At 35.0% G+C, this 70,874-nt stretch overlaps 6 protein-coding genes, 2 long non-coding RNA genes and 2 pseudogenes across 16 annotated transcripts; 6 read left to right on the top strand and 4 right to left on the bottom strand.

Moving 5' to 3' along the window:
• Window positions 1-9,281: 9,281 nt before the first annotated feature.
• Window positions 9,282-10,847, top strand: LOC130499551 (uncharacterized). Its single transcript, XR_008938424.1, has 4 exons — window positions 9,282-9,680; window positions 9,753-10,019; window positions 10,098-10,419; window positions 10,513-10,847. It is a non-coding gene; the product is annotated as an uncharacterized LOC130499551 (long non-coding RNA).
• Window positions 10,848-12,896: 2,049 nt separating this feature from the next.
• On the bottom strand, window positions 12,897-13,782 carry LOC108853028 (cytoplasmic 60S subunit biogenesis factor REI1 homolog 2-like; annotated as a pseudogene).
• Window positions 13,783-22,115: 8,333 nt separating this feature from the next.
• On the top strand, window positions 22,116-23,568 carry LOC108830828 (uncharacterized; annotated as a pseudogene).
• A 4,006-nt stretch (window positions 23,569-27,574) lies between these two features.
• Window positions 27,575-29,456, top strand: LOC108853772 (ETHYLENE INSENSITIVE 3-like 3 protein). 8 transcript variants are annotated; one of them, XR_008938310.1, is made up of 3 exons: window positions 27,603-27,837; window positions 27,997-28,043; window positions 28,432-29,456. XR_008938310.1 is itself a non-coding variant. In XM_018627208.2 (2 exons), the coding sequence occupies exons 1-2, from the start codon at window positions 27,880-27,882 to the stop codon at window positions 28,817-28,819; spliced, it is 546 nt and encodes a 181-aa protein (XP_018482710.2). In that variant the 5' UTR covers window positions 27,630-27,879; the 3' UTR covers window positions 28,820-29,456. The 8 variants fall into 8 exon arrangements, 2 of the variants coding, with proteins under 2 accessions (XP_018482710.2, XP_056849477.1); XR_008938309.1 differs by having other exon boundaries at window positions 27,606-27,837; window positions 27,997-28,315; XR_008938306.1 differs by having other exon boundaries at window positions 27,632-28,043; window positions 28,432-29,292; window positions 29,382-29,456.
• Window positions 29,457-33,926: 4,470 nt separating this feature from the next.
• Window positions 33,927-39,170, top strand: LOC108828493 (kinesin-like protein KIN-14N). 2 transcript variants are annotated; one of them, XM_018602207.2, is made up of 16 exons: window positions 33,927-34,082; window positions 34,366-34,610; window positions 35,194-35,338; window positions 35,421-35,530; window positions 35,597-35,716; window positions 35,789-35,992; window positions 36,067-36,243; window positions 36,783-36,857; window positions 36,946-37,092; window positions 37,177-37,315; window positions 37,397-37,668; window positions 37,760-37,968; window positions 38,056-38,137; window positions 38,231-38,335; window positions 38,419-38,523; window positions 38,737-39,170. In XM_018602207.2, the coding sequence occupies exons 2-16, from the start codon at window positions 34,416-34,418 to the stop codon at window positions 38,911-38,913; spliced, it is 2,262 nt and encodes a 753-aa protein (XP_018457709.2). In that variant the 5' UTR covers window positions 33,927-34,082; window positions 34,366-34,415; the 3' UTR covers window positions 38,914-39,170. The 2 variants fall into 2 exon arrangements, with proteins under 2 accessions (XP_018457709.2, XP_018457711.2); XM_018602209.2 differs by having other exon boundaries at window positions 33,962-34,177.
• Window positions 39,171-41,859: 2,689 nt separating this feature from the next.
• On the top strand, window positions 41,860-43,849 carry LOC108823971 (transcription factor ILR3). The gene is made up of 5 exons (XM_018597289.2): window positions 41,860-42,197; window positions 42,649-42,711; window positions 42,908-42,988; window positions 43,075-43,237; window positions 43,326-43,849. The coding sequence occupies exons 1-5, from the start codon at window positions 42,076-42,078 to the stop codon at window positions 43,596-43,598; spliced, it is 702 nt and encodes a 233-aa protein (XP_018452791.1). The 5' UTR covers window positions 41,860-42,075; the 3' UTR covers window positions 43,599-43,849.
• On the bottom strand, window positions 43,842-46,523 carry LOC108833018 (probable galacturonosyltransferase 12). Its single transcript, XM_018606471.2, has 5 exons — window positions 46,172-46,523; window positions 45,684-45,739; window positions 44,814-45,563; window positions 44,419-44,721; window positions 43,842-44,353 (listed from the first exon to the last, which is right to left on the bottom strand). The coding sequence occupies exons 1-5, from the start codon at window positions 46,383-46,385 to the stop codon at window positions 44,069-44,071; spliced, it is 1,608 nt and encodes a 535-aa protein (XP_018461973.1). The 5' UTR covers window positions 46,386-46,523; the 3' UTR covers window positions 43,842-44,068.
• A 2,604-nt stretch (window positions 46,524-49,127) lies between these two features.
• LOC108824028 (autophagy-related protein 18f) lies at window positions 49,128-52,473 on the bottom strand. The gene is made up of 7 exons (XM_018597359.2): window positions 52,145-52,473; window positions 51,240-51,674; window positions 50,851-51,168; window positions 50,543-50,773; window positions 49,793-50,470; window positions 49,534-49,703; window positions 49,128-49,430 (listed from the first exon to the last, which is right to left on the bottom strand). The coding sequence occupies exons 1-7, from the start codon at window positions 52,313-52,315 to the stop codon at window positions 49,178-49,180; spliced, it is 2,256 nt and encodes a 751-aa protein (XP_018452861.1). The 5' UTR covers window positions 52,316-52,473; the 3' UTR covers window positions 49,128-49,177.
• A 6,462-nt stretch (window positions 52,474-58,935) lies between these two features.
• On the top strand, window positions 58,936-60,716 carry LOC108836615 (thiamine thiazole synthase, chloroplastic). The gene is made up of 3 exons (XM_018609750.2): window positions 58,936-59,391; window positions 59,842-60,330; window positions 60,401-60,716. The coding sequence occupies exons 1-3, from the start codon at window positions 58,984-58,986 to the stop codon at window positions 60,560-60,562; spliced, it is 1,059 nt and encodes a 352-aa protein (XP_018465252.2). The 5' UTR covers window positions 58,936-58,983; the 3' UTR covers window positions 60,563-60,716.
• On the bottom strand, window positions 60,567-61,402 carry LOC130500270 (uncharacterized). Its single transcript, XR_008938885.1, has 3 exons — window positions 61,233-61,402; window positions 61,032-61,161; window positions 60,567-60,964 (listed from the first exon to the last, which is right to left on the bottom strand). It is a non-coding gene; the product is annotated as an uncharacterized LOC130500270 (long non-coding RNA).
• Window positions 61,403-70,874: the final 9,472 nt, after the last annotated feature.

Raw genomic sequence — 70,874 nt, 5'->3', positions numbered from 1 at the left:
GTCTGACCTTCCAAAGGTCGGCCTCAGAGGCTTGCTTCAGGATATGGGTCGAGTACTGCTTCATGAAGGCACTAGTTAACTGATCGAAACTATCTATCGAGGCTGGTTCGAGACCAGAGAACCACTCAAGGGCTGTTCCGACCAAGTTTTCGGTGAATGTCCTGCAGTAACCTGCTTCGCATTCTTCCTGTGTAAAATGGGTTTTCACGATAGCCAATCGGAAAGCTCTCAAATAGGCATTTGGGTCAGAGGTCCCATCATACTCGGGAATTCTGATTTTTCGGGTATCTCTTATGTAGGAGCTGGCTATTCTGTCAGTGAATGGAGTTCCACGGGTTTCTTCGATCAAGCTATCGATTTCGGGAGCTGAGCTCATAGCTTTATGGACTTGAGCTCCCAATTTTTGGAGAGCTGCTAGAGTTCGTTCCATATATCTACGGATAGCTTCAGGTCCTTCTAAGGGAAGGACATTTGGGTCGTTATTAGGTACCCGACGGGCAGGTTCCTGACGGAATCGTGTGGGCTCATCCTCCCATGCAGTTGGTGGGCTAAGTCGCTCACCAGCTCTTGGGTTATCAGAGTCTATCCGTTGATACCCGTCCCCATTCGGGGTTGAGCCTCTGGTTTGATAAACCGGAGCTGATGTTCTGCCTCCAGATGGGAAGGATACTTCTGCTCCGAACCTAAAATCAGGCGGCGGAAGAGGTAAGCGAGTGCTCCGATCAGCGACCTGACTGGGTGTGGAACTGGTTGTTGCTACGTTGCTTCCCATGGCACTGGTGATAGGCGGGTTAAACACGGGTGCTGTCCCAGTATGAGGTGTCTGGAAAGCAGATCCCCGTCCTTCGGGAGCAGTGCTATCAGGGGAAAAGTCTAAACGTCCTCGGGGGAATGAGGGATCGGTCAATCGATCTTGGAAGGTGACCCCCGGAGCTTGACATTACGGTGGTTGGGTTGTTGTGTAGAGATCTAGTTATGTCCTCGAATCGTTGCTGACGAGCAGCTAGCTGATGCATCGTACGCTCACTTTCCCGAGCTTTGTCTACTAATTGCATCATCATCTGACGAATCTCAGAGAGCTGAGCCTCCGTTTGATTCGGAGTGGCTTGCTGCTGAGGATTCTCGGTGACTGGAAGCCCAGGGGTGGTTCCACTTGATGATCTCGGGATAATAGCTCCGGTTGCAGTCTGGCTCGTTCGAGCGCCAGCCGAAGGCTGTTGCCCAGATCGGTGGTCGCCACGTTGAGGCTCCGTGATTACGAGACTAGAGCCTCCATCGTTCGGTGAGCCATTGCTCTGAATCGGGAGGTTAAGGTCAGACGGATTTGTTGTCTGATCAGTAGGATTCATCCTCAAGTTAGGGTAAGGGATTCGATTGTTTCTTCCCCACAGACGGCGCCAATTGTGAGGGATTAAACTCACCACCTGATTTTAGGTCAGATTTATAGTTTAGGAAAGGATTAAGGAAAAATAATCGTGGGCTGAATCCCGTAAGAACTTGTAGAATGAATGATGATTTGTATTGATAATGTGATAAAAGAATGGTTACAAAAGATGTTTCTCTTGATGATTACAAAGATAACAAAATGCTTTAGAGTTGATACGAATAATTGCGAAAATGAATAACGATTGAATAGATCTCCTTTCTTGATTTGCTTTCTCTTTAAATAGCCTCAGGTCCCGCTTGATCGTAGCCAACTGGTTCCCGAGATCTTCTCCGTTTATTGAAGAATCCGCACCAGCTTCCCTTTGACCGGGCCCTGCGCTCCTTCTGTTATGATGTGAGCTTTCTCTTCACCGTGACCTCTTTGGTTAAAGTCCTTAGTTCTCAGCCTCCGGCTCTAACTTAGCTCTTTTCAAATATTGAATTCGTGATGGGCCTATCGTGGCCCGTTATCGTCTTTTGTTATTTTTTATTCAGCTATCGAGCCATATTCGGGTCCAACAATCATGTTGTTTGGAATTAGAAAACATAGAAGGTGAAGTGGTCAATTTAGCCCCATCATCCGAGGTCTCTATCTATAAAGTAACGAGGAAGTTGGTATCATCGACGTGTCTTGCTCGTTACTAAATTCGAGCTTATTAAACCCAATCAAACTTCAAAAATACTAAATTCGAACTTATTTTTAATTAAAGTTTTTTAAATATACAACTAATTCGTATTAATTAGGAAAATATCTAAAAAATATATCAATAAGGAATAAAAAGAGTCTAGCGTTGACAAAAAAATGTATAGCAAATCCTTCTTTCAAAAATAGAAAGAAAATATTATTCATCAGAACAAATATGAAAATAGTTTATTTTATTATTTATTTAGCTATAGTTACATGGTATGATTAATTAGTTTAATTTATATTTAAATTAAATTTATCATGCTATTTTTATTTTTATTTTTACATCAAATTAACAGATTGAAAATCATTTATTCTGCATCTTATGTATAAATTTATATTTTAACTAAGATTTTACATAAATTAAATAAATTGATATTAAAATAATTATAAAACCTAAATTTTTAAAAATCAAAAATCAAAATATAAATTAAAATTTTAACAACTAAGCATAAACTTTAAATGTAATAAAATGATAATTACTCAATTAAATATATAAAGAATATATTAAATTAATAAACTTATACAATATTATATTTGGTGTAGAATTAGGTGTTGTAGTTGGAGATGAAAAATAGAAGTAAATACCAAAAAGTAACATTGGTGTTACTTTATTGTTAAATTTAGTGTTATAGTAAGAATAAACCTTAAAAAAAAAAAAAATTCACCTTCAACAAATTACATCCCAAGCAGCACACATGTTCTATTAATGATTTTATTTCAATTCTGCGTTTTACAATTAATCAAAAACTTTAAAAAGCATTTGATAGGGTATATAATAAAATATACATAAAATCATGGATTATTTCACAAATGACAATTTTAAACACTATTTTTCACACAGCTGAACTATGTAAGTATTGTTTTAGTATTCTGAAATGTTGTTTCATGACGTTCTGTTAGGACATTATTTGAAATGCAAAAAAAATTGATGATGTTATGTAGAATGTCTAAATTATAGGTTGTTATTTTAGAAACAATGTAGTAATATATAAACTTTATTTTAGATTGTGTAAGCAAATGTGAAAGTACATTATGGTGAATCTAGAAAATGATACTAAAGTACAAATTTGTGCAACCATTATATTTTTATTATATCTATTTATAATTAAATATATTAATTTTTTAAATTACATTTTAGTGATTATTTTGATAAAAAAGTAAAATTTAATATATTCATTGAAGTAAGATAAAATTAGTATGAAATAGGGGGAGTATTAACTAACTGTACTCTAGCAAAAAGATAGGTGAATAGTAGAATGATATTTTAGAAATGATCTAATGATACATAAACTATATTTTGAATTGCGAACAAATATAGAAAGTACATTATGGTGATACCCTTTTTTAAAACAACAAAAAAGTATATTGTGGTGAACATAAAAACTTATACTAAAAACACTTACTCTCGAACATAATATTTTAATTATACTTGTTGTACCAATTTGTTTCACTCTAGTTGACCTGGCTCATAATTTATATATCCATCCATCGTTAAAATGGGTTTATATGATCCATAAAAATAATCAATTGCTACTGTCAGTATATTACAAGAACAAAACCATAAGTAATACCTAGTAAAATATAAAATATAGCCACTTTTTCAAAAAAAAAACCCACTTTTATACGCAGAATTGTCTAATATATAACTAATCACATCTCTTCACAACTCACAACCTACCACATTGAAACCCCTTTCATCTCCTTCAACATCATTACAGTTTTTTTTGTGGTTCCTCATTTTTCTTCTCCAACCCATTGTAAGCTCCAATCTTCCACACTCTTATCTTATCTTCCATCTTGGTGCACACGTGACACGACACATATTTATATATGTTTCTGTTTATTATTCAACATTTTTCTTGTGCAGAAAAAGGCAGAGATATGGAGATTTTTGGAAAAGTGATAACATCTTTGATGAGTCTCATGGTCATGGTGATGTGCAAGAGTGTGGATGGTTATAGTAGCGGTTGGGTCAATGCTCGAGCCGCATTCTTGGAGGTTCTGATGCTTCTAGCACCATGGGTAGTCTTTTGCTTACTCTTCTCTCCAACTTACTTCAAAGTTCTAACTTTAACTTAAACCTTTTAAGAATCTTTTCTTTTCTAAGTAGCCTCAATATAATAGAATGTAAATAATAATTAAGTGACTTTTAAAATATATTGGATAAATTTCTCAAGTTTAAAAATAACCATTTAATATTTGAAGTGATCACATTGACTATTAGTCACATTCTCATCAGTCATTTAAAAGTTGGTTTTAAAAAATGGTGACCTTTTTATAATTTCACATAAATTTCAGCTTCTTAGTGTTTTTGTTGGTAATCACAAATTTGTTAATGTCTCAACTCCGGAGCTAATTCTGTATCCTTGGGGCGAGTTCAGGCGGTGCGTGTGGGTACGGTAACTTATACAGTCAAGGATAGAACACGAAACACGGCGGCGTTAAGCACGGCTCTATCAAATGGCGGCAAAAGCTACGGCGCTTATTTCCAGATCAAATGTGTCAATGACCCAAAATGGTGTCTCCGGGGAACATTCACCGTCACAGGAACAAACTTTTGTCCTCCGAACTTTACTCAAGCCAGCGACGCCGCATGTTGGTGCAATCCTCCCCAACATCACTTCGATTTGGCTGAGCCCATCTTTCTCCGCATCACTAAATATAAACCAGTGTCGTCCCCGTCCAATACCGAAGGTACGTTTTTACATTTTGGTTCGGTGAAATCAAAGGATATAACTAAACCGGTTATGTTCGGTTTACGGGAGTCCAAGACCATCCGGTTCAATTTTCTCCGGTTTTCTCAATAAACTGTGGATCAAAACCATATATAACATTTTATCTGTTTTAGAGAAAAAATAAATAAATTCGACACAAAAGAAAACAATCAATTCAACACTGGTTTGAAATTTCGGTTTATCTTGGTAAAATCAATACTGTTTGGTTCTTTTTTTCTCATGCATTTTCTTGAGAATATGCATGAATTTACAAGAAATTTTAATCAAATTTTGACAAAAAGGCAGTCCAAGAAAATATTGAGGGAGATTTTATCGGATATGTTGTTTCGGTCTCTGTGGAAGGAACAAGGACATGTTGGCAAAGCATGTAGAGAAACTGGGGACAGAACTGGCAAAGCAACTCAAAACTCAACGGCCAAGCTCTCTCCTTCAAAGTATCAACCAGTAATGGCCTGTACTGTCCTTTCCAACAACGCTACTCCTCCTAACTGGAGCTTCGGACAGTCTTTTAGGTATTTGGTTAAGATAAATTTTACTTTTCTAAGTATCAGTTATCTTTCCTAATTCAAATTGGTTTCTAGCTTCAAATCTTTCATTGTATAAACAGAGCTAAGACTTATAGTATTCAGTTTTTGAAGTTAATAAATAAGATTTTGCTTTTGACAATCTTGTTCGATTTGATTCAGTCCGTCCAACAGGAAATTGGTCTCAAATAATTTCTCTCAAAGAATTTTTTTTTATCCAATTAGGTCTCAAGAGCTTTCAAACTCTTCATTGAGTTACATATACCCTTAGTTCGTATGCTAAGCCACTATGCGTCGACGTTTCTTATAACTACCTATTTGTTTGAATCGCGAGCATCTCATATACTTTGTAGCATCTTCGCTTTACAGTTATATTACGTCTTTAGTCTTATCTTTGGTGCTAATAATTTTTTTTAGCAGAATTTTAGGTATTTGATTATTCCGTGATTTTCTTTTCTGATGCCTGTCCAAAGCCGTGTTCATTATATAATGAAAAAGGCTACCGCCTTAGGCACCGATTATATCTTAGGGTCTATATTTGAAATCTTGGTTTCAGTTGGTTAAACTAGTATAAAAAACTTTTCTTGGTTTCAAATTGGGAAATATAGTTTGCAATGAATTTGTTTGTGCTAGTTAACTAGTCGTTTATTACAGGTTCAGTTATTTAAGACATTGAAATCTTAGTGTTTAAATATTAGTGTACATAATATGATGTAACAATATTTGGAACATTTTGATGCTCAAAGAAGGCACACTAAGTGATGCGTTTGTTTAAGATTTTGTGTGATATGGTTTGTTTATATAGTATGTATCCCTACCATCATCTTACACATGAATTGAAGACAACATATATGTTCGTATATGATGATAATGTATATATAATCCAAATTTATTCAAACTAATGCATAATCTGAATTTATCAAAAGCTATCCACAAAAACAAGTTAATAAGAGGTAAAAAGGTTCATAAATACAAAATGAACAAAAATATTTTGTTGAGATCAACAGAAGAACAAGTAAATACTCATAAAAGTTCATTAGTAGTTTGTTAACTTGTAGCTCATTAATTAAATAAAACATTTTTGAATTCATAACATAATTAAGAAAAAAAGAATTAACAATCCAATTGCATAAGGAAAGAATAATCTAAATAAGGTAAAAAATTAAAATGTTAACTAAGAAAAGAGCTACTTTTTATGAGTGTGTGTGGAACGTAAAAGAAAAAGAAGAGGGCGGTTAAAAAATGTGATAATTATTGAATTACCGAACCAGGGTAAAAACTTGGAGGAGAAGGCAGTGAGAGTGGGTCCCAAAAATATATCTTGGCCGTTGAATATTAAATCGACGGTACCTATACCAGTACTATCTGCGCACCTATGTCTATCTATAAATTGTTGCTGCTATTTCTCTAAAAGGAAAAAAAAAGGAAAAAAAAAGGAAAAAAAAAGGAAAAGCAAAAGATCTCTCTCTCCCTCTAGCTCACTCTCGAACGGAAACAATGGCGTCCAAGAAAAACAAGTAAGGGGTGATGGTTTATTTTGTCTGTTCTGATCTCTTTCTTCGTAAAAGTGAATGCATTGATTTATATATTTTTATTTTATCCCTGTACATGAAACCAGCAAGAAGGCGGCTATGGTGTTTGCGTTCCTGGCCGCGCGAAGGAAGACCGGACGTCAGAGGAAGAGGATGACCGGACGTCAGAGGAAGTGGATGACCGGACGTCAGAGGAAGTGGATGCAGCGCTCGAAGTTGATGAAGCTGTGTAAGAAACAGAAGAATCGTAGGAGTAGAGGAGGGCGGAGGAAAAAACGTAACAAGTTCCTGATGATGAAGAAGTACTGTCGTGGTGGTGGTGGGCACGGAGGCAACCATCCCGGTGCAGGTGGCGACGGAGGTAACAACGATCCGGGTACAGGAGGTGCCGGTATGGGAATCGCCGCGTAAGGTGATTGAGTTTCATCTCGTCCCTTCTCTCTCTTTTTTACCTTAAATAATGATGACAGAAAGTGACATTTGATCTGTTCATCTTTTTCTCCAGACTTATTGTTATGACTTGATCTATCTGTAGGTTTTTTTTTTTTTTTATCAATACTATGCTTTAGCTTCGTCGTTATTGTTGCTTTTGATTCATCAAATCCCGATGACAAACACAAAACACAACCAAAACTTTTATGTTTTTATGACATCGTTTTAAGCTTTTTGTTCTCTCCTTTAATGGCGTCGTCTTTAATTTTTGTGGGTTTTCATTCATCAATCCCGATGACAAACACACCCAAAACCCTTTTTGTTAACCGCAACCGTTAAACAAACTAAATATTAAAAGAAATAAATACATTTTAATTTTTTTATTCCAGAAAAAAAAAATGAACAACAAATACATACAATAAGAGGCAAAAGGTTATAAAAAACAAACAAACCGTTATATAGAGATACAAAATGAATAAGGTTTTACCTCGTGCAAACAAAGGCGGCTGTTATTCTTTTCAAGACAGGTGTTACCAATTCAAGAAATATTCAATTTATTTTGATTCACCACCTATTTGGTTGGTTCATTTCTCTTGTATTGGCCTTACACTGTTTAATCGATTAAGTATTGATCAAAAAGAAAAAATCGATTAAGTATATATCGTTGTTGTTAAAAGATTTTTTTTCTGTTTTTCTTTTTTTTTTAAAGGCTACAATTCATCAGTCATACACAAGATCAATTATAATTGACTTTAGTGCTGACCAGCCTCGTAAGTGTAGTCTTGGTTCTCCTTCCCATTTCTTCATTCATAACTTTAATCTACTTGGTCCCTTGTGGTTCTCCACATCGTATTTCTAAGGAAAAAAGTTTCCTAGCTATACGACGTTTACACTAATATGGTGGAAACCATCTGATGTATTAGAATGTGTCAATAGCTACACGAAGTTTATGTTAATACATGCCACATATACGAAGTTTATGTTAATATGGTACCAACATCACAGTCGGATTAAATTGATCTAAATTTAAGTTAATAGGATCAATCCGTAATTTATCAAACTTAATAAATTTAATGATTTTTTCAAAAAATGATTTATTAAGATTAATAAACCTAATTGATTTTATTAATGAACTTCATAAACTTAATAATTTATTGAATTTAATAAATTAACTAAAATTAATAATTTACTAATTTAATAAATTTACAAAATTTGTTAAACTTATTAAAATTATTACACTTATTAAACTTAAAATTAATAAAACCAATAAATTTATATATTTAAATAAGTTATTAAGTTTATTAAGTTTATTAAGTTAAGTTTTAAAAATTTATTAAGTTCAATAAATCATCATGTTTATTATGTTTCTAAATTTATTAATTTTAATAAATTTATGAAGTTTAATTAATTTATTATGTTTAATAAATTATTAAGTTTATAAATTTTATTAAGTTTAATAAATTTATTAAGTTTAATAAGTTTAATAATTTTATTAAGTTTAATAAATTTATTAAGTTTAATAAGTTTAATAATTTTATTAATTTTAATAAATAATTAAGTTTATTAAGATTATTAATTTGATTAAGTTTTATCAATTATTAATTTTATTATTTAAAAAAAATATTATGTTATTATATTTATTGAATTTAATAAATTATTCATTTATTAATTTATTTAAGTTTAATAATTTTATTTATATGTTTAATAATTAAATTTATATATTTAATTTTCATAAATTATGAAGTTTATTAATTTTATTAATAGGTGTAATAAGTTTAATAATTTTAGTAAGATTTATAAATTTATTAAATTTGTTAAGTTTAGTAAATTATTAATTTTAATTAATTTATTAAATTTAATAAATCATTAAGTTTAGGAATTCCTTAAGTTTATTAAGTTCATTAATAAAATCAATTAGGTTTAGGGAAATTGTCTAAACTACCACATTCCTACTACCACTTTTCATTTTTACCTTAACCAACTTTACCTTTAAAATTTTAGTAGACAAAATACCACTATACCCCTGAATAACTAAATCTAAATTACTCTCTTTCTTCCCCAATTCCAGATCCGAGAGTTCTCCGGGTTGATTTTGAATTCGACGGTGATCGGAGCGGACGAATTGTCCGGCGGATTTAACGGCTCTGGCTGAGTGCTCCGGCGGATTTTACGGTGCTGGCGAGTTCTCCGACGAAGAAGCTCGGGAGGAAAAAGACGATCTCTCACTTTCTCCTCCATTGACGGTGGTGACGAGCCTTGATTCGCTTTTGGAGAAGCTCAAAGTGGAGGGGCCTTACCTTCCACCAAGCATCAGGAGAGATCCAGAGACAGCCTTTTGTAATAGGTCAGTTCAGCTTTTTTACTTGGCTGAATAGTGTTGATCTGATATTCTGTGGCTTGATTTTTGATTGGTTAGGTGTTGCTGGAGGCGCAGCATTGGGAAAGACTACTGTCTGTTGCAGTAATCTTCTTACTGACTTAAGCTTAGTGTCTTTCCTGTGTTGGCTCAGGACTCAGGAGGAATGTGTTAGAGATCACTACTACTAGATTTAAGTTTTCTTTTGAAATAACCTTTTGTTTTATTTAATCTATGTGAAGGGATCACACAAAGGACGGTGGAGAGACGGACAAGAAAGCAAAATGGTTTTTTAGCGTCAAGAAAGCATTCAGCCCAGATTCAAAGGTAATGAAAACTTTGTGCTAATTCATATTTTATATTATTGTGTTTCTTGACATTTCTGTTGTTTGATGTTTTTTTCAGAAGTCGAAGCACAGATCCCGAGAGCCCAAATGGTGTGATCTTTATCCTTCCTCCCCTGTTGGATAACGCCAGACATTCTCCTCCTCCACCTCCACTTGAGGTGAGAGTAGCTGAAGTGGTTGTTGAACGAAACATCAATCTTTCCCCTCCTTCTACAGATGCTGTGAATGCTACGACCACTGGTGTTCCTCTAGTCCCATCTTCATCATCTTCTGCTCCTCCTGAGGTGGTTCGTCCTCGTGCTGCACCTACTCGGTTTGCTGGAAAGTCAAACGAAGAAGCGGCTGCTATCTTGATTCAGACTATATTCAGAGCCTATTTGGTATGTTCTTTGGTTCCTGGATCTTTCAGTTGTTTTACTGTTCTGTTTTTTTTTGTGGTGTGTAACTTTGTCTTGCTTGGTACATGCAAAAAGAGCAATACGGGCGATGAGGGGTTTGGTCAGGCTTAAGTCATTGATGGAAGGATCTGTTGTTAAACGTCAAGCAGCAAACACTTTGAAATGTATGCAGACACTCTCTCGTGTACAGTCTCAAATCCGAGAAAGGAGAATCAGGATGTCCGAAGAGAATCAGGATGTCAGTCTCAAATATTTATAAATAAATGTATAAACTTTTATAAATAGCTTAAAGTTTTGTAAATAGTTTTATGAACCCTTTTAAATAGGTTTACAAACCTTTATAAATAGTTATGTAAATATTTATATGGTTTTATAGACCTTTGTAATTTTTTATAAACTCTATATAAACTCTTCAAAACCCATTAAAACCTTTTATTAACCCTTAAATATCTCATATTATTTTTTATAAATTCATTTAAACCCTTTATAAACTTTATAAACCCTTATAAATAGTTTTATAAATATTTTGAAGTGTTTTTATAAACTTTACAGATGACTTTATAAAATTTATAAATAATGGTTCATAATTTTTTATAAACTATAATAAATGGTTTATATACAAAACTGTTTTTGTATATTCATATGATTGGTTTTATAAATCTGTATAAACACACATAAATAATTTATTAATCATTATAGATACTTCCTTCTTGCAAACACAATTAATCCATCCAAGAATACATAAATAGATTGAAAGACAGATCATACCAAATGATGTATTTTTATGAATGATTTATGGACTTTATAGAGGCATGAAGAAACAAATTGTTTACATACCTTTTATAAAAGGTTTATAGACCCTTTATAAATGATTAATAAGCCGTTGTAAATAGTTTCTAAACTTTCTAAAAACTTTTATGAACTTTATAAATGTTTTATAAACTCTTATAAATTATTTATATAACTTTATAAAATATTTTACAAACCTTATAAATTGTCTTATAAGCATTTCTCAATGGTTATGAACTCTTATAAATGATTTAAAGACCTTCTAACTGATTTCTTTTATAAAACATTTAGAAACTGTTTATAGACTTTATAAACTTCTTTATAAGCCTTTATAAATTGTTTATATACTCTTACAAATAATTTATAAACATTTAAAAATGATTTACAAACTTTATAAACTATTTTTTATAAACTTTACAAAAGATTCATAGACTGTTATTAACTCTTATTGATTATTTATATATTCTTGTAAACCCTTATAAATTATTTTACAAACTCTTATAAATTATTTTATAAGCCTTTATAAATGGTTATAGATTCTTATGAATGATTTAGGGATTTTCAAATTGATTTGTAAACGTATATAAACCTTATAAATTGTTTATTAACTTTAACGTTTTCATAAGCATTTATAAATTGTTTATTAACATATAAATGGTGATAATGTACTACTTTTTCATATATTAAGCTTCTTTTGTGTTTGTTTAGTCACTATCAGTTTCTAATAACTAGTGTTTACATGTTTGTGAGTTTTCTCGAGTATTAAGTGGAGAAAGGCAGAAGAAAGTGACCTGGGAAAAAGTTGTGCTAATCCACCTGAAACATTCTTCTGGTGAGGCCTTATTATAATCATCTTCATTATTTAAAACGAAAATGTTTACAACTGACATTAAAACAAGAGAAGATATTAAAAAAGAACACTACAGATATTTAAATCATTTATAAGAGTTCATCTTCTCACTTATAAATAATTTATAAATTAATTTATAAACACTTATAAATAAATGTATAAACTCTTATAAATAAATGTATAAACTCTTATAAATAGCTTATATGTTCTTGTAATAGTTTTACAAACCTTTATAAATAGTAATATAAATATTTATATGCGTTTTATAAACTTTATAGATTTATACAAGGTTGATACAAGGTTTTATAAGCTCTTATAAATTTATAAATATTTTATAAATGGTTTTATATGCCTTTATAAATAGTTATATAAATATTTATATATATATATATATATATAAATATATATATATATATATATATATATATATATATATATATATATAAACTATTGATAAAGGTTTATAAATGATTCTAAATCTTCATAAATGGTTTATAAACATTTATAAATTATTTATAATCCTTATAAAGTCTTATAAACTGATTTTATAAACTCTTATAAATAAACTATACTTTAATAATATATTAAGAAACGAGAAGCCAGTCACGATCAAGCTCGTGAGCGTGGTTTAGAGCTGAGATGAAATCCGGGAGGAGAAGATTGTGTGGATCTATTAGGACAGATACGTCGGATACATAAGCTTAAGAGAGCTTCGAGCGTATACAAAGCTTATCCATAAACCAGCGTTACAGAAACCAAACAGCAGACTAGTTTTTAGCAAAAAAAAAAAAAAAAAACAGCAGACTAGTTTGGAGATATATTAATACGTAACGTTGTTGGGCAGATTTCTGATGACGTTGCTCTTCATTCCCAGCTTAACATGCATCCTAGCTCCTCTTTTGTTCATCTATCTCATCACCTTCATCCTCACCATCCATTCAACAAATCAGATTCTAAAGAAAAGAGAGTAGAAAGAGAGTATCATCTCTGATGGGTCTCAAAAACAAACCTCATGGCTAAAGAGTTGACAATGCGTTTCTGAGAAGACGGTGGTGGCTTCTGTTTGTAGTAACGCATGAACTCTCGAGACCCAAGAGTCCTGGACGTTACTTTGTTCTCCCCTCTCTTGGTGATCACAAGCTCAGACCCACCAAATAGCTCTACCGTATTAGCTGATTCACCAGCTACAACATCTGGTTTTCGCCTTCATTGGTGTAACTATACAAAAACACACACATTCAATATAAACAAACAGTTTCTATGATAAACAAGATACTAAAACAGAGGAAGAAGAACAGAGAGAGAGAGACCTGCTGCTGTAGTCATAGAACTCTTCTAGCTCTGCATCTTCTTCGTCACCACCATCACCGTAATGCACTTTGCAGTGACTCTTGGCTTCCATATGGTTTCGAACAGCTTCCAAACTGCTGAAAGGATGGCACAGTTCATTGCAGTACAGACAAATGAAGTCCCTCTTGACCTGTAAGAGAGACAAAAAATCTTTAACTGTCTGAACATGATGACTAAAGTGTTACCTTTAAACCAACATAGGTTAGAAAACCTTTAGGATATTTCAAGTACTCGATGTCAGGAATGAAGAACCCATGGAACTTATGCATATGAACCATACACTTCTCAATCGTCTTATGCTTCTTATCACACATCAAACAGCAACTCGGATCCAACTCAAACTGAAGACAACGCATATTTCTCTAGACGCAAAATTCCATCTCAATAAAATGCAAACAGTGAACAAGACTCTAGAGACCTTGCTTTGATCTCTCTTGTACACTGGAAAGGAAGGTAACAAGACAGTATTCAAGATGTATCTATTATCCATTAACCTACTACTTATAAGTTAGTATCATATAGAGTTTTTACACAAAAGCAACAATGTCAGGCAAAATATGCCATAAGCACCACCTCACACAAAAGTCTCACACTTGACATATCCTCTCTTCTCCCCTCATGAGACATTCTCTTTGTTCTGGTTACGAGTTGCATTTCACTCAGCAGCAGCAGCCTGTTCAACGCATATCATTCAGCTTCCCCCCCCCCCCCATTGTTTTCAAACAATCCCTATTCTATCTTTCTCTAAAATATCAACTATGTAGTAGACATATGATGCATACAGAGCTGAATGTTATATTAGTTAAACCTGGTTAAGAGGATTATCAGGAGACTTCTTCCACATCTTCCAAATCAAGTCCTTGTACTGAGTGTGCGTAAGACCTGGCTTCTCCTCTTTCAGCCTTGGCATCTCAGCTTCTTCATAAGCCTATATCAATACACATCAATCCAATCAATTCTCCTACAATTAAACATCAAACACTAGTAAGTATAAACCTTAAAGGAAGCCTTGAGCCTCTTCTATGGGTGGCGATCGACGGGGAGGCTATCCCCAACGCTCATCTTTGCTAGCGCCTCGTCAACGGTCCTCGCATCGATGACCGAATCATCCCTGAGAAAGTTGAACAGGAGAACGATTCAACATCTGATCTCCGGCGTGTGAGAGAGAGACGGCGGACCTACGGCTGATCTCCGGTGGGAAAAATCAACAGAAATACATAGTCCCGAGAGGAGTGCGAGGATAAGAATGAAGATTGAAGAGATAGGCCAAAGGGTGATTTGGTCATTTGGCTATTAATGAGAAGGGTATTTATAAAAATGTCTTCCTTTTAAGTGTAAATATGAATTGTGGTACTATACAAAGTGTATTTATGAAATTTCCCCTATATTTAATACTTTGATATTATGTTTATTAAATTTTCATAATTATATGTTTATAAAATTTGTTTACATTTATATTTTTTATTTGACAATATTATACATGTATTTATTTTATATAAAATACTACATTAAAATTTACAAAACATTAATTATGAAAAGCACATAACAAAACAATATATTTATTTTAATAAAATTTGTATTAGTTAGTAATACAGGTTTAACTATATTATAAAATAAAAAAAATATTTTAAAGTTTAGTGAATTTAATAGTATTAAATATAACTTAACTAAAACATTATAACCAATATTTTAAAATAAAATAAATAATAATAATCATTTAGTGAGTTCTTATTTCAAAATAAAATAAAATATAAATATTCTATGATATTTTATTTTTTAAACATAAATAATAATAATAAATTAGTGATTTCTTAATTTAAAATAAAATAAAAACATTTTAATTATGTAAAAATAATTTAAAATATATAAATAATACAGTATATTTATGTTTAGTTACAAATTTAAACTGATTAATAGTAATAACTGAACTATACTATTCAATGAAACATAATAAATTATGTATATAAAATATTATTACATCAAATTTGGCGTAACACTATCTACTCTACACCAAATTTGGTGGAATAGGGTTATTTTTGGTGTCCTATTGAAAATGAAATTATACAAAATTTAGTGTTTTTGGTGTTCTATTTTAAAGTTTTAATCTAGTCTTTTCCAAAAACAAACTTCAAATTTAACTTTAAAACAATTTATATTTTATATTATAGTCCTTATATTTATGATAATTAATTTAAATTCATAAAAATTTATAATAAATAGCACATATATAAAAATATTATAGAAATATTAATTAACAAAATGATACAGTAAAATATATAATTTCACATAGAAATACATAATTAAATATTATTAAAGTGACAGAAAAGCTACATTATTCTATAAATCTATTTTCGTAATACTTCCATATATGATCAATTAGTGCATTTGTTAAATTTATTTTCTAATATTGTTGTTATCTAAATCTAGTTTCGGAAAAAACTTCTTTTAAAGTTTTTATTTATTTTTATTTGTAAAAATTAAAATTATAAAGCAAATTTGAAATATTTATGAGTTATAAAATTTTGAAATATTAAAAAGATTAAAGAACAAAATATTTAAGAATCAAATATAATATGTAAATGTAAGGACTAAAATACAATGAAAAATAAAACTTCAAATTTGATGTTTTGGATGGTGACACTCTATATTTGAAGTTTCATTACTCAAAATTTCAAATTTGAAATTTCGAAATTTATTTTTAGAGAGCAAAAAACTTCATATTTGAAGTTATAAAGTATCTTTCGTAGATGCTCTAATACACAATAATCTAAGACAAACTTAATGCTATAATCTCTATAACCCTGGGCAGCATCTACTCATATTTTGGAATTGGAGTTAAATTAAATACTCACACCTATACACACTAACAAACAAAATGATATTAATAATATTGTAAGTGTTTGCTTAGTTAAGTTATATTTAAGGTATAATAATTATAAAAACTAACTCTAAAATAAAAAGTGAATAAAAATGATAGAAATATATTAGGTGAATTTTATATTATAACTTAGATATTTATAAAGGGAATACTACAAAATTATGAATTTCTAAAAAATTATTTGTAACATTTATAAATATATTAAATGATTAATAAATATTTTTTTGAATAGGACTCCAAAAATCTAAGGACCAGCTCTGATTATTCTGCAGCATATGTTTTTATCATAAAACCACATTAGACTGTACCTTAGTGATGTAGCGTATCAACACATTCACCGCCATTGTTATGGCTTCCCTTTTTTACTTAGGTTACAAGTCATCGTGTTTTTTCCTTTTATTGTTAGGATTTGATAAAAGTTAAGTTTCCTTTTTAGCTTTCAATCGTTTAGTATAAATAAGAGGCTTAGGTTTGTGTAATTAGTGACCTTTGGATTTTGATTAATAAAACTTTGAAGGTCTTTAAGAGTTCTAACGAACACTGCGAAGAGTATTCGCGCCCTTAAGAGTTCTAACGAACACTGCGAAGAGTATTCACCACCATTGTCATCTTCTTCGAGCTACCTTAAGCTCCAAGTTATCTATCTAGGGTTCAAAACTTCGAACCTTAACCTATATAGCTTCCGCCTCTCCATCAGTTGGTATCAGATTCAGTACGTTTCTGGATTTCTTCTTTCGTGATCATGGCAAAGAAAATGGGAGAAGGAACTTTTAGCATGACAGATTTGCGAGACCTAGTCGTCGAGATGCAAACGACGTCACAAGTATAAAGCGATACGATCTCTACTGCCTTAGCTGCGGTAACAGAACAACTCGCGACCCTAACGACTGTCTTAACAACTCGCTTGGCCCCTCCAGCCCAGCCGGTCGTTCACGACCCACTCCAACCCGCGCACCGTCATCCTCCGCCACCAATTCTCCAGCAACAACAACTCCCACCTGTTCATCTTCCTCGCCAACACCAACATCGATTACACAACCAATACCAGTTCGGTGATGTTCGAGCTCAGGATATGTACGAAGAAGAGGAAGAAGATCATAGACGAGTTTATCGAGAAGACATACGACAACGGGATATCATCAACAATCGATGGGAACACAGCTTTAAGGTTGACATACCTGAATTTCACGGAGGTCTTAAAGGTGATGATCTTGTTGACTGGTTGATCTCTGTTGAAGAAATTCTCGACTTTAAGCAAGTTCCTCCTCACCGGCGGGTCTCTCTCGTTGCTATGCGTTTTCGCGGACACGCTGCGACCTGGTGGAAACAACTCAAAACAACTCGTTCACGCACGGGAAAAACTCCAATCCAATCATGGGACAAGCTCACCAAACACTTGCGTCAAACCTTCTTGCCGCACAACTACGAACGCACCATGTATACGAGACTGCAGAATCTTCGTCAAGGATCACGCACCGTAGATGAATACGCAGAAGAGTTTGCTTTGTTGTTAACTCGTAATGAGATTAATGACAGTCAAATTCAACTGGTCTCACGTTTTATTGGAGGTCTCCGACCTCAACTACAGACAGCAATGGCCCAGTTCGATCCTTCGACTATCGGTGAAGCTCATCGTCGTGCAGCATCTTTTGAACAACAATCTCGGTCGGCTAACTGGAGTGCTTCCTCTACACGCCCGCGGTCTCAAGACCAGACAGCCAGCACTACACCTTCTCCGTCAGCAAAAGACGTTGCAGATGCTACCACGTCGGCAACGAAACCTGCGGCACAAGACGAGCAACAGCTTCGGCGTTCAACGCGACCAAACACAGTGCGTTGTTACTCTTGCGGAGAACCAGGTCACAGGATAAATGCTTGTCCTCATGCCTCGCGCAGAGGATTAGTACTCGATGATTCCATCGATGAAGTGTATGATTCTCAGGAAGAAGCAGACCAAGAAGAAGCCTCCAACGTCCATCACACGTCTGGCGATAGTGGTCGGCTCCTGATTCTTCATCGATCTTGTCTAGCACCACAAAAACAAGACGACAAGTGGTTGAGAACAAATATTTTTCATTCCACTTGTACCATTAACGACCGCATCTGCAACTTTATCATCGACTCGGGTAGTTGTCGTAATGTCATCTCTGCATAAGCAGTAAGAAAACTGGGCATTCCCACAGAATCTCACCCGGCGCCTTACTCGTTGGGATGGCTATCGGAGGGAGTCAACATACGCATCACTCAACGAGCCCTGGTTTCATTCTCCGTTGGACCAATATACAAGGATCGGCTTTATTGCGATGTAGCATCCATGGATATTAGTCATCTCATTCTTGGGAGGCCATGGGAGTATGATCGCAAAGTCATTCACGATGGAGCTAAAAACACATACAGCTTCGCATGGAGTGGCCAACAGATCGTACTTCTTCCTTCTCGCGACCCGGCAGCATCAGCTTCGCCTTCTCCTCCATCAAACCAGCCCGCGTCTTCCCCACCGCAACAAAGATCATCGACGATGCTTTGCTCTTATTCCACTTTCATCTCCGAGATGAAATCTGAAGGACATGCGTTTGCCATCATTCCTTCTTCACCATTAATGGCACTCACGTCGTCACCAGCTCCCAGTTTAACGGCAGTTTTGAACGAATTCTCTGATGTCTTTCCTGCAAACTTGCCGGAGGGATTACCACCACTGCGAGATATACAACATCATATCGATCTTGTTCCCGGCGCTACTCTCCCTAACCGGCCTCACTACCGTATGAGTCCGAGCGAGCACGAAGAACTTCGTCGCCAAGTAGAAGATCTCCTGCGTAAAGGACATATTAAAGAGAGTTTGAGTCCGTGCGCTGTCCCAACTCTTTTGATTCCCAAAAAAGATGGCACTTGGCGTATGTGTGTGGATAGTCGCGCTATCAACAAAATAACTATTCGTTACAGGTTTCCAATTCCAAGACTCGATGACCTGTTGGATCAGATTGGATCAGCGAAATTTTTTTCAAAAATCGATCTCAAGAGCGGATATCATCAGATTCGTATTCGTCCCGGTGATGAGTGGAAAACAGCTTTTAAGACTCGCGAAGGTCTCTTTGAATGGCTAGTCATGCCTTTTGGCTTGTCAAATGCACCTAGCACCTTTATGAGGATTATGAATCAAGCTCTACGAGATTTCATTGGGAGATTTGTGGTCGTTTATTTTGACGACATACTCATCTTTAGCGCCTCTTTACAAGATCATGAAGCACATCTACGGCAGGTTCTTACCGTCTTACGCAGAGAAAAGCTTTTTGCAGCAGCCCAGAAGTGTGAATTTGGAGTTTCCCAGGTTCTTTTCTTGGGATACATCGTCTCCGACCAAGGACTTTCGGTGGATATGTCCAAGATCGAAGCTGTCCGATCATGGCCTCTACCAACCACAGTTTCTGAAGTTCGGAGTTTTCATGGTCTTGCCTCTTTTTATAGACGTTTCGTCGAGCACTTCAGCACTATCATGGCACCTATCACTTCTTGTATGAAGGAAGGCAGGTTTGCTTGGACGCATGAAGCAACTGCAGCCTTCGAGTTGATTAAGGAGAAGCTTACATCGGCACCTATTCTTGTCCTTCCAGACTTCTCGGCTACCTTCGAACTTCATTGTGATGCGTCAAAACTTGGAATTGGGGCGGTTCTCAGTCAACACGGGCGTCCAGTGGCCTATTTTAGTGAGAAACTCGCCGGTGCTCACAGTCGCTATAGCACGTACGATGTTGAGTTTTATGCGATTGTTCAGGCTATTAAGCATTGGCGTCACTATCTAGTTCATCGCGACTTCGTGCTTTTCACCGACCATGATGCCCTTCGCCATCTGGATAGTCAAGCTAAGGTGTCTTCCATGCATGCTGGTTGGATCTCGTATCTCCAACAGTTCACGTTTTCCATTCGTCATCAATCCGGCGCAACCAACCGAGTCGCAGATGCCCTCAGTAGAAGACATTCTTTACTTACTATCATGCACACACGCGTTTTAGGATTCGAGTCTATGGCCGATTTGTATCCAACAGATGCTTTCTTTGCCAAGATTCTTGCTGACGTACAACTCAGTCTTCTTGATGACTATTCGTTGATTGACGGATTCTTGTTTAAAGGACTTCGTTTATGTGTGCCTGATTGTAGTCTACGTCTACAAATTATCAGTGAACTACATAACGAAAGGCATGTCGGAAGAGATCGAACACTTCAGTTGGTTTCGACTTCTTACTTCTGGCCGAGCCTTCGAAGAGATGTTGAACGTTTTGTGGCTCGATGCAGAATCTGTCAACACGCCAAAGGCAAAGCCACTAATGCAGGCCTTTACATTCCTCTACCAGTTCCGACACAGCCATGGACCCACGTGAGCATGGATTTCGTTTTGGGATTACCACGGACACAGAAAGGTCATGATTCTATCTTCGTAGTAGTCGATCGCTTTTCAAAAATGGCACATTTTGTGGCATGTAAAAAGACTACAGACGCTGTTAATGTGGCTGTTCTTTTCTTTCGCGAAATCTATCGCCTCCACGGCTTACCTTCTTCAATAGTTTCTGATCGAGATACTCGCTTTCTGAGCCATTTCTGGCGCTCTCTCTGGAAGCTTTTGGGTACTTCCCTTGATATGAGTACTGCTTATCATCCTCAATCTGATGGTCAAACCGAGGTTACCAATCGTTCTTTAGGAAACTTGTTACGCTGTCTTGTGGGCGATAATATTCGATCATGGGATAGTAAGCTGGGACAAGCGGAGTTTGCTCATAACCATGCTGTTAACCGCAGTCTGGGTTTCTCGCCTTTTAAGGTTGTATATGGTATCATCCCGCGGGCTCCTCTCGATCTATCTATTGTTCCCGACAAGACTTGTCATCATGGAGAAGCAGTTGATTTTGTTTCGGACATACAGGATATACACAAGCAAGCAAAGTCTAATCTCGAGGTTTCGACAGCCAAGTATAAAGATGCAGCAGATAAGAAGCGTCGTGAGGTTCTCTTTGCCCTCAGCGATCTCGTTTGGGTGTATCTGACCAAGGAGCGGCTTCCATTACGAGAATACAATAAGCTTAAGTCCAAAAAAATTGGACCAGTTGAAGTTTTAGAGTGTATCAATCCTAACGCCTATCGTGTTCGTCTTCCGCCTCATCTACGTACTTCGGACGTCTTTAATGTTAAGCATCTTTCGCCATTTCATGGTGATAATACGGCACCGGATTCGTGGGCGAATCCTTCTCAGTCTGGGGGAACCTGATGTAGCGTATCAACACATTCACCGCCATTGTTATGGCTTCCCTTTTTTACTTAGGTTACAAGTCATCGTGTTTTTCCTTTTATTGTTAGGATTTGATAAAAGTTAAGTTTCCTTTTTAGCTTTCAATCGTTTAGTATAAATAAGAGGCTTAGGTTTGTGTAATTAGTGACCTTTGGATTTTGATTAATAAAACTTTGAAGGTCTTTAAGAGTTCTAACGAACACTGCGAAGAGTATTCGCGCCCTTAAGAGTTCTAACGAACACTGCGAAGAGTATTCGCCACCATTGTCATCTTCTTCGAGCTACCTTAAGCTCCAAGTTATCTATCTAGGGTTCAAAACTTCGAACCTTAACCTATATAGCTTCCGCCTCTCCATCACTTAGTGTCCAATCCGCTCGTTATGTACTACTCAATTTGATTTACCATTGGAGTCTATTGTCTAAGTGGAAAATAAATACGATAAAAGTTTATCAATCTAGACAAAACCAGAAAAAAATAGAAATTATGCGTTGGAGTGAGGACCCATTTTGAGTAGGTAGATATAGAATAGTAAATGGACCAACATAACCGAAGTACGCATGTCTCATCCAAGAAGTTGGTCATGGTATATTTTGGTTGTTGGTGGATGAGTCTGCAGATGTTTCTGATAAAGAGTAAATGGCTGTGGTTTTTCGCTTTGTTGATAAACATGGGATAGTTAAAAAAGGTTTGTTGGTCTAGTTCATGTGCAAGACATCTTCTTTATCTCTAAAGTGTGTTGTTGATTCATTGTTTGCTAAACATGGACTGAGTATGAAAAAGTTAAGAGGACAAGGTTATGATGGAGCGAGTAATATGAAGGGTGAATTCAACGGATTGAGATATTTGATTCTAAGATAATGCAGTTCTGCATATTATGTCCATTGTTTTGTTCATCAGCTCCAGTTAGTCGTCGTGGCAGTTGCTCAAAAGCATTATGGAGTTGGTGATTTCTTTGATAAGCTTGCTGCCTTGTTAAATGTGGTTGGAGCTTCTTGTAAGAGGAAAGATATGGTTCGAGAAGATTCTCGGAAAAAAATAGAGGAAAAAACTAAGAAAGGTGAAATTAAGACTCGAAAGGGACTAAACCAAGACGTTTCATTTCAAAGACCTGGTAAGATTCGTTGGGGTTCTCACTACAAGACATTGCTGCGGTTGGTTGATTTGTATTCTTCAATCATTAAAGTACTTGAGTATGTCAAAAGTGATGGGAGTGATGGTATCAAAAGACGATAAGCTAATGGTCTTCTCAATTACTTCTACACCTTTGAATTTGTGTTCTACTTATAGTTAATGTTGCTTCTTCTTGGGATCACAAATAGTTTATCAAAGGCTCTTCAAAAGAAAGACTTGGATATCCTGAATGCTATGTCGCTTGTGAAATCCACCAAGCAACAATTGTATAAGCTCAGGGAAAGTGGATGGGAATCTCTGATCAACAAAGTTTTTTCCTTCTGTGAGAATTATAAGATTGAGTTGCTGGTCATGGATGATGAGTTTAATTCGAAGAGTTCAAGAAAAAGAAGCAATATAACCAACTTGCATCATTACAAAGTGGAATGCTTTTACACTGTATTGGATATGCAAATTCAGGAGTTTAATGACCGCTTTGATGAGGTTAACACTGAATTATTTGGTTGCATTGCTTCTTTGAGCCCCAGTGATTCATTTCGTGAGTTTGATCACTTGAAAGTTATGAGATTATCTGAGTTTTATCCTGAGGATTTTAGTCTTATGGAGCGGATGACTCTTGAACATCAACTTGGTCTCTATATTGATAACATCCGTGAAGATGAAAGATTTTCTACTTTGAAGAATCTTGGAGATCTTGCATGTATGATGGTGGAGACAAAGAAACATCTTACACATCCTCTGGTTTATCGGCTTTTAAAGCTAGTTTTGACTTTACCAGTTGCCACTGCTACAGTTAAGAGATGCTTTTCTGCGATGAAGATTGTGAAAACTAACTTGCGGAACAGGATAAGTGATCAATTTTTAAATGATTGTATTACTTGTTTTGTTGAAAAGGAATTGTTTGAGAAAGTAACAAATGAAGCTGTGATAAAAAGATTTTAGAAAATGGAATCACGTAGAATTAATTTGTAAAGTGTTTTTTTTTTTAAAAAACAATTTATTTTATAAATGAGTTTAGTTATAAGTGATATTGTGACCCCGATAAAAAATTGTTCTATATCCGTCCCTAAGTCTAAGTGGAAAATAAATACGATAAAAGTTTATCAATCTAGACAAAACCAGAAAAAAATAGAAATTATCCGTTGGAGTGAGGACCCATTTTGAGTAGGTAGATATAGAATAGTAAATGGACCAACATAACCGAAGTACGCATGTCTCAACTACATTCTCAAACGCAAGCATACAGAAGCTACGCATCAAACTACATTTCTCTTTTGGTTAGACAGCATTAATGTATTATCATTGGATTCTAACTTCTCACTTTATATGTTGAATATATGGTGAAATATTATTTGTAAATTTCAGTTACACGAACCTTTTCATCACCAATAAAGGCAGTTATCATCATGTATTGAATCCGTTGTTCCCGCAAATATGTGACTACATTCAAATATTCATCGGCATTTTTCATTCCCGGCTGAACGTAAAACAAATCCCAAACGAATTATTGTCTCATTATCAATAACTACTAGCTACTTGTAGAGGTAACTAAGCAGTTTTATTTACAACAAGATAACTTCATTTTCAATTAGTGTCAAGTGGCAGTTTTATTTACAAAAAGATAACTTCATTTTCAATTAGTGTCAAGTGGCAGTTTTATAATAGTTTTAAATTATGATTATTTTAATATGTTCTTCCAGAATATATTTTTCCCCTGTATGTATACACTGACAGTTACACACACACAACTGACACAAGTATAGAAAGTCATCGAATCTAAATCAAAGTATGACCTGTTTAAGCATATGGAGAATGAAGCTAAACTCAAGAAAACTCTAAATTACTTACGGTAAAGAATTAAAAAGTAAACTAGATCAATCCATCTCAGTTCTGAACATTCTTCCCATGGTACATTTTCACTATGTTAGCATTTGCCTCTTCCATCATTAAATTCCAGGGCAATGACCTGATTAATCTTTGTACTATATAATCGATTGGTAAGGTCGGTTTACCGATTGGGTGGAGTGAGAGTAATTATTATGGTCGATGAATACAAAAAAAAAGTCCAAAGTGGACCACTTATTTATATTAACATATGTTCAAAGGAAAAAGAAAAATTAAGTATGACACATATCCATTGGTGTTTCTAAAAATAGGTTTAGAGAATGATTACCACACATTTTAATTTCTTTCCCTCTCAAAAATGACACTGGAATGTCCATGAGTGCATTTAAGTTTTTGGAAATTGCAAAACTCTTTCCTTGATTTTAAAATGGTTCGAATAGAAAATGAAAAAATCTAGTTTGTTAAGTTTTCTTTTCTTCAATGGTTTTCATAGCGTGTTAGTTGAACAAGTTAAGTATATAACAGAACAGTAGTAAACTATTATTTTAGCCCATGAAGTAGGTCTAAGTTTGATATTGAGAAAATGACTTTAGATTAAAACTTTGGAGCTCTCGACCATAAATTGAAAATGGATTTGGCAACAACTTTTTCTTCATGTGAAGTGTTTGTTACATTTCCCCAAAAATTTTACTTTATATACACAATTTAATACGAAGAAAAGAATACAACTGTGAAAATAACACTATCTGTCTATCTTGCAGTTTGTCCATCTATAAAACGCCTAGACCTTTATATTTCGTACTGTATAAAATATGTTTACATGTAAGAAATTTCAGACGATAGGTTTTAGATTTTGGAGACTTCGTGTACGCTATAGACTGGATCTCCTATCTTATATAAACTGTTAAACTAGTATGTTCCAAATAGTTGATCAATGTACATGTTTTTTTATCATGCGATATAATATTTACTGTCTAGAATCATAGATGAGTGGGATTAAAAGATGATGGCTTAACGCTGAAGTCTCCGACGAACTAATTCACGTTTTAATAAAGTTGCAAAGAAAAAAGGGGGGAAATACTTGGCACCCATTTGACGCAATGGAAATACTAAAATTACTGCGCCTTGCGCATGGTGAACATATTTACAAAATTTTAGTTTTGACATATTATTTTTTCTCGGGAACTCAAATATCTGAATAAAATATTATAAATACTATGGTTTCTGTAAGTACAATTACTATTACATGACTAACATTGATATTAAAAATTTCTATGTTTTGGGCAATCTAATCCGGATCCACATGCAGTCCGGAAATATAGTGACCCGTAAATAATTCAGTTCGGATTTTACAACCATTAATTAAAAATCTGATAAAACCCTTTTCATCGACATTAACCAATGATCCAACATCGGTTAACTCGGTAAAATTTCAGAAAATTAATAATATTTCATTAAAATTTTCATTCAATTTTTAAATAAACTAAAAGATTTGTGATTCTTTAGATTTTGATAAATTTGTACTATGTCAGTAAAAAATGATAACAAAAAACCAACGCCTTGCGCAGGGTGAACATATTTACAAAATTTTAGTTTTGACATATTATTTTTTCTCGGAAACTCAAATATCTGAATAAAATATTATAAATACTATATTTTGTGGTTTCCGTGAGTACAATTACTATTACATGACTAACATTGATATTAAATTTTTTTATGTTTTGGGCAATCCAATCCGGATCCACATGCAGTCCGGAAATATAGTGACCCGTAAATAATTCAGTTCGGATTTTACAACCATTAATTAAAAATCCGATAAAACCCTTTTCATCGACATTAACCAATGATCCAACATCGGTTAACTCGGTAAAATTTCAGAAAATTAATAATATTTCATTAAAATTTTCATACATTTTTTAAATAAACTAAAAGATTTGTGATTCTTTAGATTTTGATAAATTTATACTATGTCAGTAAAAAATGATAACAAAAAAACCAAAATTTATTGATATGAAATTATTAGACTATTATTTTTTTTGTTATTGATAATCTATTATAACTTTATATTTTATCATTTTTAGATTTAAAGTTTAATTTTATAATATGTTTACTTTAATTATTAATTATCTTATTTTTAGTCAAAGTTCATATTATTTGGTAGTAAAATCAATCAAATAGTTTATTTTCATGGTAGATGAAAACTGAAAATAATTTCTTTACTTTAGTGTATGTTGACGTGCCAAGACTCTCATATTAGGACCAAATAAGGGTTCGTAACATGACCATCTGAAGATGATTATAACAGTCTTTTTCGCTAGTGCAAAATAGAACTTGAAATTGGGAGTGGAAGATTGGTATATATTTCAAAGCTTAGTAATATTGAACTTGTTATTATAAACTTTTTTTTTCATATGGATGCCATGAGAATGTTTCTTTTTAATTAGTGTATTTATGAATTTGAAATTGGGAGTGAAAGCGTTTTATATAAATGACGAAGCTTTGTATTATTGAAAATGTTCTTGGGATCTTTGTTCATATAAATGTCATAAGACTTTTGTCTTTTTCGTCATTGTTTTCGTGAATTTCAAATTGGGAGTGAAAGCTTTGTATATACATGTTCTTGGTTTCTTTGTTCATATTTACATGATAAGATTTTGTCCTTGTTCGTTAGTATATTGACATCATTATATACCGACTATGCTTTTGTTATTCTGACAGGTGAAAAACCGATATATTAATGGTCAAAGTCTTGATTTCCGGTTGAAGTGATTAAGAGAGAAAAAATCTGTTAAATCATCACTAAACGGTTCTGTAGAACGGCCCGGTTAATTTAGAAAAGAATTAATGTAAAGGTGGTCGTATGATTATGGTATAGTGGCATTATTTGTAAATTCTCTAGTAACAAAAGGGTTAATAAATATAGGCTGTGAGAAGCTCTATGAAAGTGACATGTCAGCACTAAATAGAATGTTACAACTTAAAAATCAATACTATACTAAAAGGAGAGAGTGTCCACGTCACTTATTTAATTCAGACCAATGAAAACACAGCATACATCCACGTCGATCTACCTTTCCTCTGATGGGCTTGAACCGAAATCAGACTCTGGGCTTTTAATCTGAGCTAATGAACGCGATTGTGTTTTCCGTTTCTCTTCGATTGACGAAGGCGGTGACGATTCAGTTCCTGTAACGGGCGGCGTTGTGATTACTCTGTCTTTAATCCCATTAATTTTTATTTCAGTTGCGTTTTTCCGTCGACGATTTCGATATAAATAGGTTAGTAACTCTCTTCTGCGGATCACCATCTCCATAATCTCTATGCTACTCATCTTTCTCATACTCATCTCTTCCTACACATCTCTCTTGATGGCTGCTAACCCGAAATTGTTTTCTCGACTTGAAATCCGGCCGGTTTTCATCGGTTGTCGAGGCCAGGCTGCTCGGGTGGGGAGCTTATTCTGGTGGATTTGCTCATGGTGGATGTTGAGTGATCTTTTCTGTTTTAATCTATATATCGATTGTTCTGAGATATTATTTACCGTCGTCCTGTTCACGAGTCATGTTCGTGTGTCCGGTTAACATCATGTTGTTATGTTTTTTTTTCCTGATTTTTGTTTTTTTTTTTATAAAATTAACTCTTATTTGTTCTGACCTATTTTCCTCGGCGAACTGTATCGAACTGATGACGACTCCCAAAAAAGGTTTTCAATTTCAATAGTCAGGGATGATTTCGTTTTGTGGGTTGAATCAAAGTGTTAGTTTTATGTTCATTCTCATGCGAAACTACTGGACCAATGAATATATGCGTTGGTCTTTTTTTTTGTTTATGTTGCTTAAAGTCAAAGCTTTGTTGTTTATATATTGTGATAGGATGGAGAATGTGCCTGATGACTTAGCTAGCGACAACGTAGCCGAGGTTGACGTGAGCGGTAAATACATTGACGCAGTAGACCTCGAGAGACGGCTGTGGAAGGATCGTGTACGCCTCAAAAGAATCAAAGAACGTACCAACAAAACCGGTTCCCAAGCGAAGCGCCCAAGAAGATCTCTGACCAACAAAACTGTGGTGAACAGTGACAATGATGTTGACGGGACAGAGGAGGCTTCAGGTTCATTAACAGCCACCTCGCAGCCAGTAAGAGATCAAGATAAAGCAGAGAAACACAGGAGAAGGAAAAGACCAAGAAGCAGATCAGAAGCTGAACAGAGAAATGTTATACCTGACATGAATCATGTTGATGCCTCTGCTAGGACATAACATCAACGGTACTCATCACCGTGAAGAAGGTGTTTTGGAACCAAACATAGCCTTAGGACCAGAGGAGAACGGTCTGGTATTGGTGGTTCCAGAGTTTGATAGCAACTGTACTCATCTTCTCCCTGTTAGTGGACAAGCTATGATGCCTGTAGAGGAACGGTTTACGGACCAAACCATAACCAGGAGTTGCAGTTTGGGTCAGGTTAAAACTTCTATAATCCTTCTGCAGTGTTTGTGAATAATCAGGAAGAAGATCTTATAGAAATGAACCCATCTCACAACAATGGGTTTGAGGCCTCAGTAGAAGTACTTCAACCCCACCCCATGGTTTACATGAAAATGAAGAAAGAGATTTGTCTACTCAGTTTCAGAGTGACAGTAACAGTCTCAGAGATTTGATTCCTATTGTGCATTTGATGATGACTTCTCATGGTTTCGAGCATAGTTTCTTGACGTTTTTGTTGGGAGGTTAAGTAAGTAACCATTGTGAGGTAGCTTAAGATCTTATAATCTTTTGGTATTGTCTTAATTTTTTCTTTTTTTTTGGCAAGTTATGTTGCAGGTTCAAAAAAACATGGCAGTAGTCTTGAATAACTATGAGCTTGATTATGAGATCCAATTATTTGCAAAAGACTTATCTATCGCTTTACCTAATTACTTGGTCTCAACTCTTTCGCTCTTTACTTCTTGGTATGTTACTTGATCCTCACGTCGCTGACGCTACTAGAGTTAGGACGAAGTGGAACAATTTTTTTGAAAAGGCACATGTAAAAATTGTGAATTAAATGGTTCTAAAATTATAATAAAATTATAATTGGTTGTACATTTAATAAAGTCTTACATCAAAACTTATATCAGTTAGAGATAAACAAATATTCAGATCATGAGCCTGATTAGTTGGGTTGTAAGAATGTATAAAAATATTACAAATTTTAAAACGTTGTTTTAAAAAAAAATAGTTTTTCAAAGGACTATGGGCTTTAAAGAGAGAGTCAATTAAATTACTACAAGAATAATTGGTAAATAGTTTATAGAAAATTAAATGAAATGAAACATTCCTTCAGTCACACATAAATAAAATTTAATCAATTTTTCATTTTGGTTCTCACCTTATATATAATTTCCAATAACAAAAATATCAAAAATTTGAATACTAAAATTTTTAAAACTCATATACAGAAAATTAAATGATTGAAAATAATTTTATAGTTACCTAAGTACTTATATAAACATACAAAATATATAATATAACCTAAAATTTAAATAAAAAACCCCGGGCGTAGCCCGGGCCAGACCCTAGTGCTTCTAAGAAGGGGATATGGAACAAACTCCCAAACTGAGGAGAAAATACATTAATCATTTAATATACATGCTTATTTAGTCATAACCTTAAAATATGTTTACGACGTGGGAATTAACGTTATATATGTTCTTATAACAATCTATTTACATAACTTCCAGTCACAACTATAAATAAAAGAATATGTAATTTATGTAAATAGATAAACAATCTATTTACATGACCTCCAGTCATAACTTCCAGACAAATATTTTTTTAAAGGCAAAATGATCGCTGGCTACGTGAAGTATTAATCATCACATGGCTAACCATGCAAACTAAACTAATGTATACCTAGCTACATGAAGTATATGTTATGCATGACAACATCTCTCAACTTAATGATATTGTGTAATTAACATCACGAGTTTATTTTCATTCATCCTAAAACGGATGTAGGTGACAGAGACCGTTTAAATATCTCGTTTTATCAATTAAAATATTATCAACCTGATCGTAATTTATGTAAAATTATATTTTAAACCGCGTTTTAAAAGCGTAAGAATTTTTTTAACAAAATTTAATTTACAAAACAAATATTTTAGAATTTTTATTTTAGTGTATTTGAAAAGTATATAATTATATTATTTATATTTATATAAATTTGAAAGTCATATAAAATATTTTATATTTATTTTTAATTATAAAACTTATTTAATGTCAATCTGACATTTTGTTTGGTTAAAACTTATTTTATGTCAACTTAAACCAAATTTTATCTTGTGTATATAGTTATTAATAATATAATTTTAAGAATAAATATAATCTAATAATACAAATCTAATATTACAGTTTTACTAAGTTTAAGTGAATGAAATTTTTGTTTATGAAAATATAAATAAAATAATTCATTAATTTAATTATTTTTGTATTAAAAATAAAAATTTAGAGTCAATATATAAATAGAAATCAAATAAGTTTTATAATAAAACAATTATCAGATAAGTATATATCACATAATTAATCAAATGAATTACATAACTATATTAAATTTTAATAATAAAACAGATTAAAATAATTTAAAAATAATCTTATATAACTTTCAAATTTAATAGGAACAAAATAATATAATTATATAGTTTTCAAATTCACTAAAATAAAAAGGTAAAACACTACTAATCAAAAAATATTAAGACATATTGATTTAGTAAATTAAATTTTGTTAAAAATATTCTTACGCTTTTAAAGCGTGGTTTTAAATCTAATTTTAGATAAATTACGGTCATATTGGTTATATTTTAATTGATAAGATGTGGTATTTAAACGGTTTTTGTCATCCACATTAGTTTTGGGATGAATGAAATTAAACTTGTGATGTTAATAACTACATAATATCATTAAGTTGAGGGATGTTGTCACGCATAACATATACTTCGTGTAGCTAGGTATACATTAATTTAGTTTGCATAGTTAGCCTTGTGATGACCAATACTTCATGTAGCCAACAATCATTTTTCCTTTTTTAAATGAAAAAGGTTAAATCCGGATTTATTGAAAATACATATCTAATTTTTAGATGGAAAATGCAGTTCAAAAATTGGATCTTTTCCTAGATATTCAAATGGATCGTAAACATGGATTAATATCTGCGTAACCACATATAGAGCTAATAATCTCGCATTAGAAGGAAATTAAACCTTGGTCTAGATCAATAGAGCACTCCTCTTCTAGTGGAGACTACTAGACCACCACGATGTGGTTACTTCCGGACAAATATTGTGATCGTTATCTTCAGTTTTGTGGGTTTTAATGTACGCTTCTAATATCATTAATATCGTTAAAAACTGGAAGATAAACAATGATCAAAAATAGCTGTATCTTTAATCAATCAAAAAATCCAAGGGAGACCACTTCGTCGAACAAGAAAAATTCAAATACAAGCTACATGCATACCACAAATCATTTTAAAAATATTTATTAACTACGAAATGAAATTTATAATCATATATTATACCAGTTTGCCAAAACTGAGTTCTAGACATGTTCAACTTGATATTCGAAGCCACGATTGTTACAAACCCATAGTCTAAATACATTTTACAAAAGTACTTAATTCTACTTTATATGACATAATTTGATTAATTCAGATTTGGCATGATCCTTGCATCACCCTATTAATCACCTTTGCATAAAGTAGTATGTGCTTTACCCAAATATAAATTATATCTTAATATATGCACAAACTTGAAAAACCATATCAATCAAAGTCTTATTTTACACAGTGGATTCAAATATATAAAAGGTGAACTAAAAAGATGAGAGTGTCTATTTTTTCCAATTTTCCCAAAACTAAAAGGTTTGCAACATTATGGAATTAAACAGATTAAATAAATAACATTTATTTTTCTTTCTGCGTATTCCACGATCCAATTTAGGAAATACCATTAGAGTGCAAAAATTGAAAATTATTAGTGCGTCTCGAATGCACTAAACGTCTCCTCTTCTTTTTTTGTCAACACAGTAAATGACTCTGTCACCATTCGCTAACCTAACAAAACTTGACATATTTTATTTGAACAAAAGTTATATTAATATGATGTATCTTACAATCGTTTAAATTCACTGCTTAATAAACGTCAATTTCACAAACCATATTAACGACGATATTTCAGCTGCCAACTGAGCTCGTTGCTCGGGCCATTAGAGTTTACCTAACCTTTTTTCACATGAAATTGGACATCTCGTCAGGGTACGAGACAGAATCTAAGAATTACACGACAACAGACAATTTTTCATTCGGACAATAGTAGCCCATGCCTTTTCAAAACAGAAACGTGACTGATTCAAGCAATCTTTGGCGTGATGCTAAGGGTAATTTCGGTAAGATAAAATATCCACTTTTTCTGAAAGGAATCTATTCTCTAAAAATGTTGACGTATCACATTTTACCGACACGTTATTGCTAGTTTTTCTTCATTTTTTATTAATCGTCATTTTAGCTTTAAATCTGTGAGGTTACCGATATAGCATATGGTAAAGATAATTTAATCTTTGTTCACAACAAAACAATAAGATCCCATCTCAAAATATGAGCCATAATCCATAATCAAAATCTCAATTTTGAGTTTTCTTTATTAAACATCAAAATATGTATTTTTTCGTTTTATTATAAATTTCGCTCAAGATTTTTATACAAAAACTAAAAGTTATTAAATTTTCTATTTTAACCGTATTTAATACATTATTCTTTTAATTTTATTAATTAATAAATTAAAAATAAGCGTAAAAATTAGAAAACATTTAATATTTACTTTAAAATATAGAACAACACTTATAATAAAACAAAGTTAAAGTCCAAACAACATATTTAATTTAAAACATAAATTATAATAAATAACAGTATGATTTAGTTGAACATACTATCTTATGATTTAGAATGTGATGGTTTAAACAATTTTGTAAACCAAGTTTTAATTGAGAAAATAAATTATCGACGATTCATTTTTACAAGATATTCCATAAATGAATATTTGGCAAAATCTTTTTTCTATTTTAACATTTAAAAAGTCTGGACTCTGGTTTAAACTTTAAAGAATGTTCTTTTCCATTTATGTTATTTTTTGTTTATTGCCAGAAAAAAATAATTATTTTTGTATATGGAATAGAGTCATAATTAAGTCCACTGGACCTTTACCCCCACTGCCCCGTACTCGTAAAAACTCCAACCATTACACACATCTTTTCTCCGATTTCTTTGCTGCTTAACAAAGCAACGGCTGTGATTACATTACCTCGGTGACTTCAGATCCAATCAACGGCCCCACGTCCACCTCTCTCATCTCTCTCTCTCTTTGAACATTCAAACAACAAATATAGAAAAGAAAACCAGCAGCAGGAAGGAAGACGAGAGGAACAAAACTGAAACGTGCCTCCATTTCCAAAACCCCAAATCCTTTTAGTACAATGCCCTCTTAAATGCTAAAGGTACCTCATTTTAATATCTTCATCTTCTTCCATCCACACACAAATCTAGGCTTGTTTTCTTCTTCTCTGAAATCCACATCCATTCTTCAAGATCAGTGGGTTTCTTTACTTCTTATTCCTCTCTCTTAAAGTCTCAATTTTTACGTTTTTTTTTCTCTTCAGAACATTTTTTTTCCGTTCAAATCAATCTTCACGGGGTTCCTGTCTTTTTCCCAATATTTAATCTTTTTACTCAATTTATTATCGTTCTTTATTTCTAAAGATCTCTGCCTTTTTTTTGCAGGTTTGAAGTGATTAAGTAACAATAAGAGAACAGTTATTTTGTTCCTTGTTATGGTGGGGGCGATGGCAAACAATGGAAGAATCCGGTCAGCTTTCCCGGTGGCAAATGGGTCAAAAGATCTGACGTCGAACAGTGCTCCGGCGAGCACGGCGGGATCTGAATATGGTCCGGTTGAGTTCAGTAGAGAAGACGTTGAAGCTCTTCTTAATGAGAGAATCAAGTACAAAAGCAAGTTCAACTACAAGGTTTCTACTTTTCTGCACCCTCATTAAATATATTATATAAATCAATTCTTTTCTTGTTTTTAACTATGTAATTTAAGTTTTTGGTGAGGATAAAAAATGAATCTATTGTATATTTAAATGTTTGAAAATATGTCTGATGGTTGAATTTGATTATGTTGTGTGGTCCTGAATAAGTTTACCAATTAGTGTTCTTGTTAACAAAGAGTTTAAGTTGTTAAAATCTTGAGTAATGAAACTTTGAATTTCAAGTAGTTTTACTGGCTTTTTTGGTTGGAACCGTATGCTTTCTTTTTGAAGATTTGATTGTTATAAGACATTTTGTAGGACCTTAAAATGAAAGACTTGTTTTATGTGTTGATCCTTTGTGATAGAATCTCTAGGCTTTAATTTCAGTTTTTGCTTACTAGCTTTTCTAGTTGGATCTGTTGGTTTTTGGAAGATGTTTTGAGTGTTATAAGACAGTTTGTGGGACCAAAATAGTTTTATCGGTTTGATAAGGCATTAAAGACTTTTGTTTATGTGTTTGACCTTTTTTAGTCTGAGTTGAATTTTGAATGTTCTTCTTGGCGGTTGATTTTTGCAGGAGAGATGCGAGAATATGATGGATTATATAAAAAGACTTAGACTTTGCATTAGATGGTTTCAAGAACTCGAGCTTGATTATGCTTTTGAGCAAGAGAAGTTGAAGAATGCCTTGGAAATGAATGAGAAGCATTGTGCTGATATGGGTGAGTTTGGTTGTTGAATATTTTTTGTTTCCTTTAAAAAGTTTTGGAATTTAAACTTTGTATTATTGCAATATTATGACAGAGGCTAGCTTGAGAAACAAAGAAGAGGAGTTGAATATGATAATTGAGGAGCTGAGGAAGAACTTTGAATCTGCTCAAATTCAACTTGCCAAGGAACAAACAGAGAAGCTAGTAAGAATTGGTTAAATAATGTCTAAAAAATATTGTCGGTTTTAATTTGATATGTTGTGCTTTAAGGCTGCAAATGATTCTCTTGGGGAAGAGAAAGAAGCAAGACTTGCTGTTGAAAAGGCACAAGCTGGTCTCACAGAAGAGCTAGGAAAAGCACAGGGAGAGCTTCAAACAGCTAATCAAAGGGTGAGGAAACTCAAAAATGTTAAAATTGCTGTCTAACCTAATCTTCACTGACTTCTTGTGTGTTTTGTTCAGATACAATCGGTGAATGACATGTACAAACTGTTGCAAGAGTATAACTCAAGCTTGCAGCTGTACAACAGCAAGCTGCAAGGCGATCTTGATGAAGCTCACGAAACTATAAAGCGGGGCGAGAAAGAAAGGACTGCCATTGTTGAAAATATTGGCAACTTGAAGGGTCAGTTCTCAGCATTGCAGGATCAACTTGCTGCTTCAAAGGTGATTGATACTCTAAATGTTAGCAAATGTATGTTAGTCATTGCGAATATGACTGAGTTGTCTTGGTTTCTTAGGCCTCTCAAGATGATATCATGAAGCAGAAAGCTGAACTGTTAAACGAAGTTGCGAGTCTCAAGGTGGAGCTTCAGCAGGCTAAAGATGAACGTGATCACCATTTGACGGAATTAAAAACTTTACAAACCGAGGCAGCCAAGTACAATGACTTCAAAGACACCATAGCTGAGCTTGAGGTTTCCTTACCTTTTAATAATTTCTTACAAAAATCTACAGCTTATTATTTTTGTAAAATAATTTCTTGCAAAAATCTACAGCACATTATTATTATAAAATAATTTCTTGCAAAAATCTACAGCATATTATTTTTATAAAATAATTTCTTGCTAAAATCTACTACAGATTATTTTTATTAAATAATTTCTTACAAAAATCTACAGAAGATTATTTATATAAAAATAATTTCTTGCAAAAATCTACAGCATATTATTTTTATAAAATAATTTCTTGCTAAAATCTATTACAGATTATTTTTATTAAATAATTTCTTGCAAAAGGTCTACTGCAGAGTATTTTTATAAAATGATTTCTTGCAAAAGGTCTACTGCAGATTATTTTTATTAAATAATTTCTTGCAAAAGGTCTACTGCAGATTATTTTTATAAAATAATTTCTTGCAAAAAGTCTACTGCAGATTATTTAATTAAATAATTTCTTGCAAAAGGTCTACTGCAGATTATTTTTATTAAGATGAATGTAAACTTTATTGGTCCAGGCTACTTGTTCTTCCCAGAGTAACCAGATACGAGACTTGCATGATCAACTAGTATCTTCTGATAGGCAACTGCAGGTTTCAAACAGTATGCTTATATTAGATTTTACAAGTGTTAAAAGTTTTTTCTTTTTAATGCCATTCTTGATTTGTTTATGGTTATTAGATGTCTGATCTAACTACATTTGAGAAGATGAATGAGTTTGAAGAGCAGAAGCAAACCATTATCGATCTGAAAAGTCGTGTAGAAGAAGCAGAGCTTAAACTCGTTGAAGGAGAAAAGCTACGGAAGAAGCTGCACAATACTATTCTTGTAACTTAACCTCTTGCCACTTTTTTTTTTCTTCCCTTTGTGTAAACTTTGACTGATCACAGTTTCTTTAATCTAAACTTGCAGGAACTGAAAGGGAACATACGTGTGTTCTGTAGAGTAAGACCTCTACTGCCAGGAGAGAACAACGGTGATGAGGGGAAAATCATTTCTTACCCAGCATCACTAGAACTACTTGGTCGTGGTATTGACCTGATGCAAAACGGTATGAAACTGAACAGAACCTCTGCAACAACTTGGAAGTTACCACAGCTTCTTAACATTTTTTTTGTTGATGTTTGGACAGCGCAAAAGCATTCGTTTACATTTGATAAGGTCTTTGTGCCTAACACATCACAAGAAGACGTTTTCATAGAGATTTCTCAACTTGTTCAAAGTGCTCTAGATGGTTACAAGGTGTGCATTTTCGCATACGGACAAACCGGTTCGGGAAAAACTTACACGATGATGGGTAAGCCAGGGAACGTCGAGGAGAAAGGACTGATCCCTCGTTGTTTGGAGCAGATATTTGAAACGAGGCAGTCTCTTCGTTCTCAAGGTTGGAAATACGAACTGCAGGTAAAAAACTATCTCAGTCTTTTTGAGCATATGCATTCTTGTTGTGGTTAGTATATATCCATATGTAACTTTCTTAGTATTGTTGTATCAGGTTTCTATGTTGGAAATTTACAATGAAACTATCAGAGACCTCTTGTCTACGAACAAAGAAGCAGTGAGAACGGACAATGGTGTATCTCCGCAGAAACATGCTATTAAACATGATGCTCATGGGAACACGCATGTCGCTGAGCTTACTATTTTGGATGTTAAAAGCTCTCGAGAGGTTTCCTTCCTCTTAGATCACGCTGCTCGTAACAGGTTATAGTAATTAATATCTTATAGTAAAACCCATTAACAGATTGTTATGGTTTTTCTAAAAGTTATTTATTTATTTTTTCTCTTTAGATCGGTAGGGAAGACTCAGATGAACGAGCAATCGTCAAGAAGCCATTTTGTTTTCACACTAAGAATCTCTGGTGTCAATGAGGTACTTTATTAACCAAACTGTTTTTTTTGTTTTCTGATAGAGTTTGCTTTATGTTTTGTCAAATAAACCAAACTGTTTTTTTTGTTCTTACAGAGTACTGAGCAACAAGTACAAGGAGTCTTGAACCTGATTGATCTTGCGGGGAGTGAGCGTTTATCAAAGAGTGGATCAACAGGAGACAGACTTAAAGAAACCCAGGTTATAGTTCTTTACTAACATCAAAATAAGATTATGGATCTTCTTGCAACAATCAAACGTTCTTTCTTTCTTTCTTTCTTTAGGCAATCAACAAAAGCTTGTCATCTCTTGGGGATGTCATTTTCGCATTAGGAAAAAAGGAAGACCATGTTCCATTCCGAAACTCGAAGCTCACTTATCTTCTCCAGGTACTAACTATAGGTTTCTAACCTAAAATCAACCGGTGATAAATGGATTGGTCTATCTCTCTTATATAGTACTAGTTAATATCTCTTCCAATTTCCGATGGGATGATGTCCATAATACTAACTAGCTTACGAAACAAAAAACAGATTATCAAGAGGTTTTGTTTCTTAAATTGTGTATCATGATAGAACTAATGTTTCATTTTGTATTTTCAGCCTTGCTTAGGAGGTGACTCAAAGACACTAATGTTTGTGAACATTGCACCGGAATCTTCATCGACCGGTGAGTCACTCTGCTCGCTTAGATTTGCAGCGAGAGTAAATGCTTGTGAGATTGGAACTCCACGAAGGCAGACTAACATCAAACAGTTGGATCGTTTGAGCCTTGGATGAGAGACAAAGAGAAAGATGAAACTTGAAGTTTGAAACCGAAGCTGAAGCATCATTTTCTAAGTTAATTATATGAATGTTTGTACTTAAAATATGGTCACAATACTTGATGAATGATGGGATGAATTCTAACGGGAAACACACAAAGACCTTCGTTTTGTAATGTGTATAGATTGGTTTAGAATTTATTATATCTGTTATCTGTTGTATTGTAACTTTTCTTTATGCTTCTGGTCAATAGGATTTTATTTGTTTTTGGATTTGTTTTAATTATTTTCCTGAGATTTAAAATGTTAATTTATCTTTGTTATTGATCAAGTAACCTGGTGTAGATGTCTAATGGTAGTGTTTGCCTGTTTGGTCAGAACTTTGATATGAATGGTTAGTGTTTCTGTTTTAGTAAAATGATCAGATTTCCCTGAGCTGACGATACTCTAGACTAACTCAAGACCTTAATAGGAACAAAGTCTTGTATAGTGGATCTGTTTTAGTAAAAGTATCTCGTTGATCAACATGAAAATTCATTTGATTAGATAAATAATTGCTTGTTTGACAAAAATAAATAAATAAGTGTTTGTTTTTTTGACCCAAAAAGGATGTTTGTTTCTTAATTAAACATGAAATTTCACTTGATTAAATGGTAGCTTATCTACAAACAAATTAACTTTTAGTCCAGTGATTACTTTTGTTAATAATGTCATTGTGTCTGTGCTACCACAAGTTTCACTTCCACATGAATGTGGTATTGGTGTTTCAATTTTTTTTTAAGAAAACAAAGAGTTGATGACAAAAAAAAGAGAGTTAAACTGATAGCGATAGGATCATGGTACTCTATAGTCTATCATCTCAAATTGGTTGTGACTAGTGATTGGTAATTCATGCATGGAAATGTACCAAAATATAAAACAATTGTATAATAAAAATGTTTCATTTCGTTCTGTTAGTCATTTATAAATTCACTAAACCCAGCAATTGTATGAAACAATTGTATGAAATAGGGACATCCATGAAATAGTCAATTCCAGTTGAGTTCCTTCAAGTAGATAAGATAAACTAAAAAAACATCTAGAACATCAACGGTAGAATTCATGCCTCTCCATGGAACTTGGCAAAAGAATAAGTCAATCTCTAAAAATATTTACAACATTTATATAATATTAACAAACATATTTTGATTCAGAATATTGAAATTTACCATAGATTTTCAAGTTGATATATAACGTCACTTCTCCATACATTATTAATAAAACTAAAAGCAGTTGCATTAGCAGAAGTATAAACTTTTTAAGTTAATTTACGACTCGCAAAATGACATTCTATGTACTAAACTATTTCTTGTGTTTTTTTTTAAAAATAGTCGTACTGAAAAATTATAATAAGAAGACGGCGATCATCTCCTGTGTAATACGCAAATACTTTGCATTGTATTAAAATGTGTATTATACACTAAGATGGCAATAAGAGAAGGACCATGAACACAGAATAATTTGACACTAATTTGCTATAAATTAGGGTATATTCTCTGAATATACCCTATCAATGGATATCCCTGATCAGTAGTTGATACATCTATTTATCAAATTGGCAATTTCCTTTTATTTTTGAAAGAAAATAAGCTGACTTCTACTTGATACAGATATGCATTAGTATTAATTGTTTTTTTTAACAACAAAACAGAAGCAGTGCTTTTGGGAGGACCATCTGGGGGGATTTCTTTTAGCTATATCTCTCCCAAAAGATTCTTCTACATCTTATAAGAAAACGACCCTTCTTTATGTCACCCCTTCTCTAATGTAACATTTTCGGTATGAACCATATACAGTCAAACCTCTATAAATTAATAATATTGGGATTACACCAAAATTATATTTTTTTATTAATTTATAGAGATTATTAATTTATCGAGATACTAATTGAACCAAAAACTCAATTTGGAACTATAAAATTATATTAATTTATAGAGATATTAATCTATCGATTATTAATTTAAAGAGGTTATACTGTATGTCAATGAGAATCTTATATTTATATTCTAAGAAGTTGTACACTAACAAATATATTCATATATTTTACCCCTCTATATATTTGCAATGCTAGTTGAATAGTTAAAACATGAATATTATCTTAAGACAAGAAAGAAATGTTTGTATAGAGCTATATACCGAAATACAATTTGTAATATAATTATGTACATAACTCAAATGATACCAATACGTAAAATGTAAATATATATGTTATATATCATTGGAGTTTTGGTTCCTTAATAATCATAGAGCCTTAATTATAATCTACCGATGGATCCTTGTTTAAAGATCTTACCATTAGAAGAAAAAAACTATACTAACCAAAGATAACACCGTACTGACTGATTGTAACTATAGGTTATATATATTATATACCTATTTTCATGTGAATAATTTGGAGATCTGTGTTACCAAACATTTAGGGGAACTTTCATGTATGTACGGGAGGAAGCAGAAGAAATGAGATCTCCCAGATGACGACCAAACGACCATCCAACCATATATGTTCACACTAATCCAACTAACCTGATCAGAAAACAATTATCAAAATGGACAAAATAATTAACATATACTAGTATTTTTTTAACTATAACAAAACAGTTTAAATGATGCCCGGTATACTTTATAGTTCTTTTGCTCACGCAGTCGTAGCCTAAATTTTTTTAACAAAACTGCATTGTGTTGAGAGCTTATCCATTTTGGCCGTTTTTTCAACTTATAAAAAAAACTATTAGATTTTATATAGTGCATAAAAAATAGAAAACAAAATTACATGTATGTATAAAAAAAATACGATGATGTAACACTAAAAAAAAAAATTCAGGGAAAGAACTTATAAAATAACTTTAAAAAATGAATTGTATATATGGTCGTGCTTAAGGCCTTGAAAGCCCAAATAGTATGCGCGTGAAAACAACAGTAATATCTGGATTCCAAAGATTCCACAACTCCTCTCCTCCTCCATCCAACACTTCTCTCTCTGTTTCCTTCCTTCCTTCCTTCCTTCCTTCCTTCCTTCCGCAACCAAACACACAAAAGAAAATTGATTCCGGTAATAAACTCCCCTCTTCCCCAACAAAACCTCGCTGATCTCCGCCGGGAAGATTCAGTGAAACATAACCCACCACCGTCTGTGGAAGAGATGGTGTCGCCCGAAAACGCAAATTGGATATCCGAAATGATCGATGAAGACTATGGGAGTTTCACAATCCAAGGTCCTGGCTTCTCCTGGCCTCTTCCCCAACCTATTCCCGCCGTTTCCAGGTTCCCCCCTTTTTCTCTAAGTGATTCAATTAGGGTTCGGATCTCTTTCTAATTGATGATTTAGGCGAAATCATGCTTTGAACGTTCAGTTTCGTCAAAGTAAACCTTAATTACTTGTTAAAAAAAAGAAAAAAAGCTATTCTTTAGGTGGTGAGATATCCTTGCAGTTGGGTTGAATGATGTTTAAGTCTTCAGGAGAGGTCTTGTGTTTGTTTATCCAAATGTCAACTCTGTGTGTGCATGCCATGTTTCGGGAATCGATTGATCTCTATATCACTGTGTTAGGTGGGGAATTAGATTCCTTTTCTGGAAAGGTCATTTCTTTTTCTTAGTTAGTGGTTTGTTTGACCTTACCATGTCAAATATATCAGCTTTTGTTGGAAAATAGATAAGTTTTTATTCTATGCATAGCTTGCTTAGTTGCGTTGATTTTCTTTTCTTGTTGGCTTAGCCTTGGAGTTGATGGCTCAGCTGGTAATTCAGAAGCCACCAAGGAACCTGGCTCTAAAAAGAGGTAAGGCTTCTTCACCCTTAAGACTGATTGAACCACGCAACTCTAGCAACTTTCGGAATTTTAAAACTTTTGAGAAATCGGTTTGTTACTAAACTGTTGCTTCAAGGCATCTCTATTGGCTCTCTCGAAATTTCTTTGGCTTGATATGGTATCGTTAGAAAAAAAAGAAGTAATCCTGGTCGTTTACTTTTCTCAGGACGAGATGTGAATCGTCCTCTGCAGCAACTAGCTCCAAAGCCTGTAGAGAGAAGCTGCGACGTGACAGGCTGAATGATAAGTAAGCTTTTCAAAGTGTTGTGTTTCTGCCTCTTTTGCATTGTAGGAATCGTATAATTCATCGCCCTGCTTAAATGATTAACACAGGTTTATGGAGTTGGGTGCAATTTTGGAGCCAGGGAATCCTCCTAAAACAGACAAGGCTGCAATCCTGGTCGATGCTGTCCGCATGGTTACACAACTTCGTGGCGAGGCACAGAAGTTGAAGGACTCCAATTCAAGTCTTCAAGACAAAATCAAGGAGTTGAAGGTGAAACTTTTTCTTTGATTTGTAATCCTTCTTTTTCCATGTAAAGACATCGAATGCTTACTAGTTTCCTTGTGATTTCGAGGAGCAGACGGAGAAGAACGAGCTGCGAGATGAGAAGCAGAGGCTGAAGACAGAGAAAGAGAAGCTGGAGCAACAGCTGAAAGCCATGAATGCTCCTCAACCAAGCTTCTTCCCAGCCCCACCTATGATGCCAACTGCTTTTGCTTCTGCGCAAGGCCAAGCTCCCGGAAACAAGATGGTGCCAGTCATCAGTTACCCAGGAGTTGCCATGTGGCAGTTCATGCCTCCTGCTTCAGTCGATACTTCTCAGGATCACGTCCTTCGTCCACCAGTTGCTTAACTGGGAGTAACAAAGAAAACCCTCAAGAAAATCATCAACTGGTTTGCTTCTCGCTTCCTCTGAAAAAAAGAAAAGAAAAAGAAACGTCCATTTGTTTTGCTCTCCTCTTTCTTAGTCTTATGGTTGCTTTGGGTTCATTGGTGTTATCCTCTTATAACAATTATCTTTTGAACAATGATATGGCATTGTAAACTCCATTTACTTGGCGCAGTGTTATCTATTCACATGTAAATTTTAAGTAGAGTTTGGCAGATCGTCTCTCACATTATGTTTGCTTACATTAATACATAGAATGGGTTTTCTACTTCCTTTTCATAAGAGTTTGAAAGTACAAAAAAAATTAGAAACAGGAGACACTTGACCAGTGAAGTAAAAACTCCATTGCAGAAAAGTTGGCTCCAGGGAATTGCTCTGTGAATCTCTTCTCTGGGTCCAACGTATGAAATGAGCTTTTTGATATGTGATTATTATTATGATGCTCTAATGTGACAGCTCTTGATGAACCTGTCGGAGGAATCAAGATACTTAGCCCAAAGAGGACGTAGATGAGGAAATGCTATATCAAGCCAAGGCTTAGCTCTTCCATTGAAATGAACAACAGCTGCACTTTCAGCATCAGCAAAGCTTGTGGTCTCTTGGTATCCGAGACCAAGCATATGCCAGAACGGATCTATTGTCTGGACATGGCCGTGGAAAGCTATCAACCCTGGAGGTAAAGTTCCCAGCTGCCACAAACTCAGGTCCGACTTTAAGTTCTGCAACATAAACACTGAGTTAAAGTTGACTAGTGATTTTAGTTAGTTAGTGGTTTTTGATTTACCTCGTCGAGCCAATGATAGTAAGTGGAGCTTATGTTAGTCTTCCTCCAAGCATCTAGATCGAACACATTCATCCCGTAAGCCCAAGCACATTCCTCAGGGTCGAAGTGTCTCGCAATTATTGGGTTTGAGAAATTGAGGTAACTCTTGAACTTCTTAGACATGACAAACTTGTCTTCTCCTCTACATGTCTCAACTGCTCCATTAACTTTCCCATCCATGTCAATGTCCCAAAGTGGTGATAAATCAGTTTGGATCACAATGTCATCGTCTAGAAACACAACCTTGTTTAGGCTCGGAAACAACTGCAACAACAAAGAAGCAAAAGACACTTTTAGCACTATTTGTAATGGAACAGAGTATTTTTTTTCTTCACAAGTCAAAGGATCAAGTTTACCTCTGGTAGATGAATACGGATATGATTCATCAAGGAGTTGTATTTAGGGCTAAGAGCTTGCAACTTAGCAGCAACAACAACAGGATTTTCATCGTTATTAGCCACAATAACCGATGAGCCGCCTCTGAACTGAGACCTCACTCTCTGATCCTTCTCCATAGCTTCTAAAACAGGAACTTTCCCTTTCGATAACCAATCAAAATGATGCAAAGCCTTGACCTCAATTATCGCTGGAGACAGGGGATGCAGTGAGAACCAAGCTTGCATTGGGAAATAAGTCTTCCTATCCGTTATGATGTGAAGAACGATCTTATGAGGTCTTAAAGAGTTCTGAACCAAAGACTTAGCCACTACCGAGGCTGCAAGAATATTGTCTGACGCCAAGACAAAGTGAAAGTAGTTGTTGTCGACTAAGGTTGGGACTAGTTCTGCTTCTGGAAGCTGGAGACGTGCGGCTGCGTTTATAGAGTGTTCGTGTGCTAGTTTAAGAGCTAAACAGTGAAGTTGTTTCGGTATGCTGCTTGATGCGACGTGTCGGTATAAATACTCTTGGATCTTAGCCGTTCTTGTTCTCTGTTCCATCAGTGTCACCATTTCTTTAAGCTTTTGAGCAAACTCTCTTGCGTCTGATTTGCTTCTTTTGACTTCGGACATGAAATCTTGAAGTGTCTGTGGTATGTCTGATCTTCCTTTTAGCTCTTGTTCACTTAAAGGTTGTTCCAAGACTTGGTACATAGCTTCTGGAACATTCTAGATAAATAACCAAAGAAGTTTAACCTTTTAACTACAGTAAGTGTAAATATTCTCAAGAGTTTAAAATCTGAAGTTTTTTTTTTTTTGTAAACATAAATATGAAGTTGGAGAACTTACACCAGTCTCAACTCTTCTTCCTAAAAGCTTTGGCTTCAGTCTTTTCCCCAGGCAAGCTGTTAATTAAAAAGAAAAAGCGTTCTCATATTTTAGATATGTTTTGATTATAAGATTAACTAATGTATATCCATTCTCTATGAAATGTTTATATATTTAATTAAGCTCAACCATTACACTACAAACTAAACCTGAAACAAACCGACCAGTTCTTGGTTTATACACTTTTGGCGTAAATCTCTAGAAATTATTTAATACTTTCGTTTAGATTATTTTCTTACAAGAACTTGTGGTTAGGTTTTCCTAAACAAATTTTATCTACATACAATAATTTGAGAAGACAGTAAAAAAAACTCATTTATATATTAATTTTTGACGAAATGAACAAAAATGTATTGAGTTATTTCTTAAAAACGAAAAGTAGTTCATTCATTTACTTAATTTCTGGATTTAGAAAAAGAATAATAAAGGAAGGGACAAGAACAACTTACCAAGAGAGGAGCAAGGAGAGGGATCACCGTCGATAGTATCAACGGTGGAGAGAACAAAGACGAACCGGAGAAGAAAAGTGAAGAAGAGAAGAGAGTAAAACATCATCTGATATGAGAATCTTCTAGAACCCACCTTCACTTTTATGAACTCTCTCAATCCTTTCCCTGTCACCACCGTCACATGTCTCAAGCTCGGAGATATATGCAACTGCATCTCTCTGTTTATGGGGTTGTCTTTGTTTTCCTCTTTCTTCTTGTCTGAATGTGGGTTTGTCTGAAAGGAGATGGATGTCCGAAGAGGGAATATGGATCTTACGTTTTTATGTATTGTTTGATTATTCAAAAGGGTCTGTTTCATTTACCTAACCTTGCTTTGTGTTTAGGTTACTAATGGCAGATCGTATCTGATTTTTCATGTGAAGAAAACGAAATGTTCGTTTGTTTGAAGTAGAAATGAATACGGTTTAAATGTGACGGGTTTTTCTTTTTGTATTTGCATGAAAGCTTAAATCAGTTTTCTTTCCGGTTTATTCAAAATAAAATTCGATAAAATGTTTGAAAATCAGGAAATTGAATATCACGGTTTGTATGATTTCCAAATATATCTTGTTATCTGATTAACCGCAATCCCGGTTATGTTTGGTACATTTTGGTGTTTTTTTGTCAAATTTCTTTATACACTCGGTATAGGTTGGTTTGGTTTTAGTTTGGTTTGGATATTTGAGATTTAGGATTTGGCTTTATGTTGAAGGAGGGAAGTTGAGGAGAGAGAGACAAGTCAAAAGCAAGGCAACACACATATGTCTTAAAAATATTGAGAGTGTAGATGAAAAGGAGCTGTTTGGTGGTTACAAGACATAACTTTACCTCTAAATAAAGTCTTTGAACAAAGACATTGGAGCTTCAACCTCAGAATTTACTTTTTGAGACTATTTGCGTCTCTAATTTCATGACAGACCCTTTTATGGCAAGTTATTATATATCTAGCCCCAGCCAAACAAGAAGTCTTTTTTTGCAGTTTGTAGCCTTCCTACTTTTGAGTAGGGGTGGGCGTTCGGGTACCCGTTCGGGTTCGGATCGGGTATTTCGGATTTTCGGGTATTTCGATATAGGAGTATAATACCCGTTCGGGTATTTCTGAACTTCGGATCGGGTTCGGGTATTTTTAGTTCGGGTTCGGTTATTTCGGATCGGATTCAGATATTTAGATTTTAAAAGAAATAAAAATAAAATTTTCTTTTTTAAAGTTTTTTATATTTAAAAATGTAGATTTTACTTAACTGATTTTTTTTTCTTTTTATAGATTGAATGATTAATAGATTTGGAGATAACATTTCCAAAATAAAAATATTAATTTGACTATTGTTTTTAAACTTTGGATGTAACTTTGGTTAATACATGAAATAAAAAGTTTAACATGCATTTTAAATGAATATCAAATTATCTTCTCCATAATTATATATATATACTATATGATTTTAAAGTATGTCTAACATCAATATAAATATTTTAAATAAAATGAGAGATGTAAACTAGAAATATAAGGGTAAGTATATACATGTTCGGTTATTTTCGGATATCCATTCGGGTTCGGGTATTACCCGTTCGGGTTCGGATATCCAATCTCTCCTAACTTAATACCCGTTCGGGTATTTTACTACTTCGGTTCGGATTTTGGTTCGGGTTTTTCGGGTCGGGTTCGGGTGCCACTTCGGATATCGGATAAAGTGCCCACCCCTACTTTTGAGCCTAGGTCTATAGACCAGCCTTGATAAGAGGCATACAAGTACCAATAGTATCTTGCTTTATGTGAATTTAAACATGGTTGGTGACACTAATTACATACAGTCTGTGAATTTAAATATGGTTGATGGACCGGATTAAATAATACGAGGGGACTGAGCTATAATTAAAAATGGGATCTTATCAATATGCTTTATCCTTTAATAATTATTGGACCCTGGTCATAATTTACTTGATATAAATATAGAAGAAAGGCCTAGAAATTGGGCTATAAATTTTGATGGACTTTGTACAGTTTTGATTTTAAGGTGTAGTCTTCACCTTTTCTTGGAAAGGTGTAGTCTTCACTTTGAATCAATATAGACGTGGTTTTCAAAAGCACAATCACTATTTACATGAATCCGATGCTATTTGGAAACAATGCCCTTCTCTCCAGCAGATCACAATTTAAGATCCCCCAGCATTTTTTCCATGTGATATATTATGAGAGTAAGATAGAGAATATCTAATATTTGTATTCTCAAGAGCTTTGATAAGCCAACGAATTTGGTATCAGTAGTTAGTTAGACATCCACTTTCTAATTTCACTATTGTAACTTTATATATTCACACACAAGCTATAGATTGGTGTAAGCGAGCCAGTGCTTGATTCTTTCGCCAGGCCTGCACTGCAGAAACTAGGAAACAAAACACTGCCATGGCAATAATGATACTGATATGATTACAAAGGTGCAGCAAAAATATTTTTGCGTTAAAAACCTTTTATTATTATCATTTTCATTATTATGTTAGCAAGTTCATGAATAAATATAATTCCGTAGCAAAAGAAAAGTACATTGCTATTTACTCCCTCCGTTCCTGAAAGTAAGATTTTCTAGAGTTTTCACGTTTATTAAGACTACAATAAATATTTGTCAACTTTAGTTTACTATTTATGTTTTATACAATTTCCAATAACTATCAACCAATAAAATTTAATCAATTCAAATATTCATAATTAATGATCCTCAAAAGTATACAAAAGTACCTCAAAATTATACAAAAGTACCTTAAAAATATAGAAAATCTTTCTTTGTGGAACAAAAATAAAATCCAGAAGATCCTATTTTTAGGAACGGAGGGAGTACATCTAAGAGTTATGTCAAATTTCTTTTTCTTTTTTTCTATACAATTTTCCACGGTTTTTTTTGTTCTTCTGTTGTTGAACTTGAAGCTGAGTCTGTGGTGAAAAAAAAAACGAACCAAAAACAACATCACCTTCTTCTAATGGATGTCCTCTTCATCCTCATCTTCATTAAGCTTCTTCTCCTCCGCAATACCTTCTTCATTATGTACAAACTTGCTGTGAGTCTCTTCTTCTGATATCGAGCTATCTTCTTCAGAACTCGAGCCCTCTTCTTCTGATCTCGATCTCTCTTCTTTGCTATGTACAACTCCGAGCTCAGAATCTGCTCCATGATCCTCTACAAGAGCCACTTGATCACCTAGTGTAGTGTTCCTTGGACTCTGCATTGATCTGTGGCATAATATTAGTTAGTGTCAAGAAACTGTGAAAGAGACCAACAGAGAAAAGAAATCCAAAGTGTTATAAAGATTATAAGCAGATTACAGAAACTCACTCTTTCATCACTTGTTGTGATTTAGGAGAGTGGAGATAACCCCAGGCTGGAACCAAATCTCTTGTTCTTGCTTCAATCGTTCGAGTTTGGATTCCTTCAATCTCCATCTCCCCTCCTCCACCATTCCTCTCTGCATCATCCCGGTTCAACACCAACTCTTGGAACCTAAACTGTTTTATTTTTTTGCACAAAACACAAAGTATCAGAGACATCCACTCAACACATTACCAGTTTCCAAAACTAAGGAGGAAAATTTTACATGTCGCCTTCCCCATAACGGTAGCCCAGACGGCTGATACATTTGCAATTCTGCTTCAGACATGTACAGCTGATGCCTATCCTCCACATTCTTAGTCACTTTCCAAGATTCCTCACCACTCTGCTTCCTGACAATCTCTGGAAACACTTTACTTTTAGAATCAGAAACTGTCCCACCTCCATATATGTCACTGTGCTGATCTTGCATCTCTCTTCTAGACTGGTTCTGTATCATGGACCACCTTCTTATTGGTTCAATCTCTGAACCAGACTCAGAATTCAACCCCGTCATGACCGCAGCCTCATGACTACCCCCAACAGGATACTGTGTCATACATCCAGAAGGAGCAAACACCAGAAGACTCCTCCTCTTTGAGCTATTGCCAGAAGCAGCAGAACCATAGCGGTTGTTCTTGTTCTGTTCAACGCAGTAACAGAAAGTCGATGCGGTTGCACCAGTTAGAGAGCCACCAACCATTCCAGCTGCTGCAGCTGCAGCACCGCTCATAGTTCCCATCCATCCGCTCATGTTTCCGCTTCTTATCCTATTAACCGCTGACAGAGGAACCGGAGCTTTCCCCACTCTATGGGGATTGATCTCAAACATATGACTTGTCCCTCTTGAAGAGCTTATCACTATCAAACTGCTATCATTGCTGAAACAAATGTCTTGTATCACCTGCAAAAAAACTCAAAGACGTGAGATTTTTTCAATAAGCGTAAGTGAAGAAGGTCAGGTCTCTCTGCATACCGCATTAGTAAAACCACGCTGAAGCCTGAACAGATGCACAAACGAGGCTCCGGTCACATCACTATGTGCAGAAGTTATCGGCATTATCCTGAAGACATTAATATTGTGTCCCTGAATCGAAGCAGTAACCAAAAGCATGCCGCTTGGATCAAAGCTCAGAGCTGAGATAGGACTCTTGTGTGCCTTAAACTGAGCTATGACGCTTTTGCTTATGATATCTTTGATTATAACCTGCAAACACCACCACGTATATACATGTATAAAATCACAAGATCAATGGAGAATATCAACTTGATTTGGAGTTTTACCATTCCTATGCTATCCTCGTCTGGCACATTGTCATTACTAGTAACTCCAACGCCTCTCAAACCAATATTCAAGATCCCAGAAGCGATCTGTCTGCTCGAATCCATTGCAAATTGTGCAACATTGGGTGATGATGACAGTGTGATAAGCTCCGGAGCGAAAAGCGTGGAGCTTGACTCAGCAACACGGCTTCCGCTATAGGCAATCCATCGCGGACCAACGGCGAGAGGACCATATCCAACACCCAAGGATCCATAGGCGATGGAGTTAGTGACAATCATGTATTCCTTCTCCAATGTTTTCGCATCAAAGCAGTGTATCTGCAAAGTCAAACAGGTGCACTCGTTAGTTCCAAAACAGAAGGAACAAATAAATGTGATAAATATCGAACCTGAGCTGCTTGTAGGACAGCAACAATCCGAGAACTGCACCTAACCGTATAGATGATAGACCGAAACTTCAACGTATGCACATAGGACTGAGACTTTAACGAGTAGACATGCACATTTGTAGGCACCACCACCACAGTTTCGCTTCCAGGGTTGTTGTCAGAAACGCTCTGTCTACTCGAATTCTCATCCCAAGAACTGTCACCACACACAGCCAAAAGCGGACGGCTCTCAGAAAACACGTCGTCTAAATCCACCTCCGGGTTGGGTAGGATTTGCATAAAGGATGCTCGCCCATCATGAGCAGAGACAATGACATGGACGTTGTCTGTATCTTCAACATCCCAAATTTGAAAACCAGAGTGAAATGCAAGTAGGAGAAGTCTTCGAGTATCTCCATCCTCTTTCTCTAGCTTATCAAACCCCGCCCATAGTACCTTTTTTTGCATCAAAAGGAAATAATCCAACTTTAGTTAAAAGAAAAACAAAAACCTAAAGGTCCAATCTTTTATAAGCTATAAAACCAAACAAACCCAACAACCCACATGAGATTCTTGTCACCTAAAGAGAAACATAAGCAAGTATATCTCCAAAAACAAAAACAACAATCTTCACCCATTATTATAACAGGTTCTTAGGAGGACATCTCCAACTCACTTCCATATTTGACTCTAAATGGTAAAAACAAAACAAAAACATTGGAAAGCATACAACTTTTAGAAAAACAAAACACTCCACAACATAAAAGGTCTAAGCTTTTTAAACCTATCAACAAAATGAGTCAAAAGCCAATAGAGATTCTTGTCGCGTAAAGAGAAACATAACTCAAGAATCTTCACCCATTATTACAAGCGGTTAACTTTTCAAATTGGGATCATATGGCAACTCTTTTATTTTTTGTTGTTACCTGATCCTTGGGAGATTCAGTGTCACGGTTAAGGGAGGAAGCGGCGGAGCGAGCAACGGAGGAGGCACCAGAGGAAATAACACGAAGGCAGTTAGAGAAAGCACGGAAGGAGGTCCTGGCAGATCGGGACACAACTCCTCCCTCGGAAGTGGTCGGCTTCTGAGAAGTCATAATGTTGATATGGACTCTCTCTTTCACACCACACTTAGTGTCTTAGCCTCTTCTATCTCCCAAATCAAATCTATTTCAAAAAATATCTAAGAATCTCCGAGAAAGAAGGAGCAGATAATCTCCAATTCGAAATCTACGAGGAAGATCAGAAACAACGAAATCTAATTATAGAAACCAAAATACACGCTAACTCTAAACTTGCTTCAAGCAATACACAATCAAACTTGTTTTTGATCAAAGCAATTTTTAAAATAAAAATTTGAATATTTACAAAACCCAGAACAAAGAATAAGCGAATCAAACTGCAAATAATTTTTTTTTAAGTTAAGCTGAATCGCTAAATAAGAGAAGATGATGTATGTATTTTAAAAAAAAAACGAACAAATGAATAAACAATTTTTTTTGTTTTTTTTTTTAAATGGAATTGAGAAAAAGTTTGAGAAAATTAGAAGACGCGAATGGGAACCCAGAAAGAGGAACAAGATTAAGACGATTGAAACGTTTAGGGAGCAAGAAGAAAGGGGGAAGATTTTAGGATAAGAGAGCTAAATGCTGTTTCAAACTTCTCTTTAATTAATATATTAACTGAAAAAGGGATCTCTTCTACGTATCGTCTTTGGTATATACTACAGAGAAGAGGAGAAGGGAAAGAGACTCGCCTTCCACGTCTCTTTTCCCTATAAAAAGGAGTTATTATCAAATGTTTGGTTTCATTGCTTATACCTGTAATGTAACTAAACCAGACTTAATTGAACAACCTATTTCTTATGACTACTGTACTTATATTTTCGATTTTAACAAACCGAGTTTGAACCAATTTATATTCATCATCATTCAAACCTAATGGCTAAACCAATCAAATCCACCAAAAAAATCGTACGGCGTGTAGTTTTTTTTTTCTTTCAGTGACGTGCACTAGTCTTATATTAAGAATCTGATTAGTTTACTTTTGGTTATATGTTTGTTTTTAATTAGTTTAGTGGTTTTGTCAAAAAAATTAGTTTATTGGTTAAAACTTTAAAATAGACTAACTTGGTGCAACTCGGTTTGATATAAGATTTGACTGGTTCCGTTCAACCAATCAATAACCAGCTCAGAAACCTTCCAATAAACTCTTTGTGTAGTTGACATTAGATCAAGAGATCAAAGAAAACCTCCACACGTCTTCCCTTTAGGTTTACTGTGATCAACCCACCCGTGGTAAAATAAATGGAAAAAAAAATAATATATTTCAAATATTTAGTTATCTTTAACTAACATTAATTTCACATATATATTTATTTCTTATTTCTTCGAAAACATATATATTTGAGCTGAAATTAGTTATATACCTGTTTATTTGGAAAAGAATCATGGCGTAAAATTTTGTTTATTCGGTTTATTTTGATTTATTTCTGTGTATTCGGTTTAGTTGGTTGATATGTTCTAACCATGTTATTTATTATAATAAAAATTACTTTAAATAGATAGGTAAAAGGAAAACTATGCAAATTGTAAATATATATATATATATGTTTGAATTTTATATGTTATTATTTTAAAAATAAAATAAGTCTTGTTTTATGAATTAATAATTGGTGTTTCAAAATAAATGATACTGATTAATTTTAAATTTGATTTTACATGGAATTTATTGTAATTTAATTATTTTATTTTTAAATTAGCTACAACTTATTAGTAATAATTATTTATTTTATTTGTTAGATATTATAATTTGATTTAAAATTAATTACTTTTATACAAAATATTCAAAATTGCTATACATTTAGATTGAATGACATTTAGCCATCGAATTTATATCATTTAAATAAAATTTCTAAATTCAGTACAAATATATTAAGAAAACTAAATTGATTAATTATGTTAGTTTAGATAAATTATAATGATTTTTTAGCGCTGTAAAATGTTAAATGATTTTTTCATTATTTTTATATAATTCACATGTAAGTAAATTATAGAAAACAATAATAACATTTTCTATTTATTTCAGATTATTTTAACATATATTTAAATTATTAAAAATGATAAGATAATATGATATCTATATACATTCTATTTATTATCGAATTTATTTTCTTCCTATGATGTTGAAAATATTAAAATATGTATATTAGTATGATCCGATTTATAATTTTTTATAAAATTTTGTTAAAATTTGACAAAAATATTTTGTACCATTGAATATAAATTATCGGATATATTAGTATAACCATATATTATTTTTCTATCGTTAGAAAATTCCTTGAAATTTTAATTTATTATTTTAAAATTGACAATTAGTTTTGGTTCAAAACGTACTCATGGTTAAAAACATATCTAGGAATTAAGTATGATGTAATTTTAAAAATATTTGGTTTAATTTTTAATAAAAATAAGTCTAACTTTTATTTTTTATAAAATTGTGTTAAAATTTTATTCATGATTTTAGAAATTATTTTTATTCTGTGTTCAATTGACGAAAAGTACTTTGTGTTTAAAAGGTACCATATAATAAATATTTATGGAATATTTTTATAAAATTGTGTTCAAATATTTGGTTTAGATGTTAGTTAAACAAAAGTAATGGAAGATTTTGTAATTCTTTAAATAACTCGCTGTCCTATAGATTTCAAACTAATATCCAGTTTCAAACATCTATCTTATTAAAACAGAAACATTCTGTTGGATCTAACATTTATTTTGTAAGTTTTTAAATTAAATACACATTTATACTTTATAGTTAAACCTACATTAAATCATTAATGTTCATTTCTTTATACTACTATCCATGTTTCCAAACAATATACTTATTTTTTTATACTACTATCAATGTTTCCAAACAATATATTTTATATACTACTATCAATGTTTCCAAACAATACAATAATTAATCTTAGTTGTTTTATATCCATCATTTTCTCTTTAAAATTTTGTAGAAACGTCATAATTTCATAAATTACAAAATAATGAACTTTAAAGTTAGATTATAAGATTACAAATTATGAAACTATTACAATTTCAATCAAATTAGATTACATATCGGTCATCCATGATTACATATCGGTCATCCATCAGTTCAATCGGTTAGTCTCGGGTTTTAGTGACTTTTTAATATGAATATTTTAAAAAACTGAATTGAATTGTTAGATCTCCGGATTAACCGGTATAATCACAATCGGGTTGAATTTAAAAATACTGATTTAAATGCAAAAATATTTTAAATACACACTCTTTAAAAGTTAACAAAATATTTGTTAAGTTATTAGTAAAATTTTTCATCGTAAAAAATTCCGCGCTTCCAAAGCGCGGGTCAAGATCTAGTATTAGTTACACCACATTCAGAAAAAGTTTCAAACCTAGGTTTACTAACTTATTGATCAAAGATGATCACATCACAAGTTTACAACAATAACAGAGAAGAAAAAACAACTTGCACTAAAATTCTTAAACAAACACATATTGGAACTCAAGCTGAATTGAACCAAGATACACTCAGCAATTTCACGTGGACAACACGTACGTGTTTCAAGTGCTACTTTCAGTCTCTGCAATTTTACAGAAACAACAATTGCATTGGGCACGATCATCTTCTTTTTGAATAAAGAATTTCATACTTTTGATCTATGAGCAATTAATTACTTTGGATTTTGTGGAAGCGCAGAACTTGGTCTTTCAGTTTCGTCTCTTCTCTTTCCAGCAAGAGAATGTTCTGAAACTTCTTTTCCTTGAATCTCATTGTCAAGCATCGTTCTGATCATAAAAAGAAATTAAATCCATCTGCAAAACAAAAACATTCACAATCAGTTGAGGGGAAGTGTACAGTGATTAGTTACACGCGTGAATCTCGGCCATCGTTCATAAGCGGAGATGATGCTAACCATTTATTTCGATTGGAGATCTGGTCTTCACTCAAAATACCGGTCCAAAGTCTCTAAGTCGTAAATTAGTTGTTTTGAGAAATTGATCTTGCAAGCTTTCGTTTTATATCCAGAAAAAACGACTAGACTCTTCTTACGGTTTGTCATATCGTAGATCATGTTCAAAGGTTTGTTTATACTGACCTGCTTGTGTGTCGTGAATCTCTGGCTCCGTCTCCTTTCACTCTGACTCGACAATCCTGGATCTCACTCTTTCTTCTCCAGATGATCTCTCATCGTCAACGCCTCCTGATGCACCTGTCGACGTACTAATCTCTGACACTTAGGAACAAAACAAATAAAAATGCATCAGCTAACAGAAATGAATCGGAAAATGAATGAAAAAGGAGAAGGTTTAAGCAATCAATACCTGAGAATCTGTCTATGTTTTGTGTATCCATTTGCAGGAGGGATGGTGGCTGATTATCTTCAGACTTCCCTGGTTAAACATAATAAGGAACTACATATACATGATATGAAACTTAAAAAAGAAGAATTTGAAAATAAACACATCTTGCAACTGTCCCCTCGAACAATCTGGGTATTTCTATTAGTTCATCCTATGCTGATTCCTAAACAAAATTTCATTTGTAGTTTTTATTATCTGAGTTTGTTGATTTATCTTCACTGTAACCAAAAGGTTTTAGTGTATACATACTATACCTGAGAGGTGTTTTGGGCTATTATATAGATGTCTCCATTGCCATCAACGTAGATAAAGATCATCATCTCCCATTCTGCCTTTGGATTCCTCCCCATCGATTTCATCACTTTCTTTAGCTTCTCCTTCGTGATGAACCCTGTTTCACATGAACAACATATATAAATATCAGCTAATCCATCTTAACATTCATACCGAAACGCTTCATTTTGCCTTATATATGCTTGGTGGGTGAACCATGCTTTCTCACTTGCATGTATGAGTGATCAGCAACATGAGCACTTGTAAGAATCATCCTTCCGGAGATTGCAAATCCTAGATTAATATTCCAAATAAAGACAGAAGGATACCATATAATATTTTGGATTTTGAAAAATCCATCCACTAGCTAGAATCAAAAAGAACATAACTAAATTTGAAGATATGATATTGAATATGAATACCAGAACCCGAGTATTCTTGAATCTTGATCAGTTGTCTGGCAAGGCTGAACAACGTTTGGCTTGCTGTAGAAAAAGAAGTTGATACAATTTGATGTAATTGTAGATGTTTGATAATAATTTTTTTATTTGTACATAGTATTATATTAAATATTTTTATAAATTGATGCAATTTGATGTAATTGTACTATGCATATATTAATGTGTTGTTTTTGTTAATTTATTTAAAAATGAAACAACATACTAAAAATTTTATTTTTTTGAATTAGTTTTCTATGAATTATTATTAATTTTATGATATTTTGTTTTTTTGAAAATTGAACTCTCGAAATAATACTATATATTAGTAAGATAATACTATAATTAAAAATTGTTTTATATAATATATACTATATATATTTCAGGATGTGCTTTTATTTTCACCACAAAGAAACAACAACCATTGTAATTAATTTAAATTGATTTTAAATGCAGTGGTAAAATATATAAAAAAAAATACAAAAAATACTTCATTTATGGTAAATGCAATAGTTAAATGTATAAATAAAATAAAATATTTAATTTGCTATACATAATTCTAAATAATCCTCATTTATCTTGTTATCATGTTTCTAAACAGTACCAAAAATTACTTCAATTTTGATAATATAGCTTTGTTTTTCAAGATCTATTTGAGATTCAAGGGAAATAATTTTTTTAAAAATATTTATATAATGTGTTCAAATACAGCTCCGGGTCACTTGATAACCAACCGATTCAACTTTTGTCTTGTACCAGGTTGGTGTACCATGCTAATTTCTCACTTGCACGTATGAGTGATTTTAGACGAGGGTTCTTCAGAATCTTCTCTTGGAGATTAAGAATCCTAATAAGACTCAACAATTAGACAATAACTTAAATATATGCCAAACGTCCTAAATTCCTAATTAGCTTCAGAAACTCAACACATCTTGCATTTTGGTTTTGGTTCATGTTCCCTATAGGAAGATCAAGATCATCCCGGATTCCGGAATGCTTAGATTATGTGAGACTTTCAAAATATTATGGGCTTGCCTTTGCTAAAATACTTTGTATTATCTCCATTTTACTTTGTTTTATATAAGCCTATGCCAGGGAACGAATAATGCATTTGACTTTACACGAACTCACTGCTTATATTGTGGTATAAGCTCTTCTTATTTTTATAATTTTAAATTATATAAGTAACAACCTGATCATAATTCCAGATTTTAGCTACTAAATTGCAGATTTTATTTTGGTCCACATGAACGAAAAAGATTCTATGACAAAAAAGAACATGCCTCTCATAATTCATAAATTCAAGAAAAATATATTAATATAATAAAAAATAATTATTTTTTTCTATTTGGACATCAGAAACAATGAACTGTCCAAGTCCATCTCTATAGTACAAAGATATTTCACTTTCTTGTGGTCGTGTCACCACACACTCACTGCAAATGGTTACAGATACATCCAGACAAGACCTTAGAGATATTTTTATTACCATGTAAACTGAATTTGATTACAAAACTTCATCGACCCTTCATTCCTTATCTCTGACGTGGCCATCACTCTCCAGATATTTTCATCTTCTAATTTAAATAACCACCACAGTTTCACTTCACCATCATCATCATCTCTCAAAAACCTAATCGTCCTTTCTCTCAGATGGCGGCCATGACTTCTACTCTCTCCATCTCTTCCACCAAGCCTCAGAGGCTTTTCGACTCCTCTTTCCATGGCTCATCCATCTCCGCCGCTCCCGTCTCCGTTGGTCTCAAACCACGTTCGGTTTCCGCCGTCTCCGTTCGCGCCAGTACCGCTGGTTACGACCTGAACGCCTTCACGTTCGCTCCTATCAAGGAATCGATCGTGTCTCGCGAGATGACGAGGAGGTACATGACGGATATGATCACGTACGCCGAGACTGATGTCGTCGTCGTTGGTGCTGGTTCCGCTGGTTTATCATGCGCTTACGAGATCAGTAAGAACCCTAACGTTCAGGTTGCGATCATCGAACAATCTGTTAGTCCTGGTGGTGGCGCGTGGCTCGGTGGTCAGCTTTTCTCCGCCATGGTATAACACGTTTATATAACATCTTTCTCTTTCTGTTAAGACCTAGTTATCTCGTATTTGAGTATTTAGATTGATTTGTATGTATGAACTAGCCCTAATACTGAATCACAGTGACTATTAATTCGCAGCTTGGAGGATCTTAATGTCAAGGACTATGTTTAACCAACTTAGATAATTTTTTTTCAGGGTGAAACATTTGATTTGGCTCCTAAAAAAAAACTTACTGCACATAAATCACAGGCTTCCAAATTGTCAAAATTAATTTTATTATTTCAGATAAATCAAAAAATGTTTTTTGTTTTTTGTTTTTTATAATATTTTTAGCAAAAATTTAAAGATGTTTATTACTACATAAATCTCAGATCCAACCATGAGTCTGTGGTCATGGACAATCATGCATCATGATCAGTATTAATAGGCTAATATTTGTTGTATATTCGTGTTTGACAGATTGTGCGCAAACCAGCTCACTTGTTTCTTGACGAGATTGGTGTACCCTATGATGAGCAAGACAACTACGTCGTGATCAAGCACGCTGCTCTCTTCACATCCACCATCATGAGCAAGCTCTTGGCTCGTCCCAACGTGAAGCTCTTCAACGCAGTTGCCGCAGAGGATCTGATCGTGAAAGGAAACAGAGTCGGTGGTGTGGTGACAAACTGGTCTCTTGTGTCGCAGAACCACGACACACAGTCTTGCATGGACCCTAACGTGATGGAGGCCAAGATTGTTGTCAGCTCGTGTGGTCATGATGGTCCTTTCGGAGCCACCGGTGTGAAGAGGTTGAAGAGCATTGGGTTGATTGATCATGTCCCTGGAATGAAAGCTCTGGACATGAACACAGCTGAAGACGCTATTGTGAGGTTGACCAGGGAGGTTGTTCCCGGTATGATCCTGACCGGTATGGAAGTTGCTGAGCTCGATGGCGCACCAAGAATGGTGAGTTTTTTATTTTCTTTGACCATTTATATAATTTAATATCCTGAGGTGAATGAATTGGTGATGGCAGGGACCAACATTCGGAGCTATGATGATATCGGGACAGAAGGCGGCACATCTAGCTCTGAAAGCTTTGGGACAGCCTAATGTGATTGATGGATCCTACGCTGGAAACCTAAGCCCTGAGCTGGTCTTAGCTGCTGCTGATTCAGCTGAAACCGTAGATGCTTAAGGAAAAAGTTTTTTTTTTTTTGTATGTAAGAAAATTTCCCTTGGTCCTTTTGGTGTGGAAGGAGTTGCAATAAAAGGAGGAGTTAAGGTCTAATGTAATGAACTTTGTCTGTGTCTTTGTTTCTTCTGAATGAAAACGTTTCTTCAGTGTAAAATTGCGTTCGTAATGCGCGTTCTTCTCCAATCTGGCTTTATTAGTGCAAGCAGCCCGCTTAGCTTGGTCTGCTTTAGAATTGAGACATCAGACTCATTCTTTTTTTTTTTTTTTGAACAACAAACAGAACTAGTCTTGTTAGTGACATTGATCACAGACCTATGTCATGAAGTGTTAGCATCCATTGGATAACTTTCTTGTCCAAAGGTCCTCTACTTGCAAGCTCTTTGAAGAAATCAGAATCCTCCCCTATGATGATAATACTTAGTTTATGAAGTTCTACTATTTCCTCAAGCAAAAAAAAAAAAGATTTTACCTAAATTTGTTTCTTGTAGTACAAGAGGATCTAGAATGGCGCGGTAATCACAGGTGCGGTAATGAATCGACCACTTCCAAAGACTGGAAACATTTGTTTACATTCCTGCTTCCAAGAAGCATACTGCAATCTGAAAGAGGGAAAACAAAAAAAGATATAGCAACACAAGAGAATGCAAGCAAGACCAATATGATCTCTGACCTTCTACGTTGTCGTATTTGCTGTCTTTTCTTCAAAAGTGCTCTTTTGATCATAACAACCAAGTAAGAACTCCCAGACTTCTCCTTTAATCGATGGATGGATCCCCTAGAAACAAGCCAAGAAAAAGCAAGCAAAAGTTATTATTGAACATTCAGAACCAAGTTTAGTTAACGTTGCAGTCTTTTTGCAAGAAGATGTTTTGAGACTTACCCCTTGTTGGATGTTGGATTCGACTTATTAGTGTCTTGCCGATATCGAGGAAACCTTCCTGTGTAAAGGCTGACCCCACCCCCTACATACTGTCTCCGCCCAGGACGGAGTTGATTGTGAAAGGAATGGGAGGAACCCCACGATTTATGAGAGCCTATGATGCCTACAATAACTTTGTTTCCTCTTTGGACCAAAAGGAAGAAAATCCTGAACATTGTACTCTCCCATTCTCTATGTGTAAGTGATCCAAGGTGTGGCGGTTTTGGTACATTGTGTCGTCGAGCAAGCCCCAACGCACAATTAACAACGTCATCTGTCAGAATGAAAATATCCTTTTGGCGCAGACTGTCACAAAATTGGATTAGTCTTACCCATACCGTACTACCAGAAATTCTTCTTTGTGTATAGAAACATGAACTTGGAGCCAAAAGGACAAGAGCGTCTCTTGAGTAGCCAAATAGAAATTTGCTCCTCTCACAAAGCTGGTAAGTGGTAACACACCGCGTGTTTTGTGAAGATTGACCCATCATTCATCTCTTGGAGGCGTGAAAAGAAATTGTTTCCACTATCCATCCACATCGACATTGGTCTCATTACCCATATCTTTCTTGTTTCGCACGCATGATAACCAACGTTCTCAAAGTCCTTGTCATATGCAGTATGTAACTTTACAGTTGCTTCCATCTGGTGATCCAAAGGCCAATAAGAAGACGAAATATCACTGATCCCACCATTGTTGACGTTGCCTTGAACTGAATAACAACTCCGTGTCAGGGACATGATTTACGCCACACCAGGAATGCTTAAATATATCAGAAGCACAGCTGCATACCAGTAAATCCTCAATAGAAACAACACAGGGCGGGTTTTTGCCATAGATAATGAAAACCATAACAAAAATAGAACAGGAGAACACCATAAGCCCATAGAGAACATCGCGATCAGTAAAACATAGGGCTTACATTCCCACGTTCGAGGTGATTAGCAAACATATGTTTTCTATTTTGAGACGAGTTAGAGAAACAATCTCAAAGATCAAGACTCGTGCAATACGCAACTCGCATCTCAGGATATTTCTTAGAGAAAAACAGAATACTGGCTCTTTTATCTCCATCGAAGAATCTGAAGTAGTGGACTTTAACTGTACCACGAAACAAATATGTCCAGTGAAGAGGACAAGTAAGTGGCCCTGTGGGAAAGGTGTCACCTCCAGGAGGTCTCTGAAGATGAGTACAACGTCCTGTGATCGTCCCTCCATTTTCAGAAGAAACCGAGGATGAAGAACAACTGATTTCGCATTCATCTGTGACGTAGTGATTGACGCCACTTGTGAATGCATTTCATATTCTTCCAAGACACACACAAGATGAGACTTCCGTGAAAGAATATATATGTGCGAAAGAAACAGAGGCCTTCATACATAGTAACACAACACTTTCATTCTGACTTTCACGGTGGGAAATTGACTGAGAATAAAACACCACATAATTACTTGAACATGTGATCAAGATCATGTTACACAGCTCCAGCACCAGCACAAATTGCTTGAGACCATAAAGAAAGTTGTCCATAGCAACTCTCCTACTGTGTACCACGTTTTGCATATCCAAGTCCACACTAATAGTGAGAGTATATGGAATATACTTATGATTGAGCACTCTTACTTCACACGTAGAATAAAGGAGACGTCGAACACTTATATAGGCTTTAGGCGGCACTACGGACCGTTGACAAAGCTTTCTTCCTTCACACGTTATTTGAGCTACTGCTTTAGATATATTGAGAAAGAAACTGGTAGATTCAACTTTATCGAACTCTTGTAAATGCTCAACTCTTGTATTACTTTGAATATAGAAGTACAGCTTTGAAGTACGATATCGACTCACTCTCATCACGAGTTCGTCTCTATCGTCAGTCTCATGGCGACTGATCCCTCTAGACTCATATCGTCTCAGAATTACAACATACAAAGCATAAAACTCAATCAACAACGACTACTTCCTTTTATAATAGCTAAAACAATTCAAATCTGTAACTGCTAAACCTCTTCTTCCAACCGAGGCTCTCCACTCTCCTTTATTTCTTCAAAGACTCTTTTCTACTCCGAAGGTTCAACAAATGAATCACTTCCCTTGTCTTCCACGGCTTCTTTCACCTCAACACTCCTCTTCTTCCGAACATACGCCTTCTTGAACCTATCAATACTTCCCCCAACGAAATCCAGCTTGCCCTCAAGCTGGTAATCAGGAAAACAAGTAATGAATTCCTGATACAACATCCAAGAGTTCTCGAGAAAAGAATGTCCTTGCCAAGTAACCAACAGCTCCAAATCGCCCTCTGCATTATAGCGTTTGTCCAACACATCCTCCGGAACAACCTCCTCTTCGGCCTCAGTTGGACTTCCCGGTGGCACTGTCTCACATTGTTCATGAAGACCCAACGCCAGCTTCAATTGAGAAATGTGAAAAACATGATGAATCTTAGCCTCCGGTGGTAACTGTAATTTATAAGCAGTAGCACCAATACGTTCTAACACTCTGTAAGGGCCAAAGAACTTCGCCGATAACTTCTGACACCAACGGTTTCCCACAGACTTTTGACGATAAGGTTGAAGTTTCAAAAACACCATGTCACCAACTGCAAACTGAACATCCCTTCTCGACTTATCCGCTTGTTTCTTCATGACCTCCTGAGCCCGAGAAAGAGTCCGTTTCAGAGTACACAACACTTCATCTCTATCACGCAATGCTCTCTCCAACTCAAAGTTATTTGTGGAACCCATTTCAAAACGTAACAAGGAAGGGGGATCACGCCCATAGACAATCTTAAAAGGAGTCGTCTGAATTGACTTATGGAAAGTAGTATTATACCACAATTCTGCCCAAGCTACATACGACTGCCAAGTACGTGGATGCACAGATGAAAAGCTTCTCAAGTACGTCTCTAAACATCTGTTCAATACCTCCGATTGTCCATCCGTTTGTGGATGAAAGGCTGTGCTATACTGCAGTTTTGTACCCGCCAAACGAAATACTTCCTTCCAAAACGAGCTTAGAAATATCTTGTCCCTGTCAGACGTGATACTCTTCGGAAACCCATGTAATCTTACTACCTCCTGCACAAATTTCTGAGCCACTTCAATAGCGGTGAACGGATGCTTCAAGCACACAAAATGAGCAAACTTGCTTAAGCGATCAATCACCACAAGGATAGAATTAAAGCCATTAGAACGTGGTAGGCCCTCTATAAAATCCATATTGATGTCCTCCCATATCATATTCGGAATGGGCAATGGTTGAAGTAAACCTGCAGAGGAGAGTGTGGAATGCTTATGCGTTTGACACACGTTACAAGAGGCGACATACTCCTGAATCATTTTATACATCCCCTTCCAAGAAAAAGAACACTGTACTCGTTTCACCGTCTTCAAGACACCCGAGTGTCTACCCATCTTACTGTCATGAGCTTCGTTTAGTATTAACGTAATGAAACGAGAACTCTTCGGTATAACCAGACGATGTTTTGACCATAACTTCCCATCGCTGACGTGATACTTCTTTGACTGTAATTCCCCTGATTGAATCTTTAGAATAGTACCCTGAATCCTCTTATCTTCACTGATCTCACGATACAAATCCTCCCACTGCAATACTGTTGGTATCGTCAACGACAACAACAAGGAAGACACTGAAATAGACCTTGATAACCCGTCAGCAGCTTTGTTCTCAGGACCCGGCTTGTAGAAAATCTCAAAATCAAACCCAAGAATCTTAGTCAACCACTTCTGATACTCGAGATTAACTTCTTTTTGTTCCAGCAGAAACTTCAGGCTCCTCTGATCTGTATGCACGTGGAACTTGTGACCCAACAGATAGTGCTTCCACTTCCTTATTGCCATGACAATGGCCATCAATTCTCTCTCGTAAGCCGGCTTCATCTGTTCCCTCGGTGTCAAAGCGTGACTGAAAAACGCAATAGGGCGTTTGTTCTGCATCAGTACCGCTCCAAGACCAAAGCCAGAAGCATCTGATTCAATCACGAATGTTTCTTGAAAGTTTGGTAATGCTAAAACAGGGGCATGAACCATCGCATACTTGAGTTTATCCAATGCCAACTGTGCTACTTCTGACCAACAGAACTGATCTTTCTTCAACAGAGTAGTTAAAGGTCTAGCAATCGTGCCATAATCTTTGACATATCTTCGATAATATCCAGTCAAACCAAGAAAACCTCGCAATTGTTTAACTGTTTTTGGAATAGGCCAAGTCGTCATAGCAGCTGTCTTGGCAGAATCAGTAGCCACGCCATTCGCAGAGATAATGTGGCCAAGGTATTCGACGCTTTGTACTCCAAAAGTACACTTCTTTTGATTAGCAAAGAGTGTCTGTTCACGCAAGACTTGCAGCACTTGACGTAAATGACGCTCATGCTCAGTATGATTCTTGCTGTAGACGAGAATATCATCAAAAAAAACCAGAACGAAGCTTCGTAGGAAAGGTTTGAACACTTTATTCATAAGTGCCTGAAAAGTGGCTGGTGCATTTGATAAACCAAAAGGCATGACCAAGAATTCATAATGTCCTTCCACTGTTCGAAATGCTGTCTTATGAATGTCCTCCTCTACCATTCTGATCTGGTGATAGCCAGAACGAAGATCCAATTTCGAAAATACCGAAGCTCCATGTAACTCGTCTAACAGTTGGTCAATAACAGGAATTGGATACTTGTCCAAAACCGTGGCTCTGTTCAGTGACCTGTAGTCCACACAAAAACGTTGAGATCCGTCCTTCTTCTTCACCAAGAGAACCGGACTAGAGAACGGACTTGTGCTGGGACGTATGATACCTATAGCTAACATCTCAGTCACCATCTGTTCCATGGCTACCTTGCTAGCGTGCGGATATCTATATGGTCGAACAGAGACTGAAGAAACTCCAGGTAGAAGATTTATTGCATGTTCGTGTTCTCTAAAAGGTGGTAACATTTTAGGAATCTCGAACACATCGTTAAAATCTTGGAGAATCTTGGAGTAATTTGAACGAACTTCCGGAAATGTTGATGTTGCTATAGAAGAAGCAAGAAGCACTTCTCTTCCTGTCTTGCTACTTGTATAGACTGGTGTCAATGATTTGAAAGAGAATCGTGTGCAGTGTAGAGCCTTCTCTCCTACCAAAGTCACCCGATTCCCATTATAGGTGAAGGAAAGGACATGCTCCTTCCAGTCCACTTCGCATGCACCTAAGGTTTCAAGCCATTGAACACCCAGTATCACATCTACATTACCCAGTCCAAGAGAGATGAAATCGTCTGTGAAGTTGGTTTTATTGAGTTGGAAATTAACTGCTTGGCATACTCCTAATGCGTTCACAGTAACCCCATTCCCCAACAACACATCCAAGCTACTATCAACAGAAACTTTCAAGTGTAGCTTGGTCACAACTTCAGGTGATATGAAGTTGTGAGATGCTCCGCTATCAAGCATGACGATCACCTCTCGATTGTTAATATACCCTCTCATCTTCGTAGTCTTCGGAGAGTTAATGCCCATGTACGAGTTTATTGACAATGTGTGAAGAACTTGCTGTTGTGGTTGATCCTGTAACTCCTCTTCATCTTCAGAGTTTACAACCTCAAGTTCTAAACCATTAATCACAGTAAGTACTCGTAGCATTCGTTTGGACATTCTTTGCTGTGAGCTGGTGTCCACGGTCCTTTGCATCTGAAACAGATTTTCTCTCTTCGCATTCTATCAAGCTCTGCGTCAGAATGTTGCAAGCGTGGTCTCACATTGTTGCGTTGAGTCGCAACGTTTTCTTTGTTTGCTGGTTGACTGAACTTAGTCGTATCAGTCTGCGTTTTGTTGTTGAAATTAGTTGCACGAGGCACTGCCGTCTGTCTTTGATAGCCTCCCCGCCCTTCACTAACGACCGAGCTTATCACGCTACAGAACGTAATACTCTGCATTTTTAACACCGCCAGTTTGTGTTGCGTCAATGTAACCGGTTCTTTCATACGAATGACCTCCTTCATATCATATCTGGTTTCAATCCATTGAAGAAAACTTTGATCAGATTCTTCTCATCCACTCCTGTTACTTGATTTCTCAAAGTCTCAAACTCATGAACGTAATCTTCAATCTCGCCTTCCTGTTTCACTCTAAACAATCTTGCTGCTGGATCGTTGTCAATAGGACCTCCAAACCTGTCCAACATCCTCTGTGTAAACTGTTCCCAACTGACAAACAGATCATCCAACACTTCCCCATTGAACCACTGCAAAACTGGCCCTTCCAAACTCTACGAAACCAGATGCAGCTTCTCTTCTTCATTGAAGTTACCAATCCTGAAAAATCTTTCTGCACGAGAGATCCAATCGAACGGCAACGAACCAGAAAACACAGGCATCTCTACTTTCCTCAACATCTTATCACGATTCACTACGTTTCCAAGAATTCCCCGATAACCTAAATGTGTGTGAGTTCTTTCCGGTTCAGATAACGAGATCGGTACCTGATCGATCGGCGGATCTGAAGAAGAAGCGATTCCTTTCCCCGGTCGTTGAGTGAACACCGCCGCTTCCTCCAAACGAATCAATACGTCAGTAATTTGGCTTATCTGTTTCTCAATCGCGATGATGATTCATTCGCCATTGAATCGATCTTCGTATTGATCTCCTCAAACTTCGCCGTTGTTCCGCGATCATTACGAGCTAGCTTCTCATAGTTGAGCTTCGATAGCTCGATCTCCTCAAGTACTAGCTGGATCTCCGACGATTTTGCCGACTCCGTCGCGATCTGCCGCTCTCGATCACTTCCGTTACGCGTCTCCACCATCCTTACGTATCGCGTTGGCTCCGATCAGTTTCTCCGCACCAATGGTAGCTCGATCTCCTCAAGTACTAGCTGAAGGTCGCGTGTTCGATCCACGCTCACCGCACCAATGGTAGATTCAACTTTATCGAACTCTTGTAAATGCTCAACTCTTGTATTACTTTGAATAAAGAAGTGTTTACAGCTTTGAAGTACGATATCGACTCACTCTCATCACGAGTTCGTCTCTATCGTCAGTCTCATGGCGACTGATCCCTCTAGACTCATATCGTCTCAGAGTTACAACATACAAAGCATAAAACTCAAAAAAAATGACTACTTCCTTTTATAATAGCTAAAACAATTCAAATCTGTAACTGCTAAACCTCTTCTTCCAACCGAGGCTCTCCACTCTCCTTTATTTCTTCAAAGACTCTTTTCTACTCCGAAGGTTCAACAAATGAATCACTTCCCTTGTCTTCCACGGCTTCTTTCACCTCAACACTCCTCTTCTTCCGAACATACGCCTTCTTGAACCTATGAGAAACGCATGGAACTACGGGTTATATAAGACTTCCACATAAGTTCACGTGACAACAGCCACATGATTGTGCTACTTGCAACACGTATATCCACCATATACTTCTTCTTTCTGTCAAAAACCTCAACGATCATGTACCACTTAATGGATTTTAAGCGAAACATAGCCCCATCGGAGACTTCACATTGACGAGACGACGACACAATCAGGAATTCCATTGTTGAACTGCAAATATCCTTCTGATTTGTCATGTAGCCCGCACAAACATCTTCACTTCTTATTTCATCTCGACAAATAACTCCAAGAAAAAAAAAATTATGACAACCATGATTCCGCAGCTCAAGTAACTATAGATAAAAAGAACTTGAGTCAAGTTCGATGATTATCACAACGTGGGCCAAAAACGTAGGCTGCAAACACGTGACTAGTCTGGAACTACTTAGGTGGGGGCCAGGATACCTCTGTATAATAAAAAAAAAAAGATTATCACAACCAGTATATTGTCGATACCACACGATCTACGCAGCTCTGTTTAGAAAAATATTCCTCACTTCGACTAAACAAATTGTTGGTTTGACCCTGATCTGGTGTCTCGTTATTGGCTTCTCGATGATGATTTGCAAAGAAACTTTTGGCTCGGCCTTGATCTGGAGGATTTCTATTGCCATGCAGGCGATGATTACCAACACCACCACCAATGTCTCGACTTATTTTAACCATATATTCATCTCCATTCATTGCCTTTAGTGAGTTTTGAACACGAACATGTTCCATTGGTGAACGTTTTATGTCCATCTTCTCTATACATTCCACCATCTCTATGTCTCTTCTAGGATAGAAGCAATAGCTACGATCTTCATCGTCCCTGATCTCAAGGATTGGACAGTGATAAGTGGAGAAGTCAGCAATTTGTTCATAGATTTCATAAATGGGTGAACCGTAGACATCCATTAAATTATCATTCTCACTGCCACAAAACAAGTTGTTGATGCAACCTCGATCAGGAGGCTCGTCCTTAGTAACAACATGTTTTGTTGCTCCAATTTTCCTGTCTTTCACCTCTTGAATTCCAGTGAGTTTGATGTCGTTTGATGATCTACTTCACAGGGAAAATCTTCATCGTGCCTGACATGTATGATTAGATCGACGACGATGTCAATAGGCTCTGGAGTAAAAGTTTCATCTTCATACACATCAAAGATTAGATCCTCGTGGATCTCTCTGAGAAGATCGGTACCTTCTTCAGCTTTTTCGATGAAGGACACGTCATCTGGTTGGGAAATATAAAGTTTTTGGTGTACATGGGTTACTGCTGTTGGGATTGTCAAACCTATGTCCAATTCTTTATTATCCGATTAGTACGATATTGTCCACTTTGGGCTTTAATGGCAAGCCCGCATGGATTTACTTTTGGTTTTCATCCCAAAAGGTCTCGTACTATTAGAGTTGGACATCTCTTTATATATTAGACACTCTTTATCTAATTTTCCAATGTGGGATTTAATTTGTTATCTCACATTCTCCCCCTCAAACTAAGGATCACATTCATCTCGTGTCCCACAACTGACTTCGAGGATATTTTAACTTGATATCTGCCTCACACACACCTCTCATTCCTAACTCATAGAATATACCATTCATCTCTCGAAAGATATTTAGATATTCTTGCAGATTTCTCGTCAACCGCTCTGATACCAATTGTTGAGATTGTCAAACCCATGTCCAACTCTCTATTATCCGATTAGTACGATATTGTCCATTTTGGGCCTTAATGGCAAGCCCGCATGGATTTACTTTTGGTTTCCATCCTAAAATGCTTGTACTATTAAAGTTGGAAATCTCTTTATATATTAGACACTCTTTGTCTATTTTTTCAATGTGGGACTTAGTTTGTTATCTCACAATCGCATGTAGGAATGATTCTATCGAATATTGTAACTTTGCACAAAGGTCTTGTTCAAACTTGTCATTATTTCTCGCAAAATAACAACTTGCTCATCCTTTAAGTTGTTGCAGATTCTTTTTCGATGACATGATAGAAGATCTATTCATGATTGGATCGTTTTGTCTCTGATACCAACTG

The sequence above is a fragment of the Raphanus sativus genome, chromosome 9 (assembly GCF_000801105.2).
Source record: "Raphanus sativus cultivar WK10039 chromosome 9, ASM80110v3, whole genome shotgun sequence".
In the NCBI taxonomy this organism is placed as follows: domain Eukaryota; kingdom Viridiplantae; phylum Streptophyta; class Magnoliopsida; order Brassicales; family Brassicaceae; genus Raphanus; species Raphanus sativus.
The sequence above is the reverse complement of the archived record's forward strand: the minus strand, read 5'-3'. Positions and strand labels throughout refer to the sequence as shown.

Coding starts and splice junctions, on each gene's coding strand:
- LOC108853772 (XM_056993497.1), top strand. CDS start 27,880: ATGCTACTCATCTTTCTCATACTCATCTCTTCCTACACATCTCTCTTG. Junction 28,044..28,431: donor TGGATTTGCTCATGGTGGAT/GTTGAGTGATCT, acceptor ATATTGTGATAG/GATGGAGAATGTGCCTGATG.
- LOC108828493 (XM_018602207.2), top strand. CDS start 34,416: ATGGTGGGGGCGATGGCAAACAATGGAAGAATCCGGTCAGCTTTCCCG. Junction 35,339..35,420: donor GAAGCATTGTGCTGATATGG/GTGAGTTTGGTT, acceptor ATATTATGACAG/AGGCTAGCTTGAGAAACAAA. Junction 35,993..36,066: donor ATCAACTTGCTGCTTCAAAG/GTGATTGATACT, acceptor TTGGTTTCTTAG/GCCTCTCAAGATGATATCAT.
- LOC108823971 (XM_018597289.2), top strand. CDS start 42,076: ATGGTGTCGCCCGAAAACGCAAATTGGATATCCGAAATGATCGATGAA. Junction 42,989..43,074: donor CGTGACAGGCTGAATGATAA/GTAAGCTTTTCA, acceptor TGATTAACACAG/GTTTATGGAGTTGGGTGCAA. Junction 43,238..43,325: donor ACAAAATCAAGGAGTTGAAG/GTGAAACTTTTT, acceptor TTCGAGGAGCAG/ACGGAGAAGAACGAGCTGCG.
- LOC108833018 (XM_018606471.2), bottom strand. CDS start 46,385: ATGCAGTTGCATATATCTCCGAGCTTGAGACATGTGACGGTGGTGACA. Junction 45,740..46,171: donor CTCTCCTTGCTCCTCTCTTG/GTAAGTTGTTCT, acceptor TTTAATTAACAG/CTTGCCTGGGGAAAAGACTG. Junction 45,564..45,683: donor GAAGAAGAGTTGAGACTGGT/GTAAGTTCTCCA, acceptor TTATTTATCTAG/AATGTTCCAGAAGCTATGTA.
- LOC108824028 (XM_018597359.2), bottom strand. CDS start 52,315: ATGACTTCTCAGAAGCCGACCACTTCCGAGGGAGGAGTTGTGTCCCGA. Junction 51,169..51,239: donor CTGTCCTACAAGCAGCTCAG/GTTCGATATTTA, acceptor TTGACTTTGCAG/ATACACTGCTTTGATGCGAA. Junction 49,431..49,533: donor TCACAACAAGTGATGAAAGA/GTGAGTTTCTGT, acceptor ATTATGCCACAG/ATCAATGCAGAGTCCAAGGA.
- LOC108836615 (XM_018609750.2), top strand. CDS start 58,984: ATGGCGGCCATGACTTCTACTCTCTCCATCTCTTCCACCAAGCCTCAG. Junction 59,392..59,841: donor GTCAGCTTTTCTCCGCCATG/GTATAACACGTT, acceptor CGTGTTTGACAG/ATTGTGCGCAAACCAGCTCA. Junction 60,331..60,400: donor TCGATGGCGCACCAAGAATG/GTGAGTTTTTTA, acceptor TGGTGATGGCAG/GGACCAACATTCGGAGCTAT.